The sequence below is a fragment of the Agelaius tricolor genome, unplaced genomic scaffold (genome assembly GCF_023055355.1).
Source record: "Agelaius tricolor isolate 1412-34295 unplaced genomic scaffold, bAgeTri1.0.p SCAF_166, whole genome shotgun sequence".
Lineage (NCBI taxonomy): Eukaryota > Metazoa > Chordata > Aves > Passeriformes > Icteridae > Agelaius > Agelaius tricolor.
The window spans coordinates 1-66,612 of NW_027269426.1; the positions used below are offsets into that span (position 1 = coordinate 1).

Sequence of the window (66,612 nt, forward strand, 5' to 3'; positions counted from 1 at the left end):
GCCCCTAAAATCCCCATTTTTGCCCCTAAAATCGCCGTTTTTTTCACCGATTTTCCCCGTTTTTTCGCCCAAACCGAATTTACAATTTTCTCTATTTCCGTTTTTGCCCAAAATCGGGGTTTTTTGCCCCAGAACGTTGCTGTCCCGCCGCAGCTCCCGGGAGAAGCCCCAGAACCCCCATTTTTGCCCCTAAAATCCCCATTTTTGCCCCTAAAATCGCCGTTTTTTCGCCGATTTTCCCCATTTTTTCGCTCAAATTTAGTTGATATTTTTCTCTATTTGTGTTTTTGCCCAAAATCGGGTTTTTTTTGCCCCAGAACGTCGCTGTCCCGCTGCAGCTCCCGGGAGAAGCCCAGAACCCCCATTTCTGCCCCTAAAATCCCCATTTCTGCCCCTAAAATCCCCATTTCTGCCCCTAAAATCCCCATTTTTGCCCCTAAAATCGCCGTTTTTTCACCGAATTTCCCCGTTTTTTCGCCCAAACTGAATTTATAATTTTCTCTATTTGTGTTTTTGCCCAAAATCGGGGTTTTTTGCCCCAGAACGTCGCTGTCCCGCCGCAGCTCCCGGGAGAAGCCCCAAATCCCCATTTTTGCCCCTAAAATCCCCATTTCTGCCCCTAAAATCGCCGTTTTTTCACCGATTTTCGCGGTTTTTTCGCTCAAACTGAATTTACAATTTTCTCTATTTCCGTTTTTGCCCAAAATCGGGTTTTTTTGCCCCAGAACGTCGCTGTCCCGCCGCAGCTCCCGGGAGAAGCCCAGAATCCCCATTTCTGCCCCTAAAATCCCCATTTTTGCCCCTAAAATCGCGGTTTTTTCACCGATTTTCGCGGTTTTTTCGCTCAAATTTAGTTGATAATTTTCTCTATTTGTGTTTTTGCCCAAAATCGGGGTTTTTTGCCCCAGAACGTCGCTGTCCCGCCGCAGCTCCCGGGAGAAGCGGTCGCTGCTGCAGGCCCGGGAGCGGGTGGGGGAGGGGGCGCTGCCCCCCCCCCCTCAGCCCCCCCGGAGGGGGCGGGGCCGAGAGCGAGGAGAGCGAGGGGGAGGGCCTGAGGGGGAGCCCCGCCCCCAGCGCGGGGGTGAGAAACGGGCGGGGAAATGGCGGGAAAATGGGGGGGAAAATGGCGGGAAAATGGGGGGAAAATGGGGGGAAAATGGGGGGGAAATGGGGGGGAAATGGGGGAAAAATGGGGGGGAAAATGGGGGAAAAATGGGGGGGGAAATGGGGGGGAAATGGGGGAAAAATGGGGGGGGAAATGGGGGGGAAATGGGGGGAAAACGGGGAAATAACTGGGAAAAACGGGGGGAAATTGGAAAAATGGGGGGAAAAATGGGGGAAAATGGGGGCAAAATGGGAAAAATGGGGGAAATGGGGGGGGAAAAGCGGGAATTTGGGAAAAACACGGGAATTGGGGGAAAATGGGGGGAAATGGAAAAAAAGGTAGAATATGGGAAAAATGGGGGAAAAACCGGGAAATAACCGGGAAAAACGGGGGAAAATGGGGGGAAAAAGCGGGGAAATGGGAAAAATGGGAGAGAAATGGGAAAAATGGGGGAAAACGGGGAAATAAACGGGAAAAACGGGGAAAATGGGGAAAAACATGGGAAAAATGGGAAAAATGGGGGAAAAAACATGGGAAATCGGGAAAAATGGGGGGAAATGGGGGAAAAACAAGGGAAAACAGGGATAAAACACAGGAATTTGGGGAAAATGGGGAAAACGGGGGAAAAACAGGGAATTGGGGGAAATGGGGGGGAAACAGGGAATTGGGAAAATTGGGGAATTTGGGAGAAATTGGGGAATTTGGGGGGGATTAGTGTGAAAAAAGGTGAATTTTGGGTGGTAAAAGGGGAATTTGGGGGAGGAAATCGAATTTTGGGGTTATTTGGGGGGATTTTGGGATTATTTTGGGGTGATTTTGGGGGGTTTTTTTGGGCTATTTTCGGGGGATTTTGGGCTGATTTTGTGGGGATTTTGGGCTGATTTTGGGCTGATTTTGTGGGGATTTTGGGGTTTTTTTTGGGGTGATTTTGGGGGGTTTTTTTGGGCTATTTTCGGGGGATTTTGGGCTGATTTTGGGCTGATTTTGTGGGGATTTTGGGGGTTTTTTTGGGTTATTTTGGGGGGATTTTGGGGTAATATTGGGGGTTTTTCTTGGGTTATTTCGGGGGGATTTTGGGGCTCTCAGAGGGGGCGGGGGTCTCTGACTGCCCCTCCCCCTCCTCCCCCAGACCCCCCCGAGGCTCCGCCCCCCAACGGCCCCGCCCCCCCACTGCCGGTAAGGCCCCTCCCCCCTCCCTCAGCTCGGGGCAAAGGGGCGGGGCCCGGGCGTGGCCCCGCCCCCACCGCCCCCCCCAGCCCCCCCCCGGGGCTCTCTGCAGGTCCGGCTCCCTGGGGGCGTGGCCAGGCCCCGCCCGGGACACGCCCCCCCGCCCAGGCCCCCGCCCCCCGTGCGCCGCTCCGCCTCCTCCCCGCGCCTGCAGGCCCCGCCCACGGTGAGGCCCCGCCCCCTTTTGAATAAACCCCGCCCTCAGTTTTGGGGCTGGGCCACGCCCCCTCACGGCCCCTCCCCCCGCAGGGTCCGGAGCCCCCCGGCCGCCCCTCCCCCACCCAGAGACCCCCCAGGTGAGACCGGGGGGAGGGGCCGGGGGGGCGGGGCTTTGAATGGGCGGGGCTTGAACCAGGGGAGGGAATGGTCAAGGGGAGGGGCTTAAAAGGGGAGGGGCTTTAAATTGGGAGGGGCTTAAAGGGGAGGGGCTTAAGGAGGAGGGCTTTAAAAGGGGGAGGGGCTTAAAAGGGGGAGGGGCTGATGCTGCTGCCCCTCCCCCACAGCCCCGCCCCCGCCCCGCCCGGAGCCCCCCGGGACCCCCCCGAGCCCAGGGTGCGCAGGTGAGGCCCCTCCCCCACCCCAAAAACCCCCCCAGGACCCCCCAAAAAAACCCCTGGGACCCCAAAATCCCCCCTGGGACCCCCAAAATCCCCCTGGGATCCCCAAAATCCTCCTTGGACCCCCAAAATCCCCTCTGGGACCCCTAAAATCCCCCCTGGGACCCCCAAAATCCCCCCTGGGACCCCCAAATCCTCCTTGGACCCCCAAAATCCTCCTTGGGACCCCCCCAAAAATCCCCTCAAATCCCCCAAACTTCCCCAAAATCCCTGGTGACCCTAAACCTCCCCAAATTTTGCTTTTTCCCTGCCCCAAAATCCCCTCCAATTCCCCAAACCGCACCCAGAATCCCCATTTTTTCCCACCAAAAATCCCCGTTTTTCTCCATAACTCCCCAAAATCCCCATTTTTTTCCCCAAAATCCCATTTTTCCCCCCAAAATCCCCGTTTTTCCCCCAAAATCCCCATTTTTCCTCCAAAATCCCCATTTTTTCTCCCATAACTCCCCAAAATCCCCATTTTTTCCCCCAATCCCCCCAGGCCGTTCCAGCCCCCAGCCCGGGATGAGGAATCGGAGTCGCAGCGCAAGGCCCGGAGCCGCCTGATGAGGCAGGCACGGAGAGCGACCCAGGTGGGACCCAAAATCACCGGAATTCACCCCAAAACCTGCCCCAAATTCACCCCAAAAACTGCACTAAAAATACCCGAAAACCAGCCCCAAAACTGCCCCAAATTCACCCCAAAAGCAGCCCCAAAACTGCCCTAAAATCACCCCAAAACCTGCCTCAAAATCACCCAAAAACTGCACTAAAATCACCCAAAAACTGCAGTAAAATCACCCCAAGAAACAGCCCCAAAACTGGCCCAAATTCACCCCAGAAACTGCCCCACAACTGCCCCAAAATCACCCAAAAAACAGCCCCAAAACTGCCCTAAAATCACCCAAAAACTGCAGTAAAATCACCCCACAAGCAGCTCAAAAACTGCCCCAAAGTCACCCAAAAACTGCCCCAAAACTGCCCTAAAATCCCGCAAAAAACAGCCCCAAATCTGCCCTAAAATCACCCAATAAACTGCCCCAAAACTGCCCTAAAATCACCCAAAACCAGCCCCAAAACTGCCCTAAAATCACCCCAAAAACTGCCCCACAACTGCCCCAAAATCACCCAAAAAACAGCTCAAAAACTGCCCTAAAATCACCCAAAAACTGCAGTAAAATCACCCCACAAGCAGCTCAAAAACTGCCCCAAAGTCACCCAAAAACTGCCCCAAAACTGCCCTAAAATCCCGCAAAAAACAGCCCCAAATCTGCCCTAAAATCACCCAATAAACTGCCCCAAAACTGCCCTAAAATCACCCAAAACCAGCCCCAAAACTGCCCTAAAATCACCCCAAAAACTGCCCCACAACTGCCCCAAAATCACCCAAAAAACAGCTCAAAAACTGCCCTAAAATCACCCCAAAAACTGCACTAAAATCACCCAAAAACCAGCCCCAAATCTGCCCTAAAATCACCCAAAAAATGCCCCAAAACTGTCCTAAAATCACCCCAGAAACTGCCCCAAAATCCCCTGAACTCACCCCAAAACCAGCCCCAAAATCTCCCAAAAATCACCTAAAAAACCGCCCTAAAATCACTCCAAAATCACCCCAGAAACTGCCCCAAAATCACCCCAAAACCTGCCCCAAAATCACTGCAAAAACACCTAAAAAACTGCACCAAAATCCCTTGATCTCATCCCAAAATCCACCCCAAAAGCTGCCCCAAAATCCCTTGATCTCACCCCAAAATCCACCCCAAAAATTGCCCTAAAATCCCTTGAAAAACACCCCAGAATCTCCCAAAATTCCCCCAAAATTCCCCAGAATTCCCCAAATTCCCCAAATTCCAACAGAATCACCCCAAAATCCCCTTTAGGATGCAGTGAGGCCCCAAAATCCCCCAAATTCCCCCCAAAATGTCCCAAATTTCCCCCAATTCCCCCCAAACCTCCCCGGTGACCCCAGGGCGTGACCCTGACGGAGCTGAGGGCGGCGGAGCAGGGGATTGGCCGAGCCGCCGAGGGGCGTGGCCAGGAGCAGCCAATCAGGGACGAGGGCGGGCGGGACCAGGCCGTGAGTGCTTGGGGCGAATTCGGGGAAAATTTGGGAAATTTGGGGGATTTTGGGGAAATTTGGGGGAAATTTGTGGGAAAATTTGTGGGGATTTTGGGGAAATTTGGGGGAAATTGGGGGAAATTTTGGGGGAAAATTTTGGGGATTTTGGGGAAAATTTGGGGGAAAATTTGTGGGGATTTTGGGGAAAATTTGGGGGAAATTTTGTGGGGATTTTGGGGAAATTTTGGGGGAAAAATTGGGGGTAAAATTTGTGGGGATTTTGGGGAAAATTTGGGGAAAATTGGGGGTAAAATTTGTGGGGATTTTGGGGAAAATTTGGGGGAAATTTGGAGGATTTGGGGGAAATTTGGGGGGAAATTTGGAGGATTTTGGGAGATTTTGGGGGGAATTTCGGGGAATTTGGGGTCTCAGGGGGTCCTGGACGGGATTTTGGGGAGAATTTATGGAATCTTGGGGAATTTGGGGTCCTTGGGGAGGTTTGGGTGAGCATTTGGGGAATTTTGGAGGGAAATTGGGGAAATTTGGGATAATTTGGGGGATTTTGGGGGGAATTTGGGAGATTTTGGGGGTCCTGGGTTGGGGCATTAATTTTGGGGAATTTTGGGGGGGGGTCCCGGGGGGGATTTTGGGGGGATTTGAGGGGATTTTGGGGATTTTGGTTTTTTGGGGATGGTTTTGGGGATTTTGGGTTATTTTAGGATTTTTGGGGGGCATTTGAGGGGGATTTTGGGGAATTTTTGGGGATTTTGAGAGAATTCATTTTTGGGGGGGGGGTCTCCCCTCCCCCCTCCCCCAGGACCCCCCCCGGCTCCCCGCCCCTCCCCCCCAGGTGCCCCCAGGTGGCTCCGGCCCCTCCCCCCCACCCCGGACCCGGAGACCAACGGGGCCGAGGAGGCCCCGCCCCCACCCAGGTACGGGGGGGATTTGGGGGGAATTTGGGGGAATTTGGGGAATTTTGGGGGTCCCGGGATGATTTTGGGGGGGGTCTCACCCCCTCCCATCCCCCACAGCCACGCCCCGGCCCCTCCCCCCAACGGGCTCCGCCCCCCGCCGGCCCCCGCCCTTCGATTACCAACAGGTGAGGGGGCGGGGCTTGGGGAGGGGGCGGGGCTTGGGGATGGGGCGGGGCTTGGGGGGGGGCTCACCGAATTTGGGGATTTGGGGGAGAATTTTTGAGAATTTGGGGGAATTCGGAGAAGTTTGGGGGGAAATTTGGGGATTTGGGGAGGATTTGGGGGGAGTTTAAAGGGATTTGGGATGGTTGGGGCAGATTTTGGGGGGGTTCTGGACATTTTGGGGAATTTGAGGGGGGATTTCGGGGAGAAATTTGGGGGAAAATTTTTGGGAATTTGGGGGGGGGTTTAGGGGGTAATTTTGGGGGTAATTTTGGGGAGATTTGGGGGTAATTTAGGGGGTAATTTTGGGGGGTAATTTTGGGGGGATTTTGGGGGATTTAAGGGGTAATTTGGGGGGGTAATTTTGGGGGGATTTTGGGGGGGGATTTTGGGGGATTTGGGGGGATTTAGGGGGGATTTAGGGGGTAATTTTGGGGGTTATTATTGGGTGATTTTGGGGGTGATTTTGGGGGGATTTAGGGGGTAATTTTGGGGGGATTTAGGGGGTAATTTTGGGGGTTTTGGGGTGATTTTGGGGGGATTTGGGGGTAATTTAGGGGGGATTTAGGGGGTGATTTTGAGGGGATTTTGGGGTAATTTAGGGGGTAATTTTGGGGGGATTTTCGGGGTAATTTTGGGGATTTTGGGGCTCTTCAAGGTCGGGGGTTGAGCTTTGCCCCTCCCCCACCCCGTGCCCCTCCCCCCCACACCCCGTGCCCCTCCCCCCCACCCCGTGCCCCTCCCCCCCCAGCTGTTCCAGGAGCTTTGGGTTGAAAACGAGCGGATTCGGGAGCAGCTGCAGGAGGCGGAGCTGGCGCTGACCCAGAGCCGGCTGGAGCTCGAGAGGGTCACGCAGGTCAGGGGTCACTCAGGGGTCACTCAGGGGTCACTCAGGGGTCACTCAGTGCCCTGGACCCCTCACCCTTTCCCCTTCCCCCCCCCAGCGCCAGGAGCGCAGCGCGGAGCGGCCGGCGCGGCTCGAGCTCGAGAGATTCGTGAGTGTCCCAAAAACGCCCAAAAAACACCCAAAAACACACAAAAACCACCCAAAAACACCAAAAACCACCCCAAAACACCCAAAAAACACCCAGAAACCACCCCAAAACCACCCAAAAACCACCGCAAAACACCCATAAAACACCCCAAAGATCCCCCAGAACCCACAAAAAAACCACACCAAAAACCACCCCAAAACACACAAAAGACACTCAAAAACCACCTAAAAACCACCCAAAACCACCCCGAAACCACCCTAAACCACCCAAAAACCACCCCAAAACACACAAAAAACACTCAAAAACCACCTAAAAACCACCCAAAAAACCACCCAAAAACCACCCAAAACCACCCCAAAGATCCCCCAAAACCCACCAAAAAAACCACCCAAAAACCACCCCAAAACACACAAAAACCACCCCAAAACACACAAAAAACACTCAAAAACCACCTAAAAAACCACCCAAAAAACCACCCAAAAACCACCCCGAAACCACCCCAAAGATCCCCCAAAACCCACCAAAAAAAACCACCCAAAAACCACCCCAAAGATCCCCCAGAACCCACAAAAAAAAACAACCAAAAACCACCCCAAAACACACAAAAAACACCCCAAAAAACACTCAAAAACCACCTAAAAAACACACCCAAAACCCGCCTCCACCCTGCCCTTCACGTTTACCCCACTCTTACCTCACGTTTCCCACGCTTTCTCCTCAGATTTTCTGCCTTTTCCCCTCACGGCCGCTGCCATTTTGCTCCCCTCACGTTTTCCCGCCATTTCCCCTCACGTTTTCCCGCCATTTTCCTCTCACGTTTTCTCGCCCTTTCCCCTCAGTATTTTGCCATTTTTCTCCTCACATTTCCCTCCATTTTCCCCTCATATTTCTGCCATTTTCCCCTCACGTTTCCCACCCTTTTCTCCCCTCACATTTTTCCCCCATTTCCCCCTCGTGTTTCCCTCCATTTTCCCCTCACGTTCACCGCCATTTTGCCCTCACAATTCTCGCCTTTTCCCCCCTCACAATTCTCTCCACTTTCCCCTCACATTTTTGCCATTTTTCTCCTCTCCTTTCCCTCCATTTTCCCCTCACATTTCCCTCAATTTTCCCCTCACTTTTCTTACCACATTTCCCCTCACATTTCCCCCCTCATGTTTCCCTCCATTTTCCCCTCACAATTCTCTCCATTTTCCCCTCATAATTCCCTCCATTTTCCGGTCATATTTCCCCCATTTTTCCACCATTTCCCACCACTTTTCTTCTCACGTTTCCCTCCCTTTCCCCCCTCATGTTTCCCTTCTTTTTCCCCTCCCAATTCTCGTCCTTTTCCCCTCACATTTTTGCCATTTTCTCCTCACATTTCTCACCACTTTTCCCCTCACGTTTCCCTCCTTTTCCCCCTCACATTTCCCTCAATTTTCCCCTCACTTTTCTCATCACTTTTCCCCTCACATTTCCCTCTCTTTTCCCTTCACACTTCCCCCCTTTATCCCCTCACATTTCCCGCATTTTCCCCTCTCATTTTTGCTGTTTTTCTCCTCACATTTCCCTTAATTTTCCCATCACGTTCGCCGCCATTTTCTCCTCACATTTTCCCGCTCTTTTCTCCCCCTCATTTTTCCTTCCCTTTTCCCCTCATATTTGTCTTCATTTTCCCCTCACATTTCCCTCTCTTTTCCCTTCACACTTCCCCCCTTTATCCCCTGACATTTCCCACATTTTCCCCTCACATTTTTGCCATTATTCTCCTCACCTCTCCCTCCATTTTCCCCTCATGATCGCCGCCATTTTGCTCCCCTCACGTTTTCCCGCCCTTTTCTCCCCTCACGTTTCCCTCCATTTTCCCCTCACATTTCTCCCCTTTTCTCCCCTCACATTTCCTTCTTTTTCCCCCATCATTTTCCCCTCACATTTCCCTCCATTTTCCCCTCACATTTCCACATTTTCTCCTCACCTTTCTCTCTCTTTTCCCCCTCACTTTTCCCTTTAAATTCTGCCCTCATTCCCCCCAGGAGCGCCGGGCGCTGGAGCTGAAGGCGGCTGAGCTGGAGGAGGAGCTGAAGGTGATTTTGGGGCAGTTCTGGGTGATTTTGAGGTGGTTTTTGGGGTGGTTTCGAGGTGATTTTGGGGTGGTTTCACGGTATTTTTAAAGTAATTTTTGTGGTGATTCTGGGGTAGTTTTGGGGTGATTTCAGGGCAGTTTTGGGGTGTTTTTGAGGTAGCTTTGGGATGGTTTTGGGGTGACTTTGAGGTAACTTTGGTGTGGTTTTGGGTTGATTTTAAGGTAGTTTTGGGGTCATTTCAGGGTGGTTTTGGTGTGGTTTCAGGACGATTTTGAGGTAATTTTGGTGTGGTTTTGGGGTGATTTCACAGTAGTTTTTGGGGTGATTTTGAGGTAATCTTGGTGTGGTTTTGAGGTAGTTTTAGAGTGGTTTTTGGGGTGTTTTCAGCATGGCTTTGGTGTGGTTTTGGCATGTTTTCCAGGGCGGTTTCAGGGTGATTTTGGGGTGGGTTTGGGGCAGTTTTTGGGGTGATTTTGGGGCGGTTCTGACCCGCGGCCGCTCCCCAGGCCCTGTCGGACCTTCGGGCCGACAACCAGCGGCTGAAGGACGAGAACGCGGCGCTGATCAGGGTCATCAGCAAACTCTCCAAATGACCCCAAACCCCCCCAAAAAAACCCCGCAAAACCCCCCAGGACCCCCCCCCAAATCCGCCCCCCATCCGCCAAACCTCCCCCGCGCGGGGGGCGGAGCCAAACGCGCCAGGGGCGTGGCCAACAGGAGTGGGTGGAGCCGATGCCAAGGGGGCGTGGCCATAGCGGGGGCGGAGCCAAGTTAATTGCACTGAGGTGAAAGCTGCCAAAGGGGTGTGGCCAAAAGGGGGCGTGGTCTGTGTGCGCCAGGCCCCGCCCCCCACCTCTCCCCGCATGCTCTTCGTCCAATCAGACCGCGGGGGGCGGGGCCTCCTCGCACCCCCGCCCCTTTTGCCAACCCTGCCCCTCCCCCCCCCCCCCCGCGAATATTTTTGTGAAAAAAAAAAAAAAGAGGAAAAATGAAAAAAGATGAAATAATAAATAAAGGAAATCCGTGGGGGAGGGGTGCACAGGAGGCGTGGTGTTTTTATCTTTTTTTATATTTTTTATATAAATATATTGGTAGAGCTCTGTAGGTACAAATTCCCCTCCCCCAGCCCCGCCCCACCCCCACCCTGACCCCCTCCCCCACCCACCCAAAACTCCAACCTCGGTTTTTTTTTGAGGTTTTTTTTTTTTTTTTGGTTTTTTTTTTTGTGTTGGTTGGGTTTTTTTTTTTTTTTGTTTCTTTCTTTGTTTTTCTTCTTTTATTCTGTCCAAAAAAAGCTTTAAAAAAAGAGAAAAAGGGGGGGGGGGTGGGGGAGGGGGGGGAGGGGGGTAGGAGAAGAGGGACGGGGGGGGGGGAGGGGGCGATTTTACCCTGCAAAGAGACGAGTGGGGGGAGGGGAAAGGGGGGGGGGGAGGGGGGGGCGGGGGGGATGGGGCGGGGGGGAAGGGGGATGTGGAAATAAATTAAATACGAACCAAAAAAGGGGAATTTGAGCAGCGCAAAGAAGACCCAGGGGAGGAGGAGGAGGAGCCGTGGTGATGATGATGATGGTGATGATGAAGGCGGCAGCGGCGGCGGCGTTGGAGCCCCCCCGAGCCCCCCGGGCTGGGCGTTGGGTGGGGGTTGTTGGGAGCCCCCTCCCCAATTTTTTGGTTGGAACTTTTGGGGGGGTTTTTTTGGGGGGGAGCTCCGTGTGCGGCGGCGGCGATGGGGGCGTGGCGGGGGCGTGGCGGGGGCTCCGTTCTGGGCGGGGGCCGCGGCCCTGGGGGGGGTCCCTCCGGGGGGGTCTCTCCGTCCTCCGTGGGGGCGGGCGGGGGTCCGGGGGTCTCTGTCCGTGGGGCGGGGGCGAGACCTCGGCAGCAGGGAGAGAGAGAGAAACTGAGGCACGGTTAAAAGTGGGGAGGGGGCGCGGGGGGGGGGAGCGGCTCTGAGCCCCAAACAGAGCCCCCCAAATTCAGAGCTCTGCCCCCCAACAGAGCCCCCCCAAACGTGGGGCTCTGACCCCCAACAGAGCCCCCAAATTCAGAGCTCTGACCCCCAAATTCAGAGCTCTGCCCCCAAACAGAGCCCCCCAAATTCAGAGCTCTGCCCCCCCAAACGTGGAACTCTGACCCCCAAACAGAGCCCCCCCAAATTCAGAGCTCTGCCCCCCCAAACGTGGAGCTCTGCCCCACAACAGAGCCCCCCAAAATTTGGAGCTCTGCCCCCCAAAAATCCAGAGCTCTGCCCCCCAACAGAGCCCCCCAAAATCCAGAGCTCTGCCCCCCCTAATCTGGAGCTCTGCCCCCCAAACAGAGCCCCCAGATCCGGAGCTCTGACCTCAGAGCCCCCCAAATCCAGAGCTCTGCCCCCCAAACGTGGGGGCTCTGCCCCCCAACAGAGCCCCCAAAATCCGGAGCTCTGCCCCCCGAATCTTGAACTTTTCCCCCCCAAATCCTGAGCTCTTCCCCACAAACGGAGCCTCTGCCCCACAAGCAGCTGCTCTGCCCCACACATCTCAAGCTCTGCCCCACACATCTCAAGCTCTGCCCCACAGATCCCGGGTTTTGCCCCCCAGATCCCACCCCAGACCCCCCTTGCTCGCGGCTGGGGGCTGCTATGGGGCGGCCGTCGCTGTTGGCCCCACACGTCGCCCCCTCCCCAGCCCGAATCCCCTCCTGTGTGGCTGCTGAGGGGCAGAGATGGTTATGGGGCAGTTATGGGGCAGGTCCTGGCCCCACAGAGGCTGCGGGGGTGGCTGTGGGTCTGATGTGGGTCAGCCCTGCTGTGGGTCAGGCCCCATGTGGGTCACTTGTGGGGCAGCCGTGGGGTCGAGCTGTGGCTCAGAACCATGGGGGAGCCGTGGGGCGGGGCCGCTGTGGGGCAGCCCCACTGCGGGTCACAGCTGTGGGGCAGGGGGGCCGTGGGTCACAGCCATGGGGCAGCCCCCACTGCGGGTCACTTGTGGGTCACAGCTGTGGGTCAGGGCGGCCGTGGGGCTCAGCCGTGGGGCTCAGATGTGGGGCAGTCGATGGCACCACGGTCAGGCCCGGTGAAGGTGAGGGGCAGCCCCGCTGTGGGGCAGGGCGGCTGTGGGGCAGCCATGGGTCAGAGCTGTGGGTCAGAGCCGTGGGGCAGGGTGGCTGTGGGGCTCAGATGTGGGGCAGGGCGCTCAGGCTCTGCCGGCAGTCGATGGCGCCGCGGTCGGGCCCGGTGAAGGTGAGGGGCAGCCCCCCCAGGAAGCGGCGGCGCTCGGGGGGGCTCCAGCCCCATAAGTGGCCCCAGCTGGGCCGTCGGCAGCGCCGGGCGGTAGCTGGGGAGAGAAGGAGGTCAGAGGGGGGGCCGGGGGCGCCCGGGGGGCACCCGCGGCCCCCAGGGAGGGGTGAGACCCCCGGGGGGGGGGCTCGGCCCCATAGAGAGGGGTGGGACCCCATTACAGGGGGCTCAGCCTCATAGAGAGGGCCAGGACCCCATTACAGGGGGCTCGGCCCCATAGAGAGGGGTCTGACCCCATATTGGGGGGCTCAGCCCCATAGAGAGGGCCAGGACCCCATTACAGGGGGCTCGGCCCCATAGAGAGGGGGTCTGACCCCATATTAAGGGGCTCAGCACCACAGAGAGCAGTTGGACCCTGTAACGGGGGGTTCAGCCCCATAGAGAGGGGTTTGACCCCATATTGGGGGGCTCAGCCCCACAGAGAGGGGTCTGACCCCATATTGGGGGGCTCAGCCCCATAGAGAGGGGTTTGACCCCATATTGGGGGGCTCAGCCCCACAGAGAGGGGTCTGACCCCATATTGGGGGGCTCAGCCCCACGGGCAGGGGGTTTAACCCCACAGAGAAGGACACGGTCCCATATTGGGGGGGCACAGCCCCAGGAGGGGGGACCCAGCCCCACATCACCCCATGGCAGAGGGGCTCAGCCCCATAGAAAATGGCTCAGCCCCATAGGATGAGGCTCAGCCCCATAAAAAGGGGGTCCAGCCCCATAGAAAGGGGGCTCAGCCCCATAGAAAGGGGGTTCAGCCCAAGGATGGGCTCAGCAGGACCCCAACCCCAATGTGGGGCACAGATTATGGACACTGAGGGGTTCCCCTGCCCATATATGGACACTGAGGGGTTCCCATGCCCTTATATGGACACTGAGGGATTTCCCATCCCCATATATGGACACTGAGGGGTTCCCCTGCCCTTATATGGACAGTGAGGGGTTCCCCTGCCCTTATATGGACACTGAGGGGTTCCCCTGCCCATATATGGACAGTGAGGGGTTCCCCTGCCCTTATATGGACACTGAGGGGTTCCCCTGCCCTTATATGGACACTGAGGGGTTCCCCTGCCCATATATGGACACTGAGGGGTTCCCCTGCCCTTATATGGACAGTGAGGGGTTCCCCTGCCCTTATATGGACAGTGAGGGGTTCCCATGCCCTTATATGGACACTGGGGGGTTCCCCTGCCCATATATGGACACTGAGGGGTTCCCATGCCCATATATGGACACTGAGGGTTCCCCTGCCCTTATATGGACACTGGGGGGTTCCCCTGCCCATATATGGACACTGGGGGGTTCCCATGCCCATATATGGACAAGGGATTTCCCATTCCATATATGGACAAGGGGTTCCCCAGCCCATATATGGGTACTGGGGGGTTCCCATGCCCTTATATGGACACTGTGGGGATTCCCATGCCCATATATGGACAGTGAGGGATTTCCCATGCCCATATATGGACAGGGGGTTCCCCTGCCCATATATGGGCTTAAGAGTGGGGCCCCCCTCAGTCCATATAAGGCAATGAGGCGTCCCCTGCCCATATATGGACAGTGAGGGATTTCCCATCCCAAATATGGACAATATGGGGTCCTCCCATGCCCATATATGGACAGTGAGGCGTCCCCTGCCCATATATGGACAGTGAGGGATTTCCCATCCCAAATATGGACAATATGGGGTCCTCCCATGCCCATATATGGACAGTGAGGGATTTCCCATGCCCAAATATGGACAACAAGGGGTTCCCCCTGCCCATATATGGACACCAGGACTCTCCCCCACCCCATATCCGGCCAACACCGCAGGGAATCCCCCCCAAACCCCCCACAGGTGGGAGGGGGTTTCCCCCCTAAATCCCCCCAAAATCCCGGGAATTCGCCCCTTTCCTGCGTCCCTGTCCCGTCACTCACCTGCGCAGCTCCTGGGGCCCCCCCTGTCCCTTTCTCCCTGTGTCCCCATCCCGGTGTCCCCATCCCGGTGTCCCCCCAGTGTCCCCCCCGGTGTCCCCGGTGTCCCCAGCCCCACGTACGCCTTGATGCAGGCGCGCAGGGCGCGGCGCCGCTCCCGCTCCGCAAAGAGGTCGATGAGGCGCGGGCCCATGGCCGGGGCCGAGCTGTGCAGGCGGAAGAAGCGGCTGTAGAGGCCCAGGGCCCAGGCGGCGCGAAGGGCGAGGGCGTGGGACACGGCGGGGTCTGAGCGCAGGGACGGAGGGAGCAGGGCCAGCTCCGTGGTCAGCTCTGGGAGGGACAGACGGACAGACAGACAGGGGTCATTGGATGGACAGAGGGACAGGGGTCAGTGGGTCAGCAGGGCCAGGGCGTGGGACACGGCGGGGTCAGAGCGGAGAGCAGGGGGCAGCAGGGCCAGCTCCGTGGTCAGCTCTGGGATGGACAGACAGACAGACAGACGGGTCAGTGGGTCAGTGGGATGGACAGACAGACAGACAGACAGGGGTCAGTGGGATGGACAGACAGACAGACAGACGGGTCAGTGGGTCAGTGGGATGGACAGACAGACAGACAGACAGGGGTCAGTGGGATGGACAGACAGACAGACAGACGGGTCAGTGGGTCAGTGGGATGGACAGACAGACAGACAGACAGGGGTCAGTGGGATGGACAGAGGGACACCCAGGGGTCACTGGAATGGACAGACGGACACCGGGGCGGCACCGGGGGCGGCTCCAGGGGGCGGCGGCGGCGCTGCTGAGGTCACTGAGAGCCCCCAGACACCTGGGGACCCCTCCCCACCTTTAATGACTTCCCCTGTATTTTGGGGACCCCTCCCCACATTTTGGGGACCCCTCCTCACCCCCGGAGCTGTTGGTGAAGATGCAGTAGAGGATCCATGAACAGCCCGGGTTTGCTGCCCCCTCCCCGGGTTTGCTGCCCCCTCCCCGGGTTTGCTGACCCCCCCAGGGTTCCAGGACCCCTCCCCACATTTCGGGGACCTCTCCCCAGGTTTTGGGACCCCTGCTCACCGCCGGAGTTGTTGGTGAAGATGCAGTAGAGGATGCGGTACGCCGTGAACTCGCCCACGCAGCCGGGCAGGCTCTCCCCGTACAGCGCCTTCAGCTGCGTCTGGCACTGGTTGAACTCCTCGTGGTCCCCCTGGCGAGGGGGGCAGAGACCCTCAGAGACCCCTCCCCAAATTGGGGGAGGGTCCCCGGAGCCCCCCACGCCCCCTCCCTGAAGCCCCCAGCCCCACCTTCTCCAGGGCGATGCGGGCGTGGGTCTCGTAAACCTCGACCGTGAACTCCGTGCGCACGCCCTGCACCTGCGGGGACACCGCAATTGGGGAGGGGGCCCAAATTCGGGGAGGGGGCCCTGGATTTGGGGAGGGGCCCTGGATTTGGGGAGGGGCCCTGGATTTGGGGAAGGGTCCCGGATTTGGGGAGGGGTCCTGAATTCAGGGAGGGGTCCTCAGTTTGGGGAGAGGTCCCAGAATATGGGGAGGGGTCCCAAATTTGGGGAGGGGTCCCAAAATATGGAGAGGGGTCCCATAATCGGGGAAGGGCCCCAAATTTGGGGAGGGGTCCTGAATTTGGAGAGGGGGTCCTGAACCAGGGGAGGGGTCCCAAAGTAGAGAAGGAGACTTGAATTAGGGGAGGGGTCCTGAATTTGGGGAGGGGTCCCAAAAATATGGAGAGGGGTCCCAAATTTGGGGAGGGGTCCTGGATTTGGGGAGGGGGGGTCCTGAATTCAGGAAGGGGTCCTGAATTAGGGGAGGGGTCCCAGAATATGAAGAGGGGTCCCAAATTTGGGGAGGGGTCCTGGATTTGGGGACTGGTCCTAAATTTGGGGAGGGGGGTCCTGAATTCAGGGACAGGTCCTGAATTAGGGGAGGGGTCCCAGAATATGGAGAGGGGTCCCAAATTTGGGGAGGGGGTCCTAAACTCAGGGACAGGTCCTGAATTTGGGGAGGGGTCCCAAAATACGGAGAGGGGTCCCATAGTTGGGGAAGGGTCCCAGAGTTGGGGAGGGGTCCCAGAATATGGAGAGGGGTCCCATAGTTGGGGAAGGGTCCCAGATTTGGGGAGGGGGTCGTGAACTTGTGGACAGGTCCTGAATTTGGGGAGGGGTCTCCAATTTGGGGAAGGGTCCCAAAATCGGGGAGGGGGTCCCAAAATCTGGAGAGGGGTCCCCAAACTTGAAGCCCCCTCCCCAAATTCTCACCCCCAGCTCCTGTCCCAGGGATTTCAGCTGCCCTGACCCCATCAATCCAAGCCCCCAGACCCCCAATTGCAGCCCCCTCCCCAAATTCTCACTGCCAGGTCCTGTCTCAGGGATTTCAGCTGCTCAGATCCCTCCCCATTGAAGCCCCCAGACCCCCATTGAAGCCCCCTCCCCAAATTCTCACCGTCAGGTCCTGTCCCAGGGATTTCAGCTGCCCTGACCCCATCAATCCAAGCCCCCAGACCCCCCAATTGCAGCCCCCAGACCCCAATTGAAGCCCCCAGACCCCCAATTGAAGCCCCCTGACCCCCAGTTTAACCCCCTCCTCACCGTCAGGTCCTGCCTCAGGGATTTCAGCTGCCCCCAATCCAAGCCCCCAGACCCCCATTGAAGCCCCCTCCCCAAATTCTCACCGTCAGGTCCTGCCCCAGGGATTTCAGCTGCCCCCAGACCCCCAATTGAAGCCCCCAGACCCCCAGTTTAACCCTTTCCTCACCGTCAGGTCCTGCCTCAGGGATTTCAGCTGCCCCCATTGAAGCCCCCAGACCCCCAATTGCAGCCCCCTCCCCAGTTTAACCCCTTCCTCACCGTCAGGTCCTGCCCCAGGGATTTCAGCTGCCCCCAGACCCCCATTGAAGCCCCCAGACCCCCAGTTTAACCCCCTCCTCACCGTCAGGTCCTGCCGCAGGGATTTCAGCTGCTCGCAGGCCCAGGCGTAGTCGCGGTGCTGCTGCCAGTGCGAGCGCACCAGGGACAGCGCCTGCCGCAGCACCTGCACCGGCATTTTGGGGAGATTTGGGGCTTTTTTGGGGCTTTTTTGGGGTTTTTGGCAGTTTGGGGGGGATTTGGGGTTTTTTGGGGTATTTTGGAGGGGGAGTTTGGGGCGTTTCTGGAGGGTTTTGGGGTGGAATTTGGGGGATTTTGGGGGTTTCCGGGTGGATTTCGAGGTGGGTTTGGGGGTTTTTGAGGGGTGGGTTTTGGGGATTTTTGCGGTTTCGGGGTGGATTTTGGGGTGGGTTTTGGGGTATTTTAGGGTGGATTTTGGGGTGAATTTCAGGGATTTTGGGGTGGATTTTGGGGTATTTTAGGGTGGATTTTGGGGTGAATTTCAGGGATTTTTGGGTGGATTTTGGGGTGGATTTCAGGGACGGTTTTGGGGTATTTTCAGATGGATTTTGGGGTGGATTTCAGGGGTTTTGGGGTGGATTTTGGGACAGTTCTGGGGTATTTTAGGATGGATTTTGGGGTGGATTTCAGGGGTTTTGGGGTGGATTTTGGGATGGTTTTGGGGTCAATTTCAGGGTGGATTTCAGGGTGGATTTCAGGGATTGTTCTGGGGTATTTGGGGGTGGATTTTGGGGTGAATTTCAGGGGTTTTGGGGTGGATTTTGGGATGGTTTTGGGGTGAATTTTAGGGATTGTTCTGGGGTATTTTAGGGTGGATTTCAGGGTGGATTTCAGGGATTGTTCTGGGGTATTTCTGGATGGATTTTGGGGTGGGTTTCAGGGATTATGGGGCAGATTTTGGGATGGTTCTGGGGTATTTTCAGATGGATTTTGGGATGGTTTTGGGGTGAATTTCAGGGATTGTCCTGGGGTATTTTCGGATGGATTTCGGGGTGGATTTCAGGGATTGTTCTGGGGTATTTTCGGGTGGATTTTGGGGTGGATTTCAGGGACTTTGGGGCGGATTTCGGGACGGTTCTGGGGTATTTTCAGATGGATTTCGGGGTGGATTTCAGGGATTGTTCTGGGGTATTTTTGGGTGGATTTCGGGGTGAATTTCGGCGCTTTAGGGTAATTTCAGCCTCACTCACCGGCACAGGCCTCACGGTGGCCGGGTCGGGGGCGCAGGTGAGCCTCAGGTACCTCTTGGTCACCTCCTGGCAGGTGCCCAGGATCTTCACCTGCTGCCAGTCCAGGCCCTCGGCGGGGGCGGGGCCGGGGGCGGGGCCTGGGGCCGCCGCCGCCGCGGGGGGGTTGGGCCGCCCCTTCTTGGGGGGAGGGGCCCCGGCATTGCCGGCCCCGCCCCCTTGGAAGCGCTGGGCCCGGCGCTGGCGCCGCAGCTCCCGCTCGGGGTCCTCGGGCTCACACGGGGGGCGGCGGCGGGAGCGGCGGGGAGGGCACGGCTCGGGCCTGGAAAGGGTTAAAAATGGGGAGAAATGGGTTAAAAATGGGGTAAAATGGGGTAAAAATGGGGCAAAAATGGGTTAAAAATGGGTTAAATATGGGGGGACCGCTCGGGATCCTCGGGCTCACACGGGGGGCGGCGGCGGGAGCGGCGGGGAGGGCACGGCTCGGGCCTGGAAAGGGTTAAAAATGGGGAGAAATGGGTTAAAAATGGGGTAAAAATGGGTTAAAAATGGGTTAAAAATGGGGGAAATATGCGGGGACCGCTCGGGGTCCAACGGGGGGTGGCGCGGCGGGCACAGCTCGGGCCTGAAACGGGGAGAAATGGGGAGAAATGGGGGGAATTGGGGGTTTGGAGAAAAAAGGGGGGAATACGGGGAAAAATGGGTTAAAAATGGGTTAAAAATTGGTTAAAAATGGGTTAAAAATGGGTTAAAAATGGGTTAAAAATGGGAGAAAATGGGGAGAAAATGGGGAGAAAATGAGGGTATAGGGGGAAATGGAGTTTGGGGGAAATGAACCCCTCCCAATCCCCTCCCAGTACCCCATTAACCCCTCCCAGTCCCCCCAGTTTCTCCAGTCCCAGTTTCCCCAGTTTCCCCTCCCAGTCCCTCCCAGTATAACCCAGTCCCTCTCAGTTTCCCCAGTCCCAGTTTGTCCCAGTATAACCCAGTTCCCCCAGTTTCCCCAGTACCTCTTTAACCCCTCCCTGTACAACCCAGTTTCCCCTCCCAGTCCCTCCCAGTTTGTCCCAGTCTGTCCCAGTTTGCCCAGTTTGCCCCATTAACCCCTCCCAGTCTGTCCCAGTCTGTCCCAGTCCCCCCAGTACCTCTTTAACCCCTCCCAGTCCCCTGCAGTTCCCCCAGTTTGCCCCGTTAACCCCTCCCAGTCCCTCCCAGTATAACCCAGTATAACCCAGTCTGTCCCAGTCCCCCCAGTTTCCCCAGTACCTCTTTAACCCCTCCCAGTCCCTCCCAGTATAACCCAGTTCCCCCAGTTTGCCCCATTAACCCCTCCCAGTCTGTCCCAGTCCCTCCCAGTATATCCCAGTACCTCTTTAACCCCTCCCAGTATAACCCAGTCCCTCCCAGTCCCTCCCAGTATATCCCAGTATGTCCCAGTATGTCCCAGTACCTCTTTAACCCCTCCCAGTCTATCCCAGTATATCCCAGTATGTCCCAGTACCTCTTTAACCCCTCCCAGTATATCCCAGTATATCCCAGTATATCCCAGTATATCCCAGTATGTCCCAGTACCTCTTTAACCCCTCCCAGTATATCCCAGTCCCTCCCAGTCTGTCCCAGTCTGTCCCAGTCCCTCCCAGTCCCTCCCAGTATATCCCAGTCTGTCCCAGTACCTCTTTCCTCGCTGTGCCCGTGCCCGGCCCCGCTCCAGGGGCCCCCCCCGGCCCCGCGGTTTTTGGGGGCCCCCCCGGCGCCCCCCGGGCCGGGGCTCGGCCCCCCCCGAGCCCGACGAGTCCGACTCCGAATCACTGCAGGGTAATGGGGGAAATGGGGGTTAAACTGGGATATACTGGGATATACTGGGTTATACTGGTTATACTGGGTTATACTGGGACTCCAAATCACTGCGGGATAATGGGGGAAACTGGGATATACTGGGATGGACTGGGATGGACTGGGATATACTGGGTTATACTGGGACTCCGAGTCACTGTGGGGAAACTGGGTTATACTGGGATGGACTGGGATATACTGGGAGGGACTGGGAGGGACTGGGATATACTGGGATATACTGGGATATACTGGGACTCCGAATCACTGCGGGATAATGGGGGAAACTGGGATATACTGGGATATACTGGGATATACTGGGAGAGACTGGGATGGACTGGGACAGACTGGTTATACTGGGATATACTGGGACTCCGAATCACTGCGGGATAATGGGACAGACTGGGATATACTGGGATATACTGGGAGGGACTGGGAGGGACTGGGATATACTGGGACTCCGAATCACTGCGGGATAATGGGGGAAACTGGGATATACTGGGATGGACTGGGATGGACTGGGAGGGACTGGGAGGGACTGGGAGAGACTGGGACTCCGAGTCACTGGGGGATAATGGGGGTTATACTGGGATGGACTGGGTTATACTGGGTTATACTGGGATGGACTGGGACTCCGAGTCACTGCGGGGAAACTGGGTTAGACTGGGATGGACTGGTTATACTGGGATAGACTGGGACTCCGAGTCACTGCGGGATAATGGGGGTTAAACTGGGATATACTGGGATATACTGGGTTATACTGGTTATACTGGGATAGACTGGGACTCCGAGTCACTGCGGGATAATGGGGGAAACTGGGATGGACTGGGATATACTGGGAGGGACTGGGAGGGACTGGGTTATACTGGGACTCCGAGTCACTGGGGGGACAATGGGGGGAACTGGGATAGACTGGGATGGACTGGGATGGACTGGGAGAGACTGGGAGAGACTGGGAGGGACTGGGTTATACTGGGTTATACTGGGAGGAACTGGGATGGACTGGGAGGAACTGGGATTCTGAGTCACTGAGGGGACAATGGGGGAAACTGGGTTATACTGGGCTATACTGGGTTATACTGGGAGGGACTGGGAGGGTCTATTTTCACGGGGATTTTTTGGGGAGAATTCCGCCGTTTTTGGGGTTATTCTGGGTCTATTTTAACAGGGATTTTTTGGGGAGAATTCCGCCGTTTTTGGGGTTATTTCGGGTCTATTTTAACAGGGATTTTTTGGGCTGAATTCCGCCGGTTTTGGGGTTATTTTGGGGGTTATTTTTTTGGGGTGAATTCCACCGTTTTTGGGGTTATTTCGGGTCTATTTTCACGGGGATTTTTCGGGGTGAATTCTGCCGTTTTTGGGGTTATTTCGGGTCTATTTTTTTGGGGTGAATTCCGCCGTTTTTGGGGTTATTCTGGGTCTACTTTAACAGGGATTTTCTGGGGTGAATGCCGCCGTTTTTGGGGTTATTCTGGGTCTATTTTTTTGGGGTGAATTCCGCCATTTTTGGGGTTATTTCCGGTCTATTTTCACGGGGATTTTTTTGGGGTGAATTCCGCCATTTTTGGGGTTATTCTGGGTCTATTTTTTTGGGGTGAATTCCGCCGTTTTTGGGGTTATTTCGGGTCTATTTTCACGGGGATTTTTCGGGGTGAATTCTGCCGTCTTTGGGGTTATTCTGGGTCTATTTTTTTGGGGTGAATTCTGCCGTTTTTGGGGTTATTCTGGGTCTATTTTTTTTGGGGTGAATTCGGCCGTTTTTGGGGTCTCATCTGCGCCGCCCGGGTGGGGTTTCGGGGTGGATTTTTGGGGTTATTTGGGGTCTATTTTTTTTGGGGTGAATTCGGCCGTTTTTGGGTCTCACCTGCGCCGCCCGTGCCGGCCGGGGGAGCGCGAGGAGCTCCTGGAGCTGTCGGAGGACGAGGATGATGAGGATGAGGAGTTCTCGCCCCCCTTCATGAACACGTTCCGGTTCCCGAACTTGCCCGGGAAGGCCCCGCCCCCGCCGGCCCCGCCCCGCGGCCTGGCCCCGCCCCCCGGCCCCGCCCTGGGGCTGGGAGGGGGCGGGGCCCGGGGGGCGGGGCCTGGCGGGGGGAGGGGCAGCTCCCAGCGCTTCTTCTTGGGGCTGCCCAGGGCGGCGGCGGCGTCGCGGCCCAGCCTGGGGGGAAAAAGGGAAAAATCGGTTAAAAATGGGGAAAAAAACCTAAACAGGGGATCAAAGGGGGGGAAAAAGGGAAAAATCGGTTAAAAATGGGGGGAAAAAGGGAAAATTCGGTTAAAAATGGGGGGAAAATGAAAAGCGGGGGTCAAAGGGAGGGAAAAAGGGAAAAATCGGTTAAAAATGGGGGGAAAAATGAAAAGCAGGGGTTAAAGGGGGGGAAAAAGGGAAAAATCGGTTAAAAATGGGGGGAAAAACCAAAGTTTGGGGTCAAAGGGGGGGAAAAAGGGAAAATTTGGTTAAAAATGGGGGGAAAAACGAAAAGCGGGGGTTAAAGGGGGGGAAAAACGGAAAAATTGGTTAAAAATGGGAAAAAAACCAAAGTTTGGGGTCAAAGGGGGGAAAAACGCAAAGATTTGGGTAAAAACGGGAAAAAAAAACAAAATTTGGGGTCAAAGGGGGGAAAAACGCAAAGATTGGGGAAAATGGGGAAAAATGAAAACCGGGGGTCAAAGGGGGGAAAAACGGAAAAATTGGGAAAAAACGGGGATAAAAACACCAAAACTTGGGGTCAAAGGGGGGATCTGGGGAAAAACACCAGGATTGGGTAAAAACGGGGGAAAAAATGAAAACCTGGGGTCAAAGGGGGGAAAAACGCAAAAATTGGGAAAAAATGGGGGAAAAACACCAAAACTTGGGGTCAAAGGGGGGAACTGGAGAAAAAGGCAAAGATTGGGGAAAAATGGGGGAAAAATACAAAACTTGGGGTCAAAGGAAGATTTTTGGGTGATTTTTGGGGTTTCTTGGGTGATTTTGGGGCGATTCCGAGTGGATTTTCTCAGGGGGTTTTGGGTCAATCCTGGCTGTATTTTTGGGGTGATTTTGGGGTTTTTTGGGTCTCACCCACCCGGGCAGGGGCTCCCTGCTCCAGTCCATGGTGAAGGCTGAGGGGTCGGGTTTGGGGCAGGATTTTTGGGGTTTTTTTGGCAATTTTTGGGTCAAACCCGGACGCATTTTCCCAGGGATTTTTAGGACATTTTTAGGACAGTTTTGGCTGTATTTTTGGGGTGATTTTCAGCATTTTTGGGTCTCACCCACCCGGGCAGGGGCTCCCTGCTCCAGTCCATGGTGAAGGCTGAGGGGTCGGGTTTTTGGGGTTTTTTTGGCAATTTTTGGGTCAAACCCGGACGGATTTTCTCAGGGATTTCTGGGTCAATCCTGGCTGTATTTTTGGGTGGATTTTGGGGTTTTTTGGGTCTCACCCACCCAGGCAGGGGCTCCCTGCTCCAGTCGATGGTGAAGGCCGTGCCGTCCTGCAGCCGGGCCTGCAGCAGCTCCTTCAGCAGCTTCTCCGTGCGATCTTTGTCCTCCTCGGACTCGCAGGCCGTGAAGCAGCGCTGGACGTAGGCCTTCATCTCGGGGGGCCAGTCCTCAGGGCGGCCCCGGCGGCTTTCACTGAGATTTTGGGGTGATTTTGGGTCATTTTGGGTCATTTTGGGTCATCTCGGGGGGCCAGTCCTCAGGGCGGCCCCGGCGGGATTCACTGAGAATTTGGGGTAATTTCAGGGGATTTTGGGTCATTTTGGGTCATCTCGGGGGGCCAGTCCTCGGGGCGGCCCCTACGGGATTCACTGAGAATTTGGGGTGATTTTGGGTCATTTTGGGTCATCTCGGGGGGCCAGTCCTCGGGGCGGCCCCGGCGGGATTCACTGAGAATTTGGGGTGATTTATGGGGATTTTGGGTCATTTTGGGTCATCTCGGGGGGCCAGTCCTCAGGGCGGCCCCGGCGGGATTCACTGCAAATTTGGGGTGATTTTGGGTCATTTTGGGTCATTTTGGGTCATCTCGGGGGGCCAGTCCTCAGGGCGGCCCCGGCGGGATTCACTGAGAATTTGGGGTAATTTCAGGGGATTTTGGGTCATTTTGGGTCATCTCGGGGGGCCAGTCCTCAGGGCGGCCCCGGCGGGATTCACTGCAAATTTGGGGTGATTTTGGGTCATTTTGGGTCATTTTGGGTCATCTCGGGGGGCCAGTCCTCTGGGCGACCCCTGCGGCTTTCACTGAGAATTTGGGGTAATTTCAGGGGATTTTGGGTCATCTCGGGGGGCCAGTCCTCGGGGCGGCCCCTGCGGGATTCACTGAGAATTTGGGGTAATTTCAGGGGATTTTGGGTCATCTCGGGGGGCCAGTCCTCGGGGCGGCCCCGGCGGGATTCACTGAGAATTTGGGGTAATTTCAGGGGATTTTGGGTCATTTTGGGTCATCTCGGGGGGCCAGTCCTCGGGGCAGCCCCGGCGGGATTCACTGAGAATTTGGGGTGATTTTGGGTCATTTTGGGTCATCTCGGGGGGCCAGTCCTCGGGCCGGCCCCGGCGGGACTCCCTGGGGACATTTTGGGGTCATTTATGGGGATTTTGGGTCATTTTGGGGTCATTTCAGGGCATTTTGGGGTCCCTGGGGGGGGAGCATTTCAGGGGCCCCTCCCCATCCCCATCCCTGGGTGTTTTTGGGGCTCCCAGAGCCGGTTTTGGGGTCCCAGGGCCGTTTTTGGGGGTCCCAGAGCCGTTTTTGGGGGTCCCAGAGCCGTTTTTGGGGGTCCCAGGGCGGTTTTTGGGGGTCCCAGGGCGGTTTTTGGGGTCCCAGGGCCGTTTTTGGGGTCCCTTTTTGGGGTCACTCACCCGTGGCCCCCGTGCAGCTTCTCCGGGCCGGGGGGGCCCCCGAAGGCCCCTCCGCCCCCCCGGGGCTGCTCCCCAAATCCCGGGGGGGGGCAGCGAGAACGGGGGGGGGCGCTTGGGCAGCTGGAACTTGAGACCCCCGGAGCCGGGGGCTTCTGAATGGGGGGGGAAAACAAGGGGTTAAATGGGGCTGGGGTCGGGAAACAAGGGGTTAAATGGGGCTGGGGGCTGCTGGGGGGGATTTGGGGCAGTTTGGGGGGGATTTGGGGTAGTTTGGGGGGGTTTGGGGGGGATTTGGGGCAGGATTTGGGGATAATTTTGGGCAGGATTTAGGGGGAACTGGGGATCATTTGGGTCAGGATTTGGGGATAATTTGGGGATAATTTAGGTCAGGATTTGGGGACAATTTGGGGGATTTTGGGGATAATTTGGGTCAGGGTTTTGGGCAGGATTTGGGTCAGGATTTGGGGATAATTTGGGGATAATTTGGGTGAGGGTTCTGGGCAGGATTTGGGGTAATTTGGGTCAGGATTTGGGGATAATTTTGGGAAGGATTTAGGGGAATTTGGGTCAGGATTTGGGGATAATTTGGGGCAGGATTTGGGGATAATTTTGGGCAGGATTTAGGGGAATTTGGGTGAGGATTTGGGAATAATTTGGGGATAATTTGGGTGAGGGTTTTGGGCAGGATTTAGGGGAATTTGGGTGAGGATTTGGGGACAATTTGGGGGATTGTGGGGATAATTTGGGTGAGGGTTTGGGGATAATTTTGGGCAGGATTTGGGTCAGGATTTGGGGACAATTTGGGGCATTTTGGGGATAATTTGGGTCAGGATTTGGGGATAATTTTGGGCAGGATTTGGTTGAGGATTTGGGGATAATTTTGGGTAGGATTTTGGGGTAATTTGGGTCAGGATTTGGGGACAATTTGGGCAGGATTTAGGGCAGGATTTGGGGACAATTCGGGGCATTTTGGGGCTCTCCCCTTACGTTTCATGCGGCTCCAGAGCTGCCCCCCCCCCTTCTTCCCTTTGGGGGGGGGGGGGTCCCTCTCCTCCGTAGTGGGGGGAGGGGTAGGGGGCGGAGCCTCCCGGGGGGGTCCCCCCGCCCCCCCCCCGCCCCCCCCGCGCCCCCAGACCCCCCCATGGCGTGGGGGGGGGGCTGGGGGGGGGGCGGCGGGCGGGGGCTGGGGGGTCCCGAAGGGCGAAGCCTCGTCCAGGCCGGGCACGGGGGGCTGCTGGGGGGGGGAGGGGCACGGGGGGGGGTTAGGGGGGGGTCCCGGCATGGGGGGACCCCTCCCCAAATTCCCCCATCACCATTGAACCCCCCATAACCTGGGTCAGGGGTGGGGGTCCCGGCATGGGGGGACCCCTCCCCAAATTCACCCCCATCACCATTGAACCCCCATAACCTGGGTCAGGGGGGTTCTGGACATGGGGGGACCCCTCCCCAAATTCCCCCCCTCCCATTGATCCTCCCCTTATCTGGGTCAGGGGGGTCCCGGCATGGGGGGACCCCTCCCCAAATTCCCACATTGAGCCCCCATAACCTGGGCACAGGGGGGGTTCTGGACATGGGGACCCCTCCCCAAACCCCCCCATCCACATTGAGCCCCCCATTACCTGGCCCAGGGGGGGTTCTGGACATGGGGACCCCTCCCCAAATTCCCCCTTACCTGGCCCAGGGGGGGTTCAGGACATTGGGACCCCTCCCCAAATTCCCCCTTACCTGGCCCAGGGGGGGTTCAGGACATTGGGACCCCTCCCCAAATTCCCCCTTACCTGGCCCAGGCCGCTCTGCTGCTGCTGGGGGGGGGCTGGGGGGGGCTGCTGCTGCTGCTGGGGGGGAGGGGCGGGGTAGGAGCCCCCTCCCCCCGCGGGGTACGGGGCCGTGGGGGCGCCATAGCCGGGGTACACGCCCTGGGGGAGGGGACAGACCCCCGGAATTAACAATGGGACAGCCCAGAGACCCCTCCCCATTGATTACAGACCCCCCCCATAGCCATAGCCGGGGTACACGCCCTGGGGGGGGGGGGAGAGACCCCCGGAATTAACAATGGTACAGCCCAGAGACCCCGGAATTAACAATGGTACAGCCCAGAGACCCCCAGAATTAACAATGGTACAGCCCAGAGACCCCAAAATCAGCAATGGGACAGCCCAGAGACCCCTCCCCATTGATTACAGACCCCCCCATAGCCATAGCCGGGGTACACGCCCTGGGGGAGGGGGAGACCCCCGGAATTAACAATGGTACAGCCCAGAGACCCCCGGAATTAACAATGATACAGCCCAGAGACCCCAAAATCAGCAATGGGACAGCCCAGAGACCCCTCCCCATTGATTACAGACCCCCCCATATCCATAGCCGGGTACACGCCCTAAGGGAGGGCAGAGACCCCCCCCTCCAGATTAATAATGGTACAGCCCAGAGACCCCCTCTGCCCCCAAGTTTATGGTACGGCCCACAGAAACTCCCCCCCTCCAAGATTAATAATGGTACGGCCCACAGACCCCTGCCCTGAGACCCCCCCTCTAAGATTATGGTATGGCCCAGAAACCCCCCCAAAATTAATGGTACAGCCCAAAGTCCCCTCCCAGCCCCATTCGAAGCCCCCAGCCCCATTTCAGACCCATTAGGAGCCCCCAGCCCCATTTTGAGGAGCCCCCAGCCCCATTTTAAGGAGCCCCCAGCCCCATCTCAGACCCATTCGAAGCCCCCAGCCCCATTTTAAGGAGCCCCCAGCCCCATTTTGAGGAGCCCCCAGCCCCATTTCAGACCCATTAGGAGCCCCCAGCCCCATTTTGAGGAGCCCCCAGCCCCATTAGGAGCCCCCAGCCCCATTTTGAGGAGCCTCCAGCCCCATTCGAAGCCCCCAGCCCCAATCGGGGGTCTCACCATGGGGTAGTAGTATCCGTAGGGGTAGTAGCCCCCCCCGTAGGGCTGGTACCACTGGTAGTACTGGGGGGGCTGGGCCTGAGCCAGGGAGGGGTCACCCTGCGCGGGGGGGGCGAACTGGGGAGGGGGGGAGAGAAAGGTTAGAGACCCCCCCCCCCAAAAATAGAGACACCCCCAGAACACAGAGAGACCCCAAACAAACCCACAGAAAACCCAAAAAAAAAAAAAAGAGACCCCCCCAAAAGACTGAGACCCTCCCCAAATCCCCCCCAAAAACCACTCAAAACGCCCACAGACGCCTCCAGACCCCCCCCAAATCTCCCCAGATCCTCCCCAAACCGCCCCCAAATCCCCCAGATCCTCCCCAATCCCCCCAAATCTCCCCCAAATCTCCCTAACCCCCCCCTCCTCCCCCCCAGTTCTCACCTGCGCTCCGCCCTGCGCCCCCCCCGCGGCCTTGCCCCCGCCCGCCGCCGCTTTGCTGATGCTGGCCAGGGCCTGCCGCGCCTTCTCCCACTCGGGGTTCTCGGGGGGCGCCGGGGGCTCCTCCCGCGCGGGGCCCGCACCGCCGGGAGCGCCTCCGGGAGCGCCTCCGGGAGCGGCGCCGAGCGCGAACGGGGCGGCCCTGAGGGAGCAACGGAACCGCGCTCGGTCAAACCGGCCCCGCTCTGCCCGCGCCCTCCCCCGTCCCGGAGCTCCTCTCACCACTCGCGTTGGTCGCCCAGGTTGGCGGCCATGGTCGGGGGCCGCTCCCGCCGCCGGGGTCGCGATTATCGCGACAGGAGCGGCCGCAACTCCGGGGACCCAAGATGGCGGCGCCGCTGCCTCTCCCCTCACGGAGCCGCTTCCGGTCAGCGCGCGCGGCGCTCGGCCAATGGGAGGGCGAAGTGAGGGGCGCGCGCGGCGCCCGGCCAATGGGAGGGCGAAGGGCGGGGCGCGCGCGGCGCTCGGCCAATGGGAGAGCGAGGCGCGGGGCAACGGCGGCCGCGCGAGGACAAAGTAACGGCGAGGGCGCGAGGGGGAACGGCGGACGGCGGCTGCGAGGGGACAAACTGACGGAGATGGCGCGCGCGCGCGGGGATTTCGGGGAGAATTTGGGGATTTTGGGTGTCCCAGGGGAAAAACTGGAGGGGAACCCGTCTGTAGTCACCCCCCCACAGCGCTCCACCCAAAATTGGGACATTTTATCATCAAAACTGGGAGCTTTTATCCCCAAAACTGGGCGGGTTGTTCACCAAAATCGGGGATCTGGATCCCCAAAATTGAAGGATTTTAGCCCCAGAATTGGGGGGTTCATCCCCAAAATTTGGGGTCTGAGTCCCCAAAACTGCGGGTTTTTAATCCCCAAAATTGGGGTTTTTAATCCCCAAAACTCGGGATTTTAATTACCAAAACTGAGGGATTTTAACCTCCAAAACTGAGGGATTTTAGCCCGAAAACCTGGGCGTGTGTGCCCCAAAACTGAGGGGTTTTGAATCCCAAAATTGGGAGTTTTTAACCCGCAAACCCACGGGATTTTACCCAAAACTGGGGGATTTTAACCTCCAAAATCAGGGATGGCCTGGCTCCCCAAAACCAGGAGGTTTTACCCCAAAATTGGGATTTTAACCCCAAACCTGGGGATTTCACCCCAAACTGGAGTTTTCAACCATAAATTCCGAAGTTTTTATCCCCAAACCCGGCGGATTTCACCCCAAACCCGGGGGAGTTTAAGCCCCAAAATTGAGACTTCTTAACCCCAAAATTGGGAATTTTTACCCCAAAACTGGAAATTTTTACCCCAAAATTGGGAATTTTTACTCCAAACCTGGAACTGGGCGATTTCACCCCAAAATTGGGAGTTTCTACCCCTAAAATTGGGGGATTTCACCCCAAAACCCAAAGTTTTTAACCCCAAACCCGGGGATTTCACCCCAAAATTGGGAGGTTTTTCCCTAAAACCTGGGGATTTCACCCCAAAACCCAAAGTCTTTAACCCCAAACCTGAGGATTTCACCCAAAACCGGGACTTTTTTTTACCCCAAATTTGGGAATTTTGACCCAAAACTCCTCCGATTCCCCCCCAAACCGCCCCCACCCCCCCACATCAATAAATTCACCAAAAAACACCAAAAAACACCAAAAACACCAAAAAACACCAAAAACACCAAAACCTGGAAAAATCGTTTAATCCTGGGGGGGGGTGGGGTGGGGGAGGGGCTCTCGGGTGGGGGTGGGGTTTTTTCCCCTCCCCCCCCTTTCGCCGCCGCCCCTCCCCCCCCTTTTCCCTCCAATACCAAAAAACGGGGGGGGGGGTGGGGGAGGGGCTGGGGGGGAGGTGGGGGAGGGGCGGGTGGGGGAGGGGCGGCCAAAGCTACAACGAGAAACCAGCGCGGGGGGGGGAGGGGGAGGGGGCGAAATTTTTGGGGTAAAACCGCGGGAAATCGGGGCTGGAGTGGGCGGGGCTCGGAGGGGGAAAGGGGGCGGGGCTCGGAGGGGAAAAGGGGCTGGGCTACCAGAAGTCGCGGCGGTGATAGGAGTCGGGGTCGCAGAACTTGGTGACCACCACGCGGTTGGCGAACTTGCGGCCCGTGAGGCCCTGCATGGCCTTCTGCAGTCGAACACCGACGTGAACTCCACGAAAATCTGAGAAATTTGGGGAAAAAAAAAACGAGATTTTGGGCATTTTGGGGCATTTTTGAGATTTGGGGTGATTTCATGCAGATTTGGAGCTGTTTGGGGCCATTGAGAGGGAGCACGGACAGAGGGACACAGGGGCCTTCTGGCAGTCGAAAACCGACGTGAACTCCACGAAAATCTGCGGGATTTGGGGAAAAAAACCGAGATTTTGGGGCATTTTGGGGCATTTTATGTGTTTTGGGTCATTTTGGGGTGATTTTGGGTCATCTCGGGGGGATTCGGGGTCATTTCGGGGGGATTCGGGGTCAGTAAGGACACAGGGGCCTTCTGGCAGTCGAAAACCGACGTGAACTCCACGAAAATCTGCGAGATTTGGGAAAAAAAACGAGATTTTGGGCATTTTGGGGAAGTTTTGGGGTATTTTTGAGATTTGGGGTAAATTCATGGGATTTGGGGTTGTTTGGGGTCATTGAGAGGGGATTTGGGGTCATAAGGACACAGGGGCCTTCTGGCAGTCAAAAGCCGACGTGAACTCCACGAAAATCTGCGGGATTTGGGGAAAAAAAACCGAGATTTTGGGGCATTTCGGGGCATTTTGGGGCATTTTTGTGTTTTGGGGGTGATTTCATGGGGATTTGGGGTCGTTGAGAGGGAGCACGGACAGAGGGACACAGGGGCCTTCTGGCAGTCAAAAAACCGACGTGAACTCCACGAAAATCTGCGGGATTTGGGGAAAAAAACGAGATTTTGGGGCATTTTGGGGCATTTTTGGGTATTTTTGTGTTTTGGGGTAAATTCACAGGGATTTGGGCTCATTGGGATGGGGCACAGGGACAGGGGGACAGCTCAGCCCTGCATGGCCTTCTGGCAGTCGAAAACCGATGTGAACTCCACGAAAATCTGCGAAATTTGGGGAAAAAAACGAGATTTTGGGGCATTTTGGGGCATTTTGGGGAAGTTTTGGGGTATTTTGAGATTTGGGGTGATTTCATGCAGATTTGGGGGCTGTTTGGGGCCATTGAGAGGGAGCACGGACAGAGGGACACAGGGGCCTTCTGGCAGTCAAAAACAGACGTGAACTCCACGAAAATCTGCGAAATTTGGGGAAAAAAAACGAGATTTTGGAGCATTTTGGGGCAGTTTTGAGATTTGGGGTCATTTTGGGTCATTTTGGGTCATTTTTGGGTCATTTTTGGGTGATTTTTGGGTCAGTAAGGACACAGGGACCCTCTGGCAGTCGAACGCTGATGTGAACTCCATGGCCCAGCCCCAGGGCCACACCTGGGACACACCTGGACACACCTGGGGCACACCTGGGCACACCTGGGGCACCACAGACACACCTGGGGCACACCCTGAACACACCTGAACACACACCTGGGCACACCTGGGGCACACCCTGAACACACCTGGGCACACCTGAGCACACCTGGGCACACCTGAGCACACCTGGGCACACCTGGGGCACACCTGGGCACACCTGGGGCACCACAGACACACCTGGGGCACACCCTGAACACACCTGAACACACCTGGGCACACCTGGGCACACCTGGGGCACACCCTGAACACACCTGGGCACACCCTGAACACACCTGGGCACACCTGGGGCACACCTGGCACAGCTGGGGCACCACAGACACACCTGGGCACACCTGGGGCTCACCTGGGCACACCTGGGCACACCCTGAACACACCTGGGCACACCTGGGGCACCACAGACACACCTGGGCACACCTGGGCACACCTGGGCACACAGGTGAGTGGATATTTCCCATTTCTCACCTTTCCACACCCAGGTACTCCACGCCATCCACGGGCCGGGGGATCTCGATGGATTTGACGGTGCCGTACCTGCCCCATTCCATTCCCTGCCCTCAGTACCCATTCCCAGCACACCTGGGCACACAGGTGAGTGGATATTTTGGATTTCTCACCTTTCCACACCCAGGTACTTCGACTCCATCCACGGGCCGGGGGATCTCGATGGATTTGACGGTGCCGTACCTGCCCCACTCCCATTCCTATGCCCCCAGTACCCATTCCCAGCACACCTGGGCACACAGGTGAGTCCATATGATGCTGTATTTTGGATTTCTCACCTTTCCACACCCAGGCACCTCCACGCCATCCACGGGCCGGGGGATCTCGATGGATTTGACGGTGCCGTACCTGCCCCACTCCCATTCCCACCCATTCCCAGCACACCTGGGCACACAGGTAACCCCATATCTCCCATTTCTCACCTTTCCACACCCAGGCACCTCCACTCCATCCACGGGCCGCGGGATCTCGATGGATTTGACGGTGCCCGTACTTGCCGCACTCGTCGCGCACGTCCTCCACGATCTCCTCGTACTCCTCGTCGTCCAGCAGCTCCTCGGGCAGCACCATGTTGAGCAGGCACAGCACCTCCGTGGGGTGCCCGCCCATCTGCACCTGCGAGCTCATCAGCCCCGGCACCTGCAGCGTCACCGGCGTCTGGTGATGGTGCTCTGGGGACGGGGGGAAAATATGGAAAGTGAGGGGGAATGATGGGAAATGTTGGGGGAAAATAATGGGGAAATTGGGGAAAAAAAATGGGGGAAATATGGGGGGGAATGGGAATGTTGGGGGAAAGTGAGGGGGAAATGATGGGAAATGTTGGGGGAAAATAATGGGATAAAAATGGGGAATGTTGGGGGGAAATAATGGGGAAATTGGGGAAAAAAACGGGGGGGAATATGGGGGGAAATGGGGAATGTTGGGGGAAAATAATGGGGGAAAATGGGGAATGTTGGGGGAAAAAAAACAGGGGGAAATATGGGGGGAAATGGGGAATGTTGAGGGAAAATAAACGGGAGGGAAATGGAAATGTTGGGGGAAAACGGGGGAAAAATGGGGAAAAGGTGAGGGGAAAATGGGATAAAATGGGAAATGTTGGGGAAAAACAGGGAAAAAAAAGGGATGGAAATGGGAAATGTTGGGGGAAAAACGGGAAATCGGGGAAAAGGTGAGGGGAAAAAAAACAGGGAAAATGGGAAATAGTGGGGAAAATAATGGGATAAAAATGGGAAATGTTGGGGGAAATAACGGGGGGAAAATGGGAAATGTTGGGGGGGGAAAAATGGGGGAATTGGGAAAAAAAGGGGGAAATATGGGGGGAAATGGGGAATGTTGGGGAAAGTGAGGGGGAAATGATGGGAAATGTATAGTGGGGGAAAATAATGGGGAAATACGGGGAAAAAACAGGGGGGAAATATGGGGGGAAATGGGGAATGTTGGGGGAAAGTGAGGGGAAATATGGGGGGAAAAAACGGGGGGAAAATAATGGGGAAATATGGGGAGAAATGGGGAATGTTGGGGGAAAATAATGGGGGAAAATGGGAAATGTTGGGGAAATAAACGGGGGGAAATGGGAAATGTTGGGGAAAAACGGGGGAAATTGGGGAAAAAAATGGGGGAGAAATGGGAAATGTTGGGGGAAAATAATGGGATAAAAATGGGGAATGTTGGGGGAAAAACGGGGAAAAGGTGAGGGGAAATAAACGGGGGGAAATGGGGAAATGTTGGGGGAAAACGGGGGAAAAGTGAGGGGAAAAAACAAGGGAAATCGGGGAAAAGGTGGGGGAAAAAATGGGATAAAAATGGGAAATGTTGGGGAAATAAACAGGGGGAAAATGGGAAATGTTGGGGAAAAACAGGGGGAAAATGGGAAATGTTGGGGGAAAATAATGGGATAAAAATGGGGAATGTTGGGGGAAAATAATGGGGAAATTGGGGAAAAAAACCAGGGGGAAATGGGAAATGTTGGGAAAAAAATGGGGGGAAATGTGAGGGGAAATGGGATAAAAATGGGGAATGTTGGGGGGAAAAAATGGGGGAAAAATGGGAGACGTTGGGGGAAAAAATGGGGGAATTGGGGAAAAAAACGGGGGGAAATATGGGGGGAAATGGAGAATGTTGGGGGAAAGTGAGGGGAAATATGGGGGGGAAAATGGGGAATGTTGGGGGAAAAAAATGGGGGGAAATGGGAAATGTTGGGGGAAAATAATGGGGAAATTGGGGAAAAAAACGGGGGGAAATAATGGGATAAAAGTGGGAAATGTTGGGGGAAAAACAGGGGAAATTGGGGGAAAAAACGGAGGGAAAATGGGAAATGTTGGGGGAAAATAATGGGGAAATTGGGGAAAAAACGGGGGTAAAATGGGAAATGTCGGGGAAAAAATGGGGGGAATATGGGGGGAAATGGGGAATGTTGGGGGGAAATAATGGGGAAATTGGGGAAAAAAACGGGGGGAAATGGGAAATGTTGGGGAAAAAATGGGGGGAAATGGGAAATGTTTGGGGGAAAAAACGGGATAAAAATGGGAAATGTTGGGGGAAAAACAGGGAAAACGTGAGGGGAAAATGGGAAATGTTGGGGGGAAATAATGGGGGGAAATGGGAAATGTTGGGGGGAAATAATGGGGAAATCGGGGAAAAAAAATGGGGGGAAATATGGGGGGAAATGGGGAATGTTGGGGGAAAAAAAAATGGGATAAAAATGGGAAATGTTGGGGGAAAATAATGGGGAAATTGGGGAAAAAAACCAGGGGGAAAATAATGGGAAATGTTGGGAAAAAAATGGGATGGAAATGGGAAATGTTGGGGGAAAAAAACAGGGGAAAAATGGGAAGTGTTGGGGGAAAATAATGGGATAAAAATGGGGAATGTTGGGGGGAAATAATGGGGAAATTGGGGAAAAAAAACGGGGGGGAATATGGGGGGAAATGGGGAATGTTGGGGGAAAATAATGGGGGAAAATGGGGAATGTTGGGGGAAAAACAGGGAAAAAAAAGGGATGGAAATGGGAAATGTTGGGGGGAAAACGGGGAGAAATGGGAAATGTTGGGGGAAAAAAATGGGATAAAAATGGGAAATGTTGGGGGAAATGGGGGGGGACAACGTGAGGTAAAAAGGGATAAAAACGGGAAATATTTTCCCCAATTCCTCCCCATTTTTTCCTATTTTTTAATCCCATTTTCCCCCTAATTTTCCCAATATTTTCCCCCAATTTTTCCCATTTTTTCTGCAATTTTCCCCCCATTTTTATCCCCAAATTTTCTAACCTTTTCCCCCTTTTCCCCCAATTTTCCCATTTCCCCCCCAAATTTTTTAACCTTTCCCCCAATTCCCCCCATTTTTCCCTTTGTTTCTCAATATTTCCCATTTTCCCCCCAAATTTTCTGACCTTTTCCCCCTTTTTCCCCATTTTCCCCCCAAATTTTCTAATATTTTCCCCCATTTTCCCCCCATTTTTCTCAACATTTCCCAGACCCCCCTCACCCTGAATTTGGGGAGGGGTCCCCAAACCTTCCCCCCCCCAGATTTTGGGATGGATTCCCCAAAAAAAACACAAAAAAGAAACCCAAAAACCCCCCAAAAATCCCCATATCTTCCAAAAGCTTCCACCAAAAAACCCCAAATTTTGGGGAGGGGTCCCTGAGCCCCCCCCAGATTTTGGGGAGGGGTCCCCGAGCCCCCCCATGAATTTGGGGAGGGGTCCCAGGGTCCCCCCCCAGATTTTGGGATGGATTCCCCGAAAAACCCCCCAAAAATCCCCATATCTTGGAAAAACTTCCACAAAAAAACCCCAAATTTTGGGGAGGGGTCCCTGAGCCCCCCCAGATTTTGGGGAGCGGTCCCCGAGCCCCCCCCCCCGTGAATTTGGGGAGGGGTCCCCACTCACCAGGGTGGCGTTCTTGGCCCCCACGCTCGCCCTCTGCACCAGCAGCTTCTTGTCCCCGAGCTGCATCCCATTGAGGCCGGCAATGGCCTGGGGGGCACGGGGGGACACGGGGTCAGGGACCCCTCCCCAAATTGGGGAGAGACCAGGGAGCCCCTCCCCAAATTGGGGGGAGAGACCAGGGACCCCCTCCCCAAATTGGGGGGAGAGACCAGGGACCCCCTCCCCAAATTAGGGGGGTTTGGGGGGAAATTCTGGGATTTTGGGGGGGATTTGGGGCACGTTTTGAGGGGGGAGATTTGGGGTTTTATGAAGATTTGGGAGGTCAGGACCCCCTCCCCAAATTTAGGGGGCAGCCCGGGGACCCCCTCCCCAAATTGGGGGGGAGACCAGGGACCCCCTCCCCAAATTATGGGGGGGTTTGGGGACCCCCTCCCCAAATCCGGGGGGCTTTGGGGGGAAATTCTGGGATTTTGGGGGGGATTTGGGGCATTTTTTGGGGGGGATTTGGGGTTTTATAAAGATTTGGGACCCCCACTCTAAATTTGGGAGGGTTTGGGGACCCCCTCCCCAAATTATGGGGGAGCCCAGGGACCCCCTCCCCAAATCCGGGGGGGTTTGGGGGGAAATTCTGGGATTTTTGGGGGGGATTTGGGGCGTTTTTTGGGGGGGATTTGGGCATTTAAAAAGATTTGGGACCCCCACTCGAAATCTGGGGGGAAATTGGGGACCCCTCCCCAAATTGGGGAGAGCCTGGGGACCCCCTCCCCAAATTATGGGGGAGAGGCCTGGGACCCCCTCCCCAAATTGGGGGGGTTTGGGGAGAGTTTGGGGGGAAATTCTGGGATTTTGGGGGGGATTTGGGGTTCTATAAAGGTTTGGGGGGAATTTGAGGACCCCCTCCCCAAATTAGGGGGGTCAGGGACCCCTCCCCAAATTATGGGGGGAGCCCAGGGAGCCCCTCCCCAAATTAGAGGAGAGCCCGGGGAACCCCCTCCCCAAATTATGGGGGGGTTTGGGGAGAGTTTGGGGGGAAATTCTGGGATTTTGGGGGAGGATTTGGGGTTTTATAAAGATTTGGGGGGGTCAGGACCCCCTCCCCAAATTAGCGGGGAAATCGGGGACCCCCTCCCCAAATTATGGGGGAGCCCAGGGACCCCCTCCCCAAATTATGGGGGAGCCCAGGGACCCCCTCCCCAAATCTGGAGGGGTTTGGGGACACCCAGGAGCGGATTTGGGGCAGAAATGGGGGGAAATTCTGGGATTTTGGGGCGTTTTTTGGGGGGGATTTGGGGTTTTATGAAGATTTGGGGGCGGTCAGGGACCCCCTCCCCAAATTAGGGGGAGCCCAGGGACCCCCTCCCCAAATCTGGGGGGGTTTGGGGACCCCCAGGAGCGGATTTGGGGCTGATTTTGGGTGGGTTTTGGGCTGTTTTGGGGCCATTTTTGGGGCAGTTTCTGGGCAGTTTTGTGTGGATTTGGGGAGGATTTTTTGGGTGGATTTTGGGTGGATTTTGGGCCATTTTGGGGCAGTTTTTGGGGCAGTTTTTGCACAATTTTTGGGACAGTTTCTGGGGCAGATTTTGGGCCGTTTTTGGGTGTTTTTGGTACCTGGTCAGTGACGATGTCCACGTACTCGCTGATTTTGGGGCAGTTTTGGGCTGTTGTTTTGGGGCATTTTGGGGCAGTTTTTGCACAGTTTTTGGGGCAGTTTTTGAGCAGTTTTTGCACAGTTTTTGGGGCAGATTTTGGGCCATTTTTGGGCAGTTTTGGTACCTGGTCAGTGACGTTGATGTCCACGTACTCGCTGATTTTGGGCCATTTTGGGGCAGTTTTTGCACAGTTTTTGGGGCAGTTTTTGCACAGTTTTTGAGCAGTTTTTGCACAGATTTTGGGCCATTTTTGGGTATTTTTGGGTACCTGGTCAGTGACGTTGATGTCCACGTACTCGCTGATTTTCGGCCGTTTTGCGTGGATTTGGGGTGGATTTTTTGGGTGAATTTTGAGCAGTTTTTGCACAGTTTTTGGGGCAGATTTTGGGCCGTTTCTGGGGCAGATTTTGGGCCAGTTTTGGGTGTTTTTGGGTACCTGGTCAGTGACGTTGATGTCCACGTACTCGCTGATTTTGGGCCATTTTGGGGCAGTTTTTGGAGCAGTTTTTGCACAGTTTTTGGGGCAGATTTTGGGCCGTTTCTGGGGCAGATTTTGGGCCATTTTAGGGCAGTTTTGGTACCTGGTCAGTGACGTTGATGTCCACGTACTCGCTGATTTTGGGCCGTTTTGGGGCAGTTTTTGCACAGTTTTTGGGGCAGTTTTTGCACAGTTTCTGGGGCAGTTTTTGGGTCATTTTTGGGTGTTTTTGGGTACCTGGTCAGTGACGTTGATGTCCATGTACTCGCTGATTTTCGGCCGTTTTGGGGCAGTTTTTGCACAGTTTTTGGGGCAGTTTTGCACAGATTTTGGGACAGTTTTTGGGCAGTTTTTGCACAGTTTTTGGGACAGTTTTTGGGCAGATTTAGGGCGTTTTTGGTACCTGGTCAGTGACGTTGATGTCCACGTACTCGCTGATCTTGGGGCAGTTTTGGGCTGTTGTTTTGGGCCATTTTGGGGCAGTTTTGGGGCAGTTGTTTTGGGGCATTTTGGGGCAGTTTTTGAGCAGTTTTTGGGGCAGTTTTTGCACAGTTTTTGGGGCAGTTTTTGCACAGTTTTTGGGGCAGATTTTGGGCCGTTTCTGGGGCAGATTTTGGGTCATTTTTGGGTGTTTTTGGGTACCTGGTCAGTGACGTTGATGTCCACGTACTCGCTGATTTGGGGCAGTTTTTGGGCTGTTGTTTTGGGGCATTTTGGGGCAGTTTTTGGGGCAGTTTTTGGGCCGTTTTTGGGGCAGTTTTTGGGCAGACTTTGTGCAGATTTTGGGCCGTTTCTGGGGCAGATTTTGGGCCATTTTTGGGCTATTTTGGTACCTGGTCAGTGACGTTGATGTCCACGTACTCGCAGAAGGCGTAGCCCTTGCTCAGCCCCGTGGCGCTGTCCTTGACCAGGTTGAAGGCCTTGAGGGGCCCGAAGGACGTCAGCAGCTCCTTCACCTGAATTTGGGAAATTTTGGGGTGAATTTGGGCCATTTTGGGGCTCTGGGAGTGGCCCCCAGGACCCGGGAATTCCCCTCTGGAATTTGGGAATTTCCCCTCTGGAATTTGGGATCCCCCTCCCCAAAATACCCCAGGAATCCCAATCAAACCCATCCCGTTCCTTGTTCGGATTTGAGCAGAATTTGGGAAATTTTGGGGTGAATTTGGGGGATTTTGGGGCTCTGGGAGTGGCCCCCAGGACCCAGGAATTCCCCTCTGGAATTTGGGAATTTCCCCCCTGGGATTTGGGATCCCCCTCCCCAAAATACCCCAGGAATCCCAATGGACCCCGTCCCGTTCCTGGTGCTGATTTGAGCAGAATTTGGGGAATTTTGGGGTGAATTTGGGGGATTTTGGGGCTCTGGGAACACCCCCCGGAATTTGGGAACCCCCCCAGGATTTGGGAATTTTTTTCTCTGGAATTTGGGAATTCTCCCCCTCTGGAACAAGGGAACCCCTCCCAAAAACCCCCAAAATCCCACCCTGGGGTCGATTTTTTGGGGGAATTTTAGGGGATTTGGGGTCTCCTCCCCAGTTTAAGAAATGGAATTTTTGGGGGGATTTTTGGGGAATTTGGGGTCTCCTCCCCAGTTCAAGGGATGAGATTTTTTGGGGGATTTTTTGGGGGATTTTTGGGAATTTGGGGTCTTCTCCCCAGTTTAAGAAATGGAATTTTTTGGGGGGATTTTTGTAGGATTTGGGGTCTCCTCCCCAGTTTTTAGGATGGGATTTTTGGGGGGATTTTTGGGGGGATTTTTGGGGAATTTGGGGTCTCCTCCCCAGTTCAAGGGATGAGATTTTTTTGGGGATTTTTTGGGGGATTTTTGGGAATTTGGGGTCTCTTCCCCAGTTTAAGAAATGGAATTCTTTGGGGGGATTTTGGGGGAATTTGGGGTCTCCTCCCCAGTTTTTAGGATGGGATTTTTGGGGGGATTTTTGGGGAATTTCGGGTTTTCTCCCCAGTTTAAGAAACGGAATTTTTTGGGGGGATTTTGGGGGAATTTGGGGTCTCCTCCCCAGTTTTTAGGATGAGATTTTTGGGGGGGATTTTTTGGGGGGATTTTAGGGATTTTTGGGGATTTGTGGTCTCCTCCCCAGTTTAAGGGATGAGATTTTTTGGGGGGATTTTTTTGGGGAGATTTTAGGGATTTTTGGGGTTCCCCCCCCTCACCTGGTCGTCGTTCAGGTAATTGGGGAGGCCCCCAATGAAAAGTTTGTGGGCGGAGTCCGGGACCACCGTGGACACCACACCTGGAAAAGGCCAAAAAAATCCTAAATTCTCACCTGGAAACCCCAAAATCCCACCTGGAAACCCCAAAAATTCCACCTGGAAACCCCAAAATTACCCTGGAATCCCCAAATTCCCACCTGGAAACACCAAAATCCCACCTGGAACCCCCAAAATTCCCACCTGGAATCCCCAAAATTGCCCTGGAACCCCCAAAATTCCCACCTGGAATCCCCAAAAATCCCACCTGGAAACACCAAAATCCCCCCCAGAACTTGGGAGCATCCCTGATTTTTTGGGCATTTTTGGGCTGATTTCAGAGGATTTTTGGGGGATTTTTGGGCTGGTTTCAGGGCTATCTCAGGGTTATTTTTGGGTTGATTTCAGGGGATTTTTGGGCTGATTTCAGGGGTGTTTTTGGGTTGATTTCAGAGGATTTTTGGGCTGGTTTCAGGGCTATCTCAAGATTATTTTTGGGCTGATTTCAGAGAATTTTGGGGGCATTTTTGGGCTGATTTCAGGGTAATTTTTGGGGTATTTTTGGGGTGTTTTGGGGCTCTCACCAGGCACATAGACTGAGGGGCTCTCGGACATGCCGGACAGGGGTTTGGGCTGATTTCAGGGGGTTTTTGGGCTGAATTCAGGGTTATTTTTGGGCTCATTTTTGGGGTGTTTTTGGGGTGATTTCAGGGCTGATTTCAGGGTAATTTTGGGGTGATTTCAGGGGATTTAGGAGCTCTCACCTGGCACATAGACCGAGGGGTTCTCGGACATGCCGGGCAGGGGTTTGGGCTGATTTCAGGGGATTTTGGGGCTGATTTCAGGGCTGATTTCGGGGTTATTTTTGGGCTGATTTCAGGGTAATTTTGGGGTTATTTTATGATGTTTTGGGGCTCTCACCAGGCACGTAAACCGAGGGGTTCTCGGACATGCCGGGCAGGCGTTTGGGCTGATTTCAGGGGTATCTCAGGGGTATTTTTGGGGTGATTTTTGGGCTGATTTCGGGGCTATTTTTGGGCTGATTTCAGGGTAATTTTGGGGTGATTTCAGGGGATTTAGGAGCTCTCACCTGGCACATAGACCGAGGGGTTCTCGGACATGCCGGGCAGGCGTTTGGGCTGATTTCAGGGTATTTTGGGGCTGATTTCAGGGCTGATTTCAGGGCTATTTTTAGGATGATTTCAGGGTAATTTTGGGCTGATTTCAGGGGATTTTTGGGCTGATTTCAGGGGATTTTTGGGCTGATTTCAGGGCTATCTCAGGGGTATTTTTGGGCTGATTTTTGGGGTGATTTCAGGGGATTTAGGAGCTCTCACCTGGCACATAGACCGAGGGGTTCTCGGACATGCCGGGCAGGGGTTGGTAATCGTGGGGCCGCCGGATCTTGAGCGACTGCCCCTGGAAAATGATCCCATCGAAGGCCATGGCCTGCGTCGTCTCATCCACCGAGCGGAACTGGGGCAGAAAGCACAAAAAACGGGTCAGGAATGGGGAAAAAAGCACAAAAAATGGGGCAGGAATGGGGCAGAAAGCACAGAAATGGGGCAAAAAGCACAGAAAACGGGTCAGGAATGGGGCAGAAAGCACAAAAAACGGGTCAGGAAACCAGAAATGGGGCAAAAAACACAGAAAATGGGTCAGGAATGGGGCAGAAAGCACAGAAATGGGGCAAAAACCACAGAAATGGGGCAAAAACCACAAAAAACGGTCAGGAATGGGGCAAAAAGCACAAAAATGGGGCAAAAGCCACAGAAAACAGGTCAGGAATGGGGCAAAAAGCACAAAAATGGGGCAGAAACCACAGAAATGGGGCAAAAACCACAGAAACGGGTCAGGAATGGGGCTGGGAACTCAAAATGGGTCAGGAATGGGGCTGGGAATCCAGAAATGGGGCAAAAACCACAGAAAACAGGTCAGGAATGGGGCAAAAACCACAGAAAACGGGTCAGGAATGGGGCAAAAAGCACAAAAATGGGGCAAAAAGCACAAAAATGGGGCAAAAACCACAGAAAACGGGTCAGGAATGGGGCTGGGAATCAGAAATGGGGCAAAAACCACAGAAAATGGGTCAGGAATGGGGCAGGAAATCACAGAATGGGGCTGGGAAACCAAAATGGGGCAGAAACGGGGCTGGAAACCCCAAATTCCTCCCAAAACCTCCCAAATTCACCCCAAAACCCCTCGAATTTCTCCCAAGCCTCTGAATTTGCCCCAAAACCCCCCAAATTCACCCCAAATTCACCCAAAAACCCCTGAAATCACCCAAAAAACCCCAAATTTTCCCAAAATCCTCAGAATTGGCCCCAAAACCACCTCGAGGAAGGCGAAGTTCTTGTCCTGGTTGATCTGCACGGCCAGCACGGGGTTCACCAAAATCCCCCAAAATCCCCCAAATTTTCCCAAAATTCACCTAAAAAACCCCAAATTTTCCCAAAATCCCCCGAATTCACCCCAAAACCACCTCGAGGAAGGCGAAGTTCTTGTCCTGGTTGATCTGCACGGCCAGCACGGGGTTCACCCCCAAATTCACCCCAAATTCACCCCAAAAACCCCAAATTTTCCCAAAATTCACCCAGAAAAACCCAAATTTTCCCAAAATCCCCCGAATTCACCCCAAAATCACCTCGAGGAAGGCGAAGTTCTTGTCCTGGTTGATCTGCACGGCCAGCACGGGGTTCCCGGGGGCCTGGGTCAGCCCCCCCAGGCGCATTTGGGCGTTGAAGAAATCCATCATGGCCTCCTGGGGTGAAAAACGCAAATTTTGGGTCAGAAATACAGGAATTGGGGGGTTTGGGGAGAAAAAATCACAAATTTTGGGGTCGGAAATGGGGAAATTTGGGGGTTTGGGGAGGGAAAATCATAAATTTTGGGTTAGAAATAAGGAAATTTGGGGGGTTTGGGGTGGGAAAATCACAAATTTTGGGTCGGAAATGGGGAAATTTCGAGGGTTTGGGGAGGGAAAATCACAAATTTGGGGTCGGAAATGGGGAAATTTGGGGGATTTGGGGAGGGAAAATGGGGAAATTTAGGGTCAGTAATGAGGAAATTTGGGGGGTTTGGGGCGAAAAAATCACAGATTTTGGGTCAAAAACACAGAAATTTGGGGGTTTGGAGAGGGAAAATCAAAAATTTTGGGTTAGAAATGGGGAAATTTGGGGTTGTTGCCCACATAGAGGGGCCCCAAAATCCCCAGAAATAACCCCAAAGAAACCCCAAATAACCCCAAATAAACCCCAATAAACCAAAATAAACCCAAATAACCCCAAATAAACATTAATAAATCCCCAATTAACCCCAATTAGCCCCAATTAACCCCAATTAACCCGTTGATCACCTCGGTGATGCCGAAGGGGATGTTGCCCGTACAGACACACCCCAATTAGCCCCAATTAACCCCAATTAACCCCAATTAATCACCTCGGTGATGCCAGGGGATGTTGCCCATATAAAGACACCCCAATTAACCCCAATTAACCCCAATTAACCCCAATTAACCCCAATTAACCCCAATTAACCCCAATTAACCCCAATTAATCACCTCGGTGATGCCGAAGGGGATGTTGCCCATACAGACACACCCCAATTAACCCCAATTAACCCAATTAACCCCAATTAATCACCTCGGTGATGCCGAAGGGGATGTTGCCCACGTAGAGGCGCCCCAATTAACCCCAATTAGCCCCAATTAGCCCCAATTAACCCAATTAATCACCTCGGTGATGCCGAAGGGGATGTTGCCCACGTAGAGGCGCCGCGCCTGCCGCGTCATTTGGCTGCCGACCACGGGCACCGGCGTGGGGGTGACGGCCAGGCCGTCCGGGGTCATGGTGGGCAGCAGGGCCGTGGCCGGGATCTGACCCGCGGCTGGGGGGACAAACAGGGATTATGGGGGGTCCTGAGGGGATTTGGGGGGGATTTGGGGGGGATTTGGGGCTGTTTGGGGATGTTTGGGGGGGGTTTGGGGTCCCTGGGATGGGTTATGGGGCTGTTTGGGGGGGATTTGGGGCTGTCCGGGGTCATGGTGGGCAGCAGGGCCGTGGCCGGGATCTGACCCGCGGCTGGGAATGGGGAAAATGGGGGGATTATGGGGTGATTTGGGGGATTTGGGGGGGTCCTGGGGGGGATTTGGGGGGTCTTGGGGGGGTTTGGGGTGTCTGGGATGGGTTATGGGGTGATTTGGGGGGGGTTTGGGGCCGTCCGGGGTCATGGTGGGCAGCAGGGCCGTGGCTGGGATCTGACCCGCGGCTGGGGGGGAGAAATGAGGGTTATGGGGGGATTTGGGGCCGTTTGGGGGGGATTTGGGGCCGTTTGGGGGGGATTTGGGGCCGTCCGGGGTCATGGTGGGCAGCAGCGCCGTGGCTGGGATCTGACCCGCGGCTGGGGGGACAAACAGGGATTATGGGGGGTCCTGAGGGGATTTGGGGAGGTTTGGGGTCTCTAGGATGGGTTATGGGGGATTTGGGGCTGTTTGGGGGGGATTTGGGGCCGTCCGGGGTCATGGTGGGGAGCAGCGCCGTGGCCGGGATCTGACCCGCGGCTGGGAATGGGAAAATGGGGGGTGATGAGGGTTATGGGGCTGTTTGGGGCTGTTTGGGGGGGATTTGGGGCCATTTGGGGTCTCTGGGATGGGTTATGAGGGCTTTGGGGGGGTTTGGGGGCTGTTTGGGGGTGGTTTGGGGTCTCTGGGATGGGTTATGGGGCTGTTTGGGGGGTCATGGTGGGCAGCAGGGCCGTAGCCGGGATCTGACCCGCGGCTGGGGGGGAGAAATGGGGGTGATGAGGGGATTTGGGGTCTCTGGGATAGGTTATGGGGGATCCTGAGGGGATTTGGGGCTGTTTGGGGGTGATTTGGGGTCTCTGAGATGGGTTATGGGGGTGTTTGGGGCCATTTGGGGTCTCTGGGATGGGTTATGGGGGGATTTGGGGCCGTCCGGGGTCATGGTGGGCAGCAGCGCCGTGGCCGGGATCTGACCCGCGGCTGGGAACAGGAAAATGGGGATTATGGGGGGTTTGGGGGGTCCTGGGGGGGTTTGGGGGGTCCTGAGGTGATTTGGGGCCGTTTGGGGTCTCTGGGCTGGGTTATGGGGGATTTGGGGCCGTTTGGGGTCTCTGGGAGGGCTCACGGGGTGGCCCTGGAATGATCTGGGAGCTCCTGATGGGGCTTGGAGGGACCTTGGGGGGGATTTGGGGGGATTTGGGGGGATTTGGGGGGATTTGGGGGGTCTGGGGTCTCCAGAAGTTATGGGGGGGGGTCCCTGTGGGTCTGGGGGGGTTCCTGTGGGGTCTGTGGGGTTTGGGGGGGGTCCCAGTGAATTTGGGGAGGGGTCTCACCCTGCATGGCCTTGTACTGCATGGGGGTGATGTGCTCGAAGCCGGGCGGGGTTTGGGGGGTCCCTGTGGGTCCCTGTGGGTTTGGGGGGGTCCCTGTGGGGTTTGGGGGGGTTCTGGGGGGTCCCAGTGAATTTGGGGAGGGGTCTCACCCTGCATGGCCTTGTACTGCATGGGGGTGATGTGCTCGAAGCCGGGCGGGGTTTGGGGGGGTTTGGGGGGTCCCTGTGGGTCCCAGCGGGTTTGGGGGGGTTCCCGGGGGTCCCAATGAATTTGGGGAGGGGTCTCACCCTGCATGGCCTTGTACTGCATGGGGGTGATGTGCTCGAAGCCGGGGGGGGGCACATCCCAATATTTCCGGATTTTCTTTTTCTTCTCGTGCCGGGGGGAGCGGCTGGAAAGGGGGGGGGAGGGGGGAAATGGGGGGGGTTGGGGGATTTGGGGAGGGGGCTGTGCAGGTGAGCCCCCAAAATACCCCCAAAATAACCCAAAAATACCGAAAAACAGCAAAAAAAAGGGCAAAAAAACAGCAAAAAAACACCCCAGAAACCCTCCCCAAAACACCCCAAAAACACCCTAAAAACACCCTAAAAACACCCCAAAAACCACCCCAGAAACACCAAAAAAACACCCCAGAAACCCTCCCCAAAACACCCCAAAAACACCCTAAAAACACCCCAAAAACACCAAAAAACCAGCAAAAAAACACCCCAAAATACCCTAAAAACACCCCAAAACCACCGCAAAAACCCTCCTAAAACCCCTCCCCAAAACACCCCAAAAAACACCCCAAAAAACACCCCAGAAACACCAAAAAAAACCAAAAATAAACCAAAAAACCACCCCAAAAACACCGCAAAAACACCAAAAAAACACCCCAGAAACACCCTAAAAACACCCCAAAAAACACCCCTGAAAACAATCCAAAAACACAGCAGAAAACACCCCAAAAACACCCCAGAAACACCCCAGAAACCCTCCTAAAACCCCTCCCCAAAATACCCCAAAAACACCCCAAAAACACCCCAAAAAATCACCCAATAAAAACTCCAAAAACACCCCAAAAACACCCCAAAAACACCAAAAAAAACCACTCAAAAACACCCAAAACATACCAAAAAAACACCCCAAAAACACCCCAAAAACACCAAAAAAACAGCAAAAATACACCAAAAAAGCACCCCAAAAAACACCCCTGAAAACAACCCAAAAACACAGCAGAAAACACTCCAAAAACACCCCAAAAACACCCCAAAAACACCCCAAAAAACACCCCAAAAACACCCCAGGAACACCCCAAAAAATTTCCCAATAAAAACCCCAAAAACACCAAAAAAGCACCCCAAAAATCACACCGGAAACACCCTAAAAAACACCCCAAAACCACCCCAGAAACCCTCCCCAAAATATCCCCTGAACAGCCCCAAAAACCACCCCAAAAACCACCAAAAAATCTCCCAATAAAAACCCTGAAAACCCCCCCCAAAAAAAACCCAAAAACCTAAAAAAAAAACCAAAAACCTCTGAAATCCCTCCCAAAAAAAAACCCCAAAAAAAACCCTAAAAAATCCCAAAAAACCCTGAAAATCCCCCCCAAAAAAACCCTAAAAATACTAAAAAAAAAACCCCAAAAAACCCTAAAAATCCCCCCCAAAAAAAAAACTAAAAAAACTTTAAAAAAAACCCTAAAAAACTCTGAAAACCCCCAAAAAACCCCAAAAAGCCCCAAATTGCCCCAAATCCCCCCACCCCCCCCAGGCTCACCTCAGGGGTCCCGAGAGGCTCAGGGGTGACCTGTGGGGGAGGGGCAGCTCAGAGGGGCTCAGAGCCCCCAGTGAGCCCAAAATGTCCCCAAAGTGTCCCAGGTGTGTCCCAGGTGTGTCCCCACTGCCCCAGGTGTGTCCCAGGTGTGTCCCCAAAATGTCCCCAAAGTGGCCCCAGGTGTGTCCCAGGTGTGTCCCCAATGTGTCCCCATTGCCCCAGGTGTGTCCCAGGTGTGTCCCCAATGTGTCCCCAAGGTGTCCCCATTGTCCCAGGTGTGCCCCAGGTGTGTCCCAGGTGTGTCCCAGGTGTGTCCCAGGTGTGTCCCCATTGTCCCCAGTGTGTACCCAGGTGTGTCCCCAATGTCCCCAAGGTGTCCCCAGGTGTGTCCCAGGTGTGTCCCCACTGTGCCAGGTGTGTCCCAGGTGTGTCCCCACTGTGGCAGGTGTGTCCCCAATGTCCCCAATGTGTCCCCAAGGTGTCCCCATTGTCCCAGGTGTGTCCCAGGTGTGTCCCAGGTGTATCCCCATTGACCCAGGTGTGTCCCAGGTGTGTCCCCACTGCCCCAGGTGTGTCCCAGGTGTGTCCCCATTGCCCCAGGTGTGTCCCCATTGCCCCAGGTGTGTCCCCACTGTGCCAGGTGTGTCCCAGGTGTGTCCCAGGTGTGTCCCCATTGCCCCAGGTGTGTCCCCATTGCCCCAGGTGTCCCCAGGTGTGTCCCAGGTGTGTCCCCACTGTGGCAGGTGTGTCCCAGGTGTGTCCCCACTGTGCCAGGTGTGTCCCAGGTGTGTCCCCAATGTCCCCAATGTGTCCCCAAGGTGTCCCCATTGTCCCAGGTGTGTCCCAGGTGTGTCCCAGGTGTGTCCCAGGTGTGTCCCCATTGACCCAGGTGTGTCCCAGGTGTGTCCCCACTGCCCCAGGTGTGTCCCAGGTGTGTCCCCATTGCCCCAGGTGTGTCCCCATTGCCCCAGGTGTGTCCCAGCTGTGTCCCAGGTGTGTCCCCATTGCCCCAGGTGTGTCCCCACTGTGCCAGGTGTGTCCCAGGTGTGTCCCCATTGCCCCAGGTGTGTCCCCACTGTGCCAGGTGTGTCCCAGGTGTGTCCCAGGTGTGTCCCCATTGCCCCAGGTGTGTCCCCATTGCCCCAGGTGTCCCCAGGTGTGTCCCAGGTGTGTCCCCACTGTGCCAGGTGTGTCCCAGGTGTGTCCCCAATGTCCCCAATGTGTCCCCAAGGTGTCCCCATTGCCCCAGGGCTGTCCCAGGTGTGTCCCCAAGGTGTCCCCATTGTCCCAAGTGTGTCCCCACTGCCCCAGGTGTCCCCCAGGTGTGTCCCCCTTGTCCCAGGTGTGTCCCAGGTGTGTCCCAGGTGTCCCCAGGTGTCCCCAGGTGTATCTCAGGTGTATCTCAGGTGTCCCCAGGTGTGTCCCTGTGTCACCTGCGGCGCCAGCGGTCCCTGCTGACGCTGCGCTGGTCGCGGTTCCTCCCTCCCCATTGCCCCCAGGGTATCCCCAATGCCCCAGGTGTGTCCCAGGTGCCCCCAGGTGTATCCCCAATGCCCCAGGTGTATCTCAGGTATATCCCCAATGTCTCAGGTGTCCCCAGGTGTATCTCAGGTGTATCTCAGGTGTCCCCAGGTGTATCTCAGGTGTATCCCAGGTGTGTCCCTGTGTCACCTGCGGCGCCGGCGGTCCCTGCTGACGCTGCGCTGGTCGCGGTTCCTCCCCATTGCCCCCAGGTGTATCCCCATTGTCCCAGGTGTGTCCCAGGTGTATCCCCAATGTCCCCAATGTGCCCCAGGTGTATCTCAGGTGTCCCCAGGTGTATCTCAGGTGTGTCCCAGGTGTGTCCCTGTGTCACCTGCGGCGCCGGCGGTCCCTGCTGACGCTGCGCTGGTCGCGGTTCCTCCTCTCCCGGGAGCGGCTGCGCCGTTTGCGGTCGCGGCTGCGGGAGCGGCTGTGGGAGCGCTTGCGGTGCCGGTTCTCCTTGTCCCGCTCTGGAAATGGGGAAAAACGGGGAAAAAGTGGGTTAAAAACCCCCAAAAAATTCACAAAAAATACCCCAAAAAACCTGAGCTCTGAGCCGTGTCCCGGTTCTCCTTGTCCCGCTCTGGAAAATGGGGAAAAACGGGGAAAAAGTGGGTTAAAAACCCCCAAAAAATTCACAAAAAATACCCCAAAAAACCTGAGCTCTGAGCTGTGGCCTTGTCACGCTCTGGAAATGGGGAAAAACGGGGAAAAAGTGGGTTAAAAACCCCCAAAAAATTCACAAAAAATACCCCAAAAAACCTGAGTTCTGAGCTGTGTCCCGGTTCTCCTTGTCCCGCTCTGGAAAATGGGGAAAAAACAGGTTAAAAACCCAAAAAATTCACCAAAAATACCCCAAAAAACTGGGCTCTGAGCTGCGGCCTTGTCCCGCTCTGGAAATGGGGAAAAACGGGGGGAAAATGGGTTAAAAACCCAAAAAAAATCATCAAAAACCTGAGGTCTGAGCCATGGCCTTGTTACACTCTGGAAATGGAGAAAAAACGGGTGAAAAACCCAAAAATTCACCAAAAACCTGAGCTCTGAGCTGTGGCCTTGTCCCGCTCTGGAAATGGGGAAAAACGGGTTAAAAATGGGTGAAAAATCCCAAAAATTCACAAAAAACCTGAGCTCTGAGCTGTGTCCCGGTTCTCCTTGTCCCGTTCTGGAAACGGGGAAAAACGGGGGAAAAACGGGGGGAAACGTGTGAAAAATCCCAAAAAATTCACCAAAAATACCCCAAAAAACTGAGCTCTGAGCTGTGGCCTTGTCCCACTCTGGAAATGGGGAAAAACGGGGAAAAAACAGGTTAAAAATCCCAAAAAAATTCACCAAAAATACCCCAAAACCCTGAGCTCTGAGCTGTGGCCTTGTCCCGCTCTGGAAACGGGGAAAAACAGGGGAAAAACGGGGGAAAAACGGGTGAAAAACCCCAAAAAATTCGCCAAAAACCTGAGCTCTGAGCCATGGCCTTGTCACGCTCTGGAAATGGGGAAAAACAGGGGAAAAAGGGGTTAAAAACCCCAAAAATTCACCAAAAACCTGAGCTCTGAGGCATGACCTTGTCCTGTTCTGGGAAATGGGGAAAAACGGGTGAAAAACCCAAAAAATACCCCAAAAACCTGAGCTCTGAGCCGTGGCCTTGTCCCGCTCTGGAAATGGGGAAAAACAGGGGAAAAACAGGTGAAAAACCAAAAAAATTCACCAAAAATACCCCAAAAACCTGAGCTCTGAGCCGTGTCCTGGTTCTCCTTGTCCCGCTCTGGGAAATGGGGAAAAACGGGGGAAAAACGGGTGAAAAACCAAAAAAATTCACCAAAAATACCCCAAAAAACTGGGCTCTGAGCCGTGTCCCGGTTCTCCTTGTCCCGCTCTGAAAACGGGGGAAAACGGGTGAAAAACGGGGAAAAACGGATGAAAAACCCCAAAAATTCACCCAAAACCTGAGCTCTGAGCCATGGCCTTGTCCTACTCTAGAGACAGGGAAAAACGGTGAAAAACGGGTGAAAAATGGGTTAAAAACCCAAAAAATTCACCAAAAACCTGAGCTCTTAACCATGGCCTTGTCATGCTCTGGAAATGGGGAAAAATGGGTTAAAAACCCCAAAAATTCACAAAAAAAACCCCAAAAAACTGAGCTCTGAGCCATGGCCGTGTCACGCTCTGAAAATGGGGAAAAACGGGTGAAAACCCAAAAAAAGTTCACAAAAAACCCCAAAAAATAACCCCAAATAACACGAAATTCCCTCCCACATTAACCCCAAGATCCTCCCCAAATTAACCCCAAGTTCCTCCCCAAAATACCCCCAAATTAACCCCAAAAATCCCCTGAAAAATAACCCTAAAATCCCCTGAAAAATAACCCTAAAATCCCCCCAAAATAACCCCAAATTCCACCCAAATCCCCCCAAAATAACCCCAAATTCCCACCCAAAAACCACGAAATTCCCTCCCAAATTAACCCCAAGTTCCTCCCCAAAATAGCCCCAAATTAACCCCAAAATCCCCTGATAAATAACCCTAAAATCCCCCCAAAATAACCCCAAATTCCCCCCCAAATTACCCTCAAAATAACCCCAAATTCCCCTCAAAGTAACCCCAAATTCTCCCCTCAGATTAACCCCAAATAACCCCAAAATCCTCTCAAAATAAACCCAAATTCCCCCCCAAATTACCCTCAAAGTAACCCTAAATTCTCCCCCCAGAGTAACCCCAAATAATTCCAAATTCTCCCCCAAATTAACCCCAAATTCCCACCAAACAAACCCCAAATCCTCTTAAAATAACCCCGAATTCCCTCCCAAATTAACCCCAAATACGCCCCAAAATTACCCCAAACTCACTTCAGAATTTGGGGGACCCCAAAATGGGGGAGATAAAAATCGGAGGAGTCCCAAATGGAGGAAGGGGGCTCCAAAAACGGGGGGACCCCAAATTGAGGGGGCTCCAAACTGGGGGGACCCTAAAATATGGGAGGGGATAACAAGGGCGGACCCCAAAATTGAGGGGGATTAAAAATTAGGAGGACCCCAAAATTAAAGGGGGGGGGGGGGGGTCACGAAGGGGGAACCCCAAAATCGGGAGGGCTCAAAACCCCAAAATTGAGGAGAGGATCAAAAAAGGGGGACCCCAAATTAAGGGGGGGGGGGGTTTGAAAACCCCAAAATTGGAGGGACCCCAAAATGGGGGGAGATCAAAATGGGGGGGACCCAAAATTGAGGGGGGGGGGCTCCAAATGAGGGGGGGGGACCCCAAAATTGAGGGGGAGGGTCCCGAAGTGGGAACCCCAAAATTGAGGGGGGGGGGGTCCCGAAGTGGGGACCCCCCCCCTCAGAGAGCACGCGGTGGGGGAGGGGCGGGGGGCGTGGCCTGTCCCTGAGGGCGGCGCCCCCTCCCTCCCTCGCTCGCTCCCTCCCCCCCCTCACGCCGGGGTCGCCCCGTGAGGCGCGGGGGGGGGCGGGGCCGGTACCTTGTTTGTTCTCGTTCAGCTGCCGCTCGAACTCGTCGAAGTCGGACATGGCGGCGCTGGCCGAGCCCTGGCCGAGCCCTCGCGGTGCCTCGGGGCCGCTCCCGGTGCCGCCTCCCGCTCCTCTGCCGGGCCGCGCTCAGGCCGCGGCGGCTCCGTCCGCGCTCGGCTGCGCTCGGCCACTTCCGGCCGCGCTCGGCCACTTCCGGCGCCGCTCGGGCCGCGCTCGGCGATTTCCGCCGCCGCTTCGGGGCCTTTCCGCCGCACTTCGGGCCTTTCCGTCACTGCTCGGGTTTTTCCGCTGATGCACGTTGATTTCCGTCACTGCTCGGGTTTTTCCGCCCTTGTTCGCCAATTTCCGCCTCCGCTCGGCGCTTTCCGGTCGCGCTCGGCGCTTTCCGTTTCCGGTCGCCGTCCGCCGCCGTTCCGCTTCCCTCCCGTTCCCGTCCGCCGCTTCCCGCCGCCGTTCCGGGCACTTTCCGCCGCTTTCCGTCACTTTTCGCCCCTTTCGTCCCTGCTCGGACCCCCTCAGCTCCCTTACGTCACTTCCACCGGGGCCCGTAAAACTTCCGGCGGTCGCCGCCGGTAAAGCGAGGCCCTCCGGTTGGCCCCGCCCCCTCCGGTGCGGCCCCGCCTTTTTCCCTGTGCCCCGCCCCCTTTAATTACCCCCGCCTTTTTCCTTGTTTGCCCCGCCCCTTTCGGCGCTGGCCTCGCCCCTTTCCCCTCATGGCCGATTTTGGCGGGAAACTGGAGCGGCGAGGGCGCCCCCTGGCGGCCGCGGAAATTCTCGCGAGGAGCTCAAATCTCGCGAGATTTCCGTTTTCTGGGGGGATTTTTTTTCCCGGTTTTTCGGTTTTCCCCTCAAAATTCCCCTGAGGGGACCCCGGGAGCGAGGCCGGGGGGTCTGGGGGACCTGGGGGGGATCTGAGGGAATTTGGGGAGAATTGGGAATCCCCTGGTTTTGGGGCTTTTCTCGGAATGAGGAGAAAAATGGGAAAAAATTGGGAAAAAAATCGGAAAAATGGGTGGAAAACGGGAAAAATGGGGGGAAAAACCGGGGAAAATGGGACTAAAACGAGAAGGAAGTGGGAAAAAAGGTGGGACATGGAAAAAAAAAACTGGGGAAAATGGGAATAAACCAGGGGGAAATAGGAAATAAAATGTGGGAAATAGGAAAAAAAAATGTGGGAAACAGGGAAAAAGTGGGGAAAATCGGGAATTTGGGGGAGTTTGGGCCAGAGCCGCCCCCCGGGGGTGTGGCTGGACCCCCCAGAACCCCCAAATCCGGGGCTGCCCCCAAACCCTGCAGACCCCGACCCAAAACAGGCACAAAACCCCCGATCTTGACGCCCCCTCCTCTTTATTTCCCTTTTTTTCTCTTTCTTCCTTTTTTCCCCCCTCTTTTCCCCCCCTTTTTTCCCATTTTCCCCCCATTTTTTCCCCTTTTTAATTTCTGGGAGTTTTTTTTCTTCTTTTTCTCCTTTTTCCCTTTATTTAGGGGGGAATTTTTTCCTCTCTCTCCAAAAGCGGCTCGGGCGAAACCCGAATTTTGGGAGGGGTCCTGGGCGGTTTTTGGGTGATTTTTTGGGAGGGGTCCCGGGAGGTTTTTGGGGTTTTTTGGGGTGGGCTCCCTGGGCGGTTTTTGGGTGATTTTTTGAGGGGGGTCCCGGGAGGTTTTTGGGTGATTTTTGGGGGGGGTTCCAGGAGGTTTTTTGGGGGAGGATTCCAGGAGATTTTTTGGGTTTTTTTGGGGGGTCCCTGGGAGGTTTTTGGGTGATTTTTGGGGAGGGGTCCCAGGAGGTTTTTGGGTGATTTTTGGGGGGTGTCCCAGGAGGTTTTTTGGGGTTTTTTGGGGGAGGATTCCAGGAGGTTTTTGGGGCTCCCTGGGAGGTTTTTGGGTGATTTTTAGGGGGGGGGTCTCAGGAGCTTTTTGGGGGTCCCTGGGCGGTTTTTGGGTGATTTTTGGGGGAGGTCCCAGGAGGTTTTTGGGTTTTTTTGGGGGGGTCCCAGGAGGTTTTTTGGTGGGGGGGGTTCTCGGCCGGACCCCCCCCTCCGCGGGCGCCGTTTCCGGCCGGAGCCCGAACGCTGCGGCACCGCCCCTCCCCCCCCCCTCCCCGCCCCCACCGGAGCCGCGCTCGGAGCCCCCTCCCCGCCCCTCCCCCCTCCATGAGGGGCCCCAGGGGGGGGCGGCGGCAGCGCCAGGTACGGGGGGGGGAGGGGCGGGGGGCGGCGGGGACCCCTCCCCCACCCAGGGATCCCCCCCCCGGACCTGAAACGGGACCCCCCGGGACCCCTCCCCCACTCCCGGGACCCCTCCCCCATCCCAGATCTGCCCCGGGACCCCTCCCCCCATCCTGGACCCCCCCCCCCGGGACCCCTCCCCCCATCCCGAGATCCCTCGAATCCCCCCCTCCCCCCCCCCCCCAATTTCGGGACCCCCAAAATCGCCCCAAACCCCCCCGACCCCTCCCCCACCCCCGGGACCCCCCCCAAACCCCCCCCTGACCGCCCCTCCCCCCCCCAAACCCCCCCTGACCGCCCCTCCCCCCCTTTCTCTCCCCCCACAGCCCCCCAGGCCCCGCCCCCGGCCCCTCCCCCCCCGCGGGGGTTGGGCGTTTCCTGTTGATTGACAGCCAGGGCCTGCCCTACACGGTGCTGCTGGGCCCCGCCCCCGGGCACGCCCCTGGCCACGCCCCCGGGCGGTTCCGCTGCCCGGATTGTGGGCGGGGCTTCGCCTACCTGTCCTACCTGCGGCGGCACCGGATCGCGCACACGGAGCTGAAGCCGCACCTGTGCCGCACCTGCGGGAAGCGCTTCAAACGCGCCTCGCACCTGCGCCGGCACCGACAGACGCACGGACAGGGGGGATGGACAGGGGGACGGACAGGGGGATGGACAGGGACAGACACACGGACAGGGGGATGGACAGGGACAGACACACGGACAGGGGGATGGACAGGGACACGGACAGGGGGACGGACAGACGGACGGACAGGGGGAAGGACAGACACATGGACACGAACATGGACAGGGGGACGGACAAGGGGAAGGACAGGGGGGTGGACAGACACACACGGACAGGGACAGGGACACGGACAGACACACGGACAGGGACAGAGGGACTGACAGGGACAGGGACAGACACACGGACACGGACAGGGGGATGGACAGGGGCACAGACAGGGACAGGGACAGGGGGACAGACAGACACACGGACAGAGGGATGGACAGGGGGATGGACAGGGGCACACAGGACAGGGGGACGGACAGACACACGGACAGGGACATGGACAGGGGGATGGACAGACACACAGACAGACACACGGACAGGGACACGGACAGGGACAGGGACAGGGACAGGGGGATGGACAGACACACAGACAGACACACGGACAGGGACAGGGACAGACATGCGGACTGGGGGACGGACAGAGGCACCACAGCACGCACGGACGGACACACGGACAGCGGGGCGGACAGAGGGACGGACAGCAGCACGGACAGCGGGATGGATAGGGGCAGGGCCAGCGGCACGGACAGACAACCATGCATGGACAGACGCACGGACAGCGGGATGGATAGGGGCAGGGACAGTGGCACGGACAGACGCACGGACAGGCAGCCACGCACGGACGGACGCACGGACAGGCGAGCGTGGGCAGCAGGAGCAGCGGGGCCAACGCCGGGAGAGCCGCCCTGAGCAGCGGGAGCAGGGACACACGGACACACGGACACACGGACAGGTGGGACAGGTGAGGCTGCAGGGCCAGCACCATGAGGAGCTCTGGACACCACCACGAGGAGCTGGACACCACCATGGAGCTCTGGGCACCACCATGGAGCTCTGGGCACCACCATGGAGCTCTGGGCACCACTGTGGAGATCGGGGCCACCACCATGGAGAGCTGGACACCACCACGAGGAGCTGGACACCACCATGGAGATCTGGACACCACTGTGGAGATCTGGGCCACCACAGCAATTTGGGCCAGCACCATGGAGAGCTGGGCCACCACAGCGGTTCAGGATGAACTGGGCCAGCACCATGGAGAGCTGGGCCAGCACCATGGAGCTCTGGGGCAGCACCATGGAGATCGGGCCACCACATTTGGGACACGGTGGTGGCCACGGTGGCCAGCGGCCGTCCCTGCAGTGACCCCCGAGGACAGCGAGGGGACAGCGTGGGGACACCTCGGGGACACCATGGGGACACGTCCTGAGCCTGGGGACACCTCGGGGACTTTTCCTGAACCTGGGGACACCACAGGGACACCTCGGGGACATCATGAGGACACCTTGGGGATATCATAAGGACACCTTGGGGACGTGTCCTGAGCCTGGGGACACCTTGAGGACACTTTGGGGACACCATAAGGACACCTTGGGGACGTGTCCTGAGCTTGGGGACACCTCGGGGACACCTTGGGGACGCGTCCTGAGCCAGGCACAGCTGAGGCCACCCCGGGCACAGACGGTGGCCAAGGACAGTGACACAGGGGGATGGTGGCCCTGGGGACAATGAGGGTGGCCCTGGGGACAATGGCACAGAGGGATGGTGGCCCTGGGGACAATGAGGGTGGCCCTGGGGACACTCGGGGGCTCCGTCCCTCACTGGGGCCAGGTCCCAGCTTGGTGTTGGTTGGTTGTAATTATTGAATGTTTTGTAATTATTGAGTGTTTTGTAATTAATGAATGTTTTGTAATTATTGAGTGTTTTGTAATTGTTAAATGTTTTGTAATTATTGAACGTTTTGTAATTATTGAGTGTTTTGTAATTATTGAACGTTTTGTAATTATTGAACATTTTGTAATTGTTAAATGTTTTGTAATTGTTGAATGTTTTGTAATTATTGAATTTTGGGGTTTTTGTGGCCGTTTTCAGGGTGTTCCGGGGCGGGGGAGGGGCCACAGGGGACATCATTCCCCTCCCCCACCCAAATGACCCCGGGATGACCCCGGGATGACCCCGGGATGACCCCGGGGAGTGACCCCGGAATGACCCCTGGGAGTGACCCAGTGACCCCCAGCTGACCCAACGGACACCTGATCCGCTGACCAATCACTGATCAATAAATGATCAATAAATGATCAATCACTGATCAATGGCTGACCAATCACTGATCAATGACTGATTGATAAATGATCAATAAATGATCAATGACTGGCCAATCACTGATCAATCACTGATCAATCACTGATCAATCACTGATCAATGACTGATCAATAATTGACCAATCACTGATCAATAAATGATCAATGGCTGACCAATCACTGATCAATGACTGACCAATCCCTGACCAATCATTGACCAATCACTGACCAATAACTGATCGATAACAGATCAATAACTGATCAATCACCGATCAATCCCTGACCCTTGACCCAACCCCCCCCAAGACCCCTCCCCCACCAACACCCCTCCCCCGCCCGCTCTGCTTTATTCCAAATATTCGGGGTTTTTCCCAATTTTTGGGTTTTTTCCCTCAATTCATTGCAATTTTTCCCTCAATTCATTGCAATTTCTCCCAATTCATTTGGGTTTTTCCCCATTTATTTGGGTTTTTCCCCATTTTCCGGGGATTTTCCCCATTTTTCGAGGTTCGTTCCGGCCCCGCCCCCCCGTTCAGCGCAGCCGCGGCCCCGCCCCCTCCCCGCCCCTCCCCCATCCCGGGGTGGGGGAGGGGCCATTTGGGGGGGGAGGGGCGGGGAGGGGGCGGGGCCGCGGCTGCGTCGGGGGGAGGGGCCATGCCCAGGTGTCCGTGTGTCCATCAATCCATCTGTCCATCAATCTGAGCTGTCCATCAATCGAGCTGTCCATCAATTGAGCTGTCCATCAATCTGAGCTGTCCATCAATCTGAGCTGTCCATCAATCCGGCTGTCCATCAATCCATCTGTCCATCAATCTGAGCTGTCCATCAATCCAGCTGTCCATCAATCCAGCTGTCCATCAATCTGTCTGTCCATCAATCTGAGCTGTCCATCAATCCATCTGTCCATCAATCGAGCTGCCCATCAATCTGAGCTGTCCATCAATTGAGCTGTCCATCGGCCCAGGTGTGCATTGGCCCAGGTGTCCGTCTGTCCCAGTGTCCATTTGGGCCATTTTGGGGGCTGATTTGGGCCATTTTGGGGCTGATTTGGGCCATTTGGGGGCCGATTTCAGCCGTTTTTGGGGCCGATTTGGGCCATTTTTGACGAGAATGACCCATTTGGGGCCAGAAAAATCCATTTTGGGGCAGGATGAGCCTTTTTGACCAGGATGACCCATTTGGGGCCAGAACGATCCATTTTGGGGCACGATGAGCCATTTTGGGGCCATTTTTGACGAGAATGACCCATTTTTGCTGAGAATGACCCATTTTGGGCCAGAACAATCCATTTTGGGGCCATTTTTGACCACAATGACCCATTTTTTACGAGAATGACCCATTCTGACCACGCTGCCCCATTTCAGGCCACACCACCCCATTTTGCCCCATTTTCCCCCATTTTTCCCCCATTCTTACCCACAACTGCCCCACGCCTGACCCGCGCCCGCCCTCCCAGCCCCGCCCTCTCCGCCCCGCCCCTCCCGCGGCCCCGCCCCCTGCGGCCCCGCCCCGCGCGGCCCCGCCCTCCCCGCGGCCCCGCCCCTCTCCGCGCGGCGCTGCCGCCGCCGCCGCCGCCGCCGCTCGTGGCCGCGCAGGTGCCGCGCGAGCGAGCCCAGGTAGAAGAAGCTCTTGCCGCACCTCTCGCACCGGTACACCTGCTCGCCCAGGTGCTGCCGCCGCCGGTGCTCCAGGAGGTTCCCGCGGAAGCGGAAGCTCTGCCCGCAGGTGCGGCAGCGCCGCGCGCGCCGCCGGCCCCGGTGCCGCCGCAGGTGCTCGGCGAGCTCGGCGGCGTGGGCGCAGCGCCGGGCGCACAGCGGGCACCGGGGCGGCCGCGCCCGGGCGTGGCGGTGCCGCCGCGGCAGCAGCGGCGCCCGGGCCCGCGGGGAGGCGCGGCCGCAGGTGCGGCAGCGCTCGGGGCGCGGCCGGGCGGGGCAGCAGCGCCGGTGCCGCCGCAGCAGCGCCGCGGCCCAGAAGCGGCGGCCGCAGGCGCCGCAGAGCGCGGGGCGGCGCCGCAGGTGCCGCCGCCGGTGCCGCAGGAGCTCGTAGGCGCCGGAGCAGCGCCGGCCGCAGGCGCCGCAGCGCCGCGGGGCCCCGGCCCTGGCCAGGTGCGCGTACCTGTGCGTCACCAGCGCCGCCACGCCCTTGAAGCTGCGCCCGCAGGTGCCGCAGGTGAAGCGCGGCGCGCTGGGCGCGGCCGGCGGCGGCTCCTCGGGCGGCGCCGGGGCCTCCTCCAGGGCCACCTGCGCGGGCGCGGCCGCCGCCGCCGCCGCCGCCGCCCCGTGCACCAGGCGGTGCCACACCAGGTTCTCCAGGAAGCCGAACACCTGCCCGCAGGTGTCGCAGCCCTGCGGCCGCTCCGGCGGCGCCGCCTGTGCCGGGTCCTTGTGCGCCACGGCGCGGAGCAGGTCCGGGAGGCGCTGCCCGCACGAGCCGCACCCCAGCGCCGGCCCCGCCTCCCCGGCCACGCCCACAGCCACGCCCACCGCAGGTGAGGCGCGGTGCACCTGGCGGTGCCGGGTCAGGCTCTGCGGGTAGCCGAAGGCCTTGCCGCAGGTGTCGCAGCGGTAGGGCCGCTCGCGCGTGTGCACCACGCGGTGCTTGCGCAGGTGGAAGGACTCGCGGAAGCGCTTCCCGCACACGCCGCACTCGTGCGGCTTCTCCCCGGTGTGGATGCGCTCGTGCCGCCGCAGCGTCTCGCGCCGCCCGAAGGCGCGCCCGCACACCTGGCACCCGAAGCTCCGCCCCGCCGCACCTGGGCCGGTTGTGCCGCTCCTGGAATCGCTCCTGGTGGTGCTGTTGTTGGCGCTGTCGCCGTCGTGGGCGCGGCGGGTGCCGCACGAGGCTCTGGGGCGCGGCGTAGGCCTTGCCGCAGACGTCGCAGCGGTGGGCGGGGCGCGGCGCGCCGTGGCTCCCCTGGTGGCGCAGCAGGTAGGCGGCGTCGCGGAACTCCTTGCCGCAGACGGGGCAGGGCAGGCGCCGCGCCGGCGCCGCCGCGTGCGTGGTGCGCACGTGGCGCGTGAGGCTCTCGCGCCGGTTGAAGGCGCGGCCGCAGGCGGCGCAGGCGAAGGGCTTCTCGCCCGTGTGGATGATCTGGTGCTGCGCCAGGTGGCTCGGCTTCTTGAACGCCTTCCAGCACAGCGGGCACGGGAACGGGCCCTCGGCGGGCGCCGGCGGCAGCGGCGGCGGCGGCGGCGGGGCCGGGAGGACGCCCACGGGCGCCAGCAGCACCGGCACGCCCGGAGACACCAGGTTGGCCACGCCCGAGGTGGCGACCAGGGCGTTGGGCACCGTGGCGATGGCCGGGGACGGGCCGAGGGCCGGGGCGACCCCGGCGGGCGCCGCGGGGACCCCGCCGGACGCGGCGTTGACCGCCACGGTCAAGGCGTTGGCCCCGTTGATGTTGGCCAAGACGTTGACGCCGTTGGGCATGGTGAGCCTGGTGGCCACGGCGTTGACCCCGTTGGGTGGCGCGTTGACGGTGCTGGCCGTGGTCACCCTGGTGGCCAACACGTTGACCCCGTTGGCCACAGCGTTGACCCCGTTGGCCGCCACGTTGACTCTGTTGGCTGTGTTGACCTCGTTGACAGCTGCGTTGACCCCATTGGGTGAAGCGTTGACCCCACTGGTCACTGTGTTGACCCCGTTGGCCGCCATGTTGACGTTGGCCGCCGCGTTGACCCCATTGGGCGGCGCGTTGACGTTGGACGCCGCGTTGACCTTGCTGGCCACCGCGTTGACCCCGTTGGTCACCGCGTTGACCCCGTTGGGCGCCGCGTTGACGTTGGCCACCGCGTTGAACCCGTTGGCCACTGTGTTGACCCCGCTGGTCACTGCGTTGACCCCGTTGGCCACCGTGTTGACGTTGGCCAATGGGTTGACCCCATTGGCTGCTACGTTGACCCCGTTGGCTGCTGCGTTGACCCCATTGGCCGCCGCGTTGACGTTGGCCAACGAGTTGACCCCGTTGGCCGTTGCGTTGACGTTGGCCACCGCGTTGACCGCCGCGTTGCCCCCGTTGGCCGCGGCGCCGCCCCCATTGGGCGTGTCCATGGCCACGCCCACCCCCGGCCCCACCCGGGCCTCACGCCCGTCGCCGCCGCGGTGGCAGCGCCGGTGCCGCACCAGGCTGGAGCCGTGGCTGTAGGTGCGGCCGCAGGTGCGGCACTCGTAGGGCCGCGCCCCCGCGCCCTCGGCCCCGCCCCCGGCCCCGCCCACCTGCGCCAGGTGCGGGGGCGGCCGGAAGCCCCTGGGACACGCCCAGCGCCGCTCCACCAGGTACTTGAGGCGCCGGAAGTAGCTCCGCTCCTCCTTCCCCTCCTGGGGCGTCCCTGGCGGGGTGGGCGCGGGGGTCCCCGAGGGGGCGACCACGCCCCGCTTGAGAGCCCCGCCCCCAAACAGGTGCTGGTGGCCGGACAGGTCCACGATGCCCCATTGGGGGGAGGGGAAGGCGCCCCCAGCCTCAAACAAAGGTTGGGGAGGGGGCGGCAGAGGTGGGGGGGGGGAACGGGGACCCCCCCAGGGACGCCCCCCCGCCAAGGGAGCCCCCCCCAAGGGACGCCTCGGGTTTTTTGGGGTGCGAGGAGGATGAGGAGGAGGAGGAGGAGGAGGAGGAGGAGGAGGAAGAAGGGGGGGGCTCGGGTTTGTGCTTGGGGAGGGGGCCGCGCTCGAAGGGGGCGGGGGCGCCGGCGGGGGGAGGGTACTCGAAGTGGGGAGGGGGGCAGCGGCAGCGCCTTGGGCGGGGGCTCGAAGGGCTCGGGGGGCTCCGGGCGCTGCTGGTGCGTCAGGAAATCCAGGAAATCGAAGGGGTACGCCTGGAACGGGCCGCTCTCGTCGTTCACGTTCGCCTCCATGGCCGGGGGGGGGTCCTGAGGGGCGTCCGGGGGTCCCGCAGGCCCCCGGGGGGGGCCGTGGGGTCCCTCAGGCCCAAAGGGGAGAACTCGGGGGTCCCGCAGCCCCAAGGGGAGCACAGGTGAGGTTGGGGAGGGGGCGCCGGTCTCTCCTCACTCACCCTGGGCGGTCCCGGGGGTCGCGGGGGGGGTCCCGGGGCCGTCCCGAACCCTCTCGGGCCGGGCCGGGCCGGGCCGGGCCGGACGCGCCGCCCCCGCCGGAAGCGGAAGCGGAAGTGGCGCCGCGGGGGTCACGTGAGGGAAGCCCCGGTAGATTTCTTGCAAGTTTCTTCCCTCACGGAGGGTCCCGGGGATGGCGGGACCCCCCCAACCCCTCACAGGTTAAACCGGGGGGGATCGGGGAGCCCCGAACGGCGCCGGGAGGGGAATGGGGGGGGAATGGCGGCTTTGCCCTCACCAAAGATGGCGCCGGCGCCGCCTCCCCATGGCCAAGATGGCGGCGCGGCACAAGATGGCGGCGGCTTCCCTCAGCAAAGATGGCGGCTCAGCGTGAGAGGGGACTCCGGACCAATCAGAGCCACGGGACCGGACCTGGCCACGCCCCCCGAGCACACCCAGAGGTGGGGGGATGAATATGGGGAAGGGTCGGGGGCTTTGTGACGTCACTGGGGGTGCGGGGAACCCCGCAGAGCGGAGGGGGGGTCGCTGTTGTCGCCCCCTCCCTTGGCCGCCATTTCGAGGCGCGGACCCTTTAAGAGCGCCCCGCACGTGCGTCCCCGCGTGCCCCCAGCCACGCCCCCCGATCCTGCCCGCTTCCTATTGGCCAAAACTGGGTCAGGGCCCGCCCCCCGCGCACCTCCCCATTGGCCCAATGTAGGTCAGGCCACGCCCCCCCGCATGGCCGCGCCGCCTGACCACGGCCACGCCCCCCGCGCGTCCATTGGCTGAGCTGGGCGTCAGGGGCGTGGCCGCGCGGAGGAGGCGGAGCCTTTTTCTCTCTCCGTGCGGGGGCGGAGCTCTTGTCAATTTGGGGGCGTGGCTTTCGGCGGTACCGACCAATGAGAGGCGCGCAGCGTGCCCGGAGAGGGCGGGGTTTATTTTTAGAGGGGCGCGGCTATCGCAGAGAACAGGCGGCGATTGGCTGGCGGTGATGAGGGGCGTGTCCAGCGGAGGCCACGCCCCCTCACGGGCGCAGCGCCCCCCGCGGGGCTCGGGCCGAGGAACCGGGAGGGACCGGGAGGAAGCGGGAGGAACCGGGACAGGTGCGGAACTGACCGAACCGGGACGACACGCGGGGGGACAGGACCGGGACCGGACCGGGATGGCGGGGGGGGGGGGACACCGGGAGCAGGTGGGGATCGGACCGGGACCGGGGACACCGGGACCGGGGAATGACCGGAGACAGGGGGGGACAGGGAGGGGACACCAGGATCGGGGGGCAACGGGACCGGAATGGACCGGACCGGGGACACCGGGACCTGACCGGGACCGAGGACACCGGAACCGCGGGGGACACCGGGACCGGGACAGAGATGAGGGGGGGGCGACACCGGGACCGGGACCGGACCGGGGGGCGGGGGGGGTGACAGGGACACCGGGATCGGGGGGGACCAGACCGGGGGCACCGGGACCGGGACCGGACCGGGGACACCGAAATGAGGGGGGGGGGGGGGGGGGAGGGACACGAACCGGGACCGGGACCGGGAATGGAAAGGGCGGGACCGGTCCCGGTGTCCCCGAGCCCCTCCCCCCGTTCCCGGTGTCCCCGAGCCCCTCCCCTCCCCCATTCCCGGGGGGGTCACCCGAGGTGAAGCCGCACGTGGGGGCGGGGGATCCCCCCACGTGACCGCCGCACGTGCGCGCCCGCGTTCCCCCCCCGTCGGCCCCGCCCCCTCCATCAGCCCCGCCCCCTCCCTCGGCCCCTCCCCGTCCCCCACGCGTGTCGCCCCTCCCCCCCCTTCCCGTGTCACCGGGGGGGGGGGGGGTTCGGGTCACGTGGGGGTGGGGGGGGTCACGTACCGGGATTTTTTTATTGGGGAGGGGGCGGCGACCCCCGGGAGTGGGGGCTGGGGGGATTTGGGGAATTTTGGGTGGGGAATTTGGGGAATTTTATGGGAAAATTTTGGGGGATTTTGGGGTGGAATTGGGGCATTTTGGGGAGGGGATTTGGGGGGGAATTTGGGGCATTTTAGGGAAAAATTTTGGGGGATTTTGGGGTGGAATTGGGGCGATTTGGGGGGGAATTTAGGGCATTTTAGGGGAAAATTTTGCGGGATTTTGGGGTGGAATTGGGGCATTTTGGGGAGGGGATTTGGGGGGGAATTTGGGGCATTTTAGGGGAAAATTTTGGGGGATTTTGGGGTGGAATTTGGGCATCTTGGGGAGGGGATTTGGGGGGGGAATTTGGGGCATTTTAGGGGAAAATTTTGGGGCATTTTTGGTGGGGGGAGCTGAGGACATTTGGGGAGGGGATTTGGGGCATTTCGGGCAGAATTTGGGGCGTTTTGAGGGAGGTTCCTTGGGGGGGATTTCAGGCTCCATGAAGCCTTTTTTGGGAGGGGGGGCGTCGCGGTGTCCCCCGTGACCCCCCCCCCAATTCCCGTTACCCCCCCCCAATTTCCGGTGCCCCCTCCCCAATTTCCGGTGCCCCCCCCCAGGCATGGAGGAGCCGGGCGGTTCCGGGGGGGTTTCCTGGGGGTGCCCCCCCCGCCCCCGCCCCCGCCGTGGGAGCGCCCCCCGGGCCCGGTTTTGGGGGGGGGTCCCGACCTGGAGTACGTGGACCTGGACGAGTTCCTGAGGGAGCACGGGCTGCCCCCCCCCAGCCCCCCGCCCCCCCCGGCGCGCAGCCCCCAGCCCGAGAGGGCCCCCGGTACATGGGGAGGGAATGGGAAAGGGAAAAAATGGGGAGGGGGCGATGGGGAGGGGGGAAATGGGAAAAATTGAGGAGGGGGGAATGGGAATGGGGAGGGGGGAATGGGAAAAGTTGGGGAGGGGGGAATGGGAAAAACTGGGGAGGGGGGAATGGGAAAAAGGGGGGGCAGTGGGAATTGGGGAGGGGGCAACAGGAAATGCGGGGGGAAAGGGAAAAATTGGGGAGGGGGCAATGGGAATGGGGAGGGGGAAAGGGAATGGGGAAGGGGCAATGGGAATGGGGGGGCAGTGGGAATTGGGGAGGGGGCAATGGGAATGGGGAGGGGGCAATGGGAAAAATTGGGGAGGGGGGAAGGGGAAAAACTGGGGAGGGGGGAATGGGATAAAGGGGGGGCAGTGGGAATTGGGGAGGGGGCAATGGGAATTGGGGGGGGGAAGGGAAAAATTGGGGAGGGGGGAATGGGAAAAACTGGGGAGGGGGGAATGGGAATGGGGGGCAATGGGAAAAATTGGGGAGGGGGCAATGGGGAGGGGGAGGGGGAAAAGGGAATGGGGAGGGGGCAATGGGAATGGGGAGGGGGGGAAATGGGAAAAGTTGGGGAAGGGGCAATGGGAATTGGGGAGGGGGTGCCTGGAAGGGAGGGCAATAGGAATGAGGGGGGGGACTGGGAATTGGGGAGGGGGCAAAGGGAATTGGGGAGGGGGGTAACAGGAATTGAATTGGGGAAGGGGCAATAGGAATTGAGGAGGGGGCACAAGGCGAACATTCGGGGGGGATGCAAAGGGAATTGGGGAGGGGGCACAAGGTGAACATTGAGGAGGGGGCAGCAGCAATTGGGGAATTGGGGAGGGGGCACAAGGCGAACATTGGGGAGGGGGCACAAAGGGAATTGAGGAATTGGGGAGGGGGCACAAAGTGAACATTGGGGAAGGGGCAATGGGAATTGGGGAATTGAGGAGGGGGCACAAGGCGAACATTTGGGGAGGGGGCAATGGCAATTGGGGAATTGAGGAGGGGGCACAAGGCGAACATTTGGGG

General features: G+C 57.5%; 5 protein-coding genes and 2 long non-coding RNA genes across 59 annotated transcripts in view; 3 read left to right on the forward strand and 4 right to left on the reverse strand.

Moving 5' to 3' along the window:
- The first annotated feature begins 803 nt into the window (after window positions 1–803).
- On the forward strand, window positions 804–10,228 carry LOC139587022 (protein phosphatase 1 regulatory subunit 12C-like). 3 transcript variants are annotated; one of them, XM_071420842.1, is made up of 13 exons: window positions 804–1,081; window positions 2,235–2,281; window positions 2,362–2,498; window positions 2,582–2,628; window positions 2,836–2,892; window positions 3,431–3,521; window positions 4,898–5,005; window positions 5,805–5,919; window positions 6,019–6,086; window positions 6,875–6,979; window positions 7,068–7,118; window positions 9,134–9,184; window positions 9,691–10,228. In XM_071420842.1, exons 6-13 carry the CDS (start codon window positions 3,495–3,497, stop codon window positions 9,775–9,777), a joined length of 612 nt encoding a protein of 203 aa, XP_071276943.1. In that variant the 5' UTR covers window positions 804–1,081; window positions 2,235–2,281; window positions 2,362–2,498; window positions 2,582–2,628; window positions 2,836–2,892; window positions 3,431–3,494; the 3' UTR covers window positions 9,778–10,228. The 3 variants fall into 3 exon arrangements, with proteins under 3 accessions (XP_071276943.1, XP_071276942.1, XP_071276944.1); XM_071420841.1 differs by having other exon boundaries at window positions 2,235–2,498; XM_071420843.1 differs by lacking the exon at window positions 2,836–2,892 and having other exon boundaries at window positions 2,235–2,498.
- Window positions 10,229–11,951: 1,723 nt separating this feature from the next.
- LENG8 (leukocyte receptor cluster member 8) lies at window positions 11,952–28,873 on the reverse strand. The gene is made up of 16 exons (XM_071420846.1): window positions 28,715–28,873; window positions 28,436–28,634; window positions 28,010–28,126; window positions 26,893–27,030; window positions 26,102–26,348; window positions 25,115–25,266; window positions 24,766–24,818; window positions 23,702–23,890; window positions 22,142–22,435; window positions 20,121–20,255; window positions 18,451–18,769; window positions 17,304–17,405; window positions 15,666–15,734; window positions 15,439–15,568; window positions 14,488–14,695; window positions 11,952–12,494 (listed from the first exon to the last, which is right to left on the reverse strand). The coding sequence occupies exons 1-16, from the start codon at window positions 28,744–28,746 to the stop codon at window positions 12,290–12,292; spliced, it is 2,589 nt and encodes an 862-aa protein (XP_071276947.1). The 5' UTR covers window positions 28,747–28,873; the 3' UTR covers window positions 11,952–12,289.
- LOC139587024 (uncharacterized) lies at window positions 13,068–14,217 on the forward strand. 2 transcript variants are annotated; one of them, XR_011678187.1, is made up of 3 exons: window positions 13,068–13,833; window positions 13,952–14,045; window positions 14,076–14,217. It is a non-coding gene; the product is annotated as an uncharacterized lncRNA (long non-coding RNA). The 2 variants fall into 2 exon arrangements; XR_011678186.1 differs by having other exon boundaries at window positions 13,068–13,803; window positions 13,920–14,045.
- A 1,289-nt stretch (window positions 28,874–30,162) lies between the features above and the next one.
- Window positions 30,163–53,381, reverse strand: U2AF2 (U2 small nuclear RNA auxiliary factor 2). Its single transcript, XM_071420844.1, has 14 exons — window positions 52,768–53,381; window positions 49,636–49,771; window positions 47,784–47,813; window positions 46,310–46,413; window positions 44,404–44,555; window positions 43,315–43,431; window positions 42,008–42,146; window positions 40,635–40,714; window positions 39,299–39,421; window positions 36,334–36,425; window positions 32,946–33,137; window positions 32,731–32,800; window positions 31,681–31,719; window positions 30,163–30,596 (listed from the first exon to the last, which is right to left on the reverse strand). Exons 1-14 carry the CDS (start codon window positions 52,814–52,816, stop codon window positions 30,501–30,503), a joined length of 1,419 nt encoding a protein of 472 aa, XP_071276945.1. The 5' UTR covers window positions 52,817–53,381; the 3' UTR covers window positions 30,163–30,500.
- LOC139587025 (uncharacterized) lies at window positions 31,730–32,305 on the reverse strand. The gene is made up of 3 exons (XR_011678188.1): window positions 32,274–32,305; window positions 32,048–32,128; window positions 31,730–31,909 (listed from the first exon to the last, which is right to left on the reverse strand). It is a non-coding gene; the product is annotated as an uncharacterized lncRNA (long non-coding RNA).
- Window positions 53,382–58,293: 4,912 nt separating the features above from the next.
- On the reverse strand, window positions 58,294–62,772 carry ZNF865 (zinc finger protein 865; the record flags this gene model as incomplete). Its single annotated transcript, XM_071420839.1, is given in 2 exon segments — window positions 58,294–60,593; window positions 60,595–62,772. Coding segments are annotated over 2 exon segments (3,504 nt in total), but the record flags the coding sequence as incomplete, so codon positions are not given.
- The window catches only part of LOC139587013 (D site-binding protein-like), a 9,620-nt gene continuing 5,779 nt past the window's right edge, over window positions 62,772–66,612 (forward strand). For all 50 annotated transcript variants that reach the window (XR_011678132.1, XR_011678133.1, XR_011678130.1 and 47 more), the window contains exons 1-2: window positions 62,772–63,322; window positions 65,360–65,571. Coding sequence is in view for 1 of the 50 variants with exons in the window: in XM_071420835.1 (XP_071276936.1) it covers window positions 63,141–63,322; window positions 65,360–65,571 (394 nt within the window). In the remaining 49 variants the exon portion in view is untranslated. The remainder of the gene's footprint in view (window positions 63,323–65,359; window positions 65,572–66,612) is intronic.

What these genes read in the sequence shown, in the direction of transcription:
- LOC139587022 (XM_071420841.1), top strand. Translation starts at nt 3,495, where the DNA reads ATGAGGCAGGCACGGAGAGCGACCCAG. An exon ending in GAGGCCCCGCCCCCACCCAG is followed by an intron (nt 5,920 to 6,018) that starts GTACGGGGGGGA and finishes CATCCCCCACAG; the next exon opens with CCACGCCCCGGCCCCTCCCC. An exon ending in GGCTCGAGCTCGAGAGATTC is followed by an intron (nt 7,119 to 9,133) that starts GTGAGTGTCCCA and finishes CATTCCCCCCAG; the next exon opens with GAGCGCCGGGCGCTGGAGCT.
- LENG8 (XM_071420846.1), bottom strand. Translation starts at nt 28,746, where the DNA reads ATGGCCGCCAACCTGGGCGACCAACGCGAGTG. An exon ending in GGGCGCAGGGCGGAGCGCAG is followed by an intron (nt 28,127 to 28,435) that starts GTGAGAACTGGG and finishes CCCCCTCCCCAG; the next exon opens with TTCGCCCCCCCCGCGCAGGG. An exon ending in GGCCGGCACGGGCGGCGCAG is followed by an intron (nt 20,256 to 22,141) that starts GTGAGACCCAAA and finishes ATTACCCTGCAG; the next exon opens with TGATTCGGAGTCGGACTCGT.
- U2AF2 (XM_071420844.1), bottom strand. Translation starts at nt 52,816, where the DNA reads ATGTCCGACTTCGACGAGTTCGAGCGGCAGCTGAACGAGAACAAACAA. An exon ending in AGCCTCTCGGGACCCCTGAG is followed by an intron (nt 46,414 to 47,783) that starts GTGAGCCTGGGG and finishes CCCCCTTTCCAG; the next exon opens with CCGCTCCCCCCGGCACGAGA. An exon ending in ACATCAACGTCACTGACCAG is followed by an intron (nt 36,426 to 39,298) that starts GTACCAAAATAG and finishes CGTGCCCCCCAG; the next exon opens with GCCATTGCCGGCCTCAATGG.